Genomic DNA, 72089 nt, shown 5'->3' on the forward strand with positions numbered 1-72089 from the left:
GTAGTTAGATTTTTTTTTTTTTTTTTTTTTTAAGAATAGAATTAGAATAGTGAGTGTTAAAGTAAGAGGGTCAAATAAAGATGGAAGAGATGTGTTTTAAGCCGATTCTTGAAGATGGACTGTTCAGATTGAGTTGGGGAGGTCATTCCACCAGGAGGGAACATTTAATTTAAAAGTACATAAAAGTGACTTTGTGCTCCTTGGGATGGCACAATCAAGCGACGTTCACTTGCAGAACGCAGGCTTCCAGAGGGCAAATAAGTCTGAAGTAACAAATTTAGGTAAATGGGTGCAGAGCCAGTGGTAGTTTTGTAGGCAAACATTAATGCCTTGAATTTTATGCGAGCAGCTATTGGAAGCCAGTGCAAATTGATAAACAGAGGTGTGACGTGTATTCTTTTTGGCTCATTATCATTGGATTGATTGTAAAGGTTTGATAGAATTGGCTGGAAGACCTGCCAAGAGGGCATTGCAATAGTCCAGCCTGGACAGAAGAAGAGCTTGAACAAGGAGTTGTACAGCATGTTCCGAAAGAAAGGGTTTGATCTTCTTGATGTTGAATAAAGCAAATCTGTAGGATCGGACCGTTTTAGCAATGTGGTCTGAGAAAGTCAGCTGATCATCAATCATAACTCCAAGGCTTCTTGCTGTTTTTGAAGGATTTATGGTTGATGTGCCTAACTTGATGGTGAAATTGTGATGAAACAATGGGTTTGTTGGAATCACAAGCAGTTCTGTCTTGGCAAGGTTGAGTTGAAGGTGATGGTCCTTCATCCAGCAAGAAATGTCTGTTAGACAAGCTGAGATGCGAATAGCTACCGTCGGATCATCAGGATGGAATGACAGGTAGAGTTGAGTGTCATCAGCATAGCAGTGGTATGAAAAGCCATGTTTCTGAATGACAGAACCTAATGATGCCATGTAGACAGAGAAGAGAAGTGGTCCAAGAACTGAGCCCTGAGGCACCCCAGTAGTTAGATGTTGTGACTTGGACACCTCACCTGTCCAAGATATTTTTTTGCTGTCAAGGAGGTTGTTGTGTGTGAGAAATGTAGAGACTTGGTTGAACACAGCTCGTTCAAGTGTTTTTGCAATGAAAGGAAGAAGGGAAACTGGTCTGTAGTTCTCTAAAAGAGATGGGTTGAGGGTAGGTTTCTTAAGTAGTGGAGTTATACGAGCCTGTCTAAATGATGAGGGAAAAACACCAGTGTGGAGGGATGTGTTGATGATGGGAGTGAGTGCAGGTACAACTGCAGGAGAAATGGCTTGAAGAAGATGAGATGGAATAGGATTAAGCGGGCAAGTAGTAGGGTGATTAGAAAGGATGAGTTTTGAGACTTCTGCCTCAGAGAATGAAGAGAAAGATGTAAATGAGTGTATGTTTACTGGTGATATGAGCTTGACTGATTGTGGTGTGGAAAATTGTGCAGTAATGTGTTGAATTTTATTAATGAAAAATGTGGCAAAGTCGTCAGCTATTAGAGATGAAGCATGAGGGGGAGGAGGAGGACAAAGAAGTGAGGAAAATGTTTTAGTGATGAGTTAGACGAATTGTTAATTTTGATATTGTAGTATGTCATTTTAGCAGTGGAGACATTAGCAGAGAAGGTAGATGACTGATACACATTAAGGTCAGCAGTATTTTTGGATTTGCCCCACACCCTTTCAGCAGCTCTAAGCTTAGAATGGTGTTTGCGTAGAACATCAGATAACCAAGGGGCAGAAGGGGTGTTACGGGCTGGCCTGGAAGATAAGGGGCAAACAGTGTCTAAACAAGATGTAAGAGTGGAGTAGAAAGTATCAGTAGCACTGTTAGCATCCAAAGATGCAAACAGTTTAGGGGAAGGAAGTGAAGATGAAACCATTGCAGATAGCCGGGAGGGTGAAAGTGTGCGTAGGTTATGTTGAAAGATGACATGTGGAGGGGTAAGTGATGTGGAGGGGATCATATTGAGGTTAAGAGTGAGGAGGAAGTGATCCGACGTGTGCAGTGGAGTAACCAGCACATGATCAGTAGAGCAATGTCGTGTATAAATAAGGTCCAGTTGGTTGCCTGATTTGTGAGTAGCAGTAGTTGACACTCAGTTGAGATCAAAAGAGGCAAGCATGGAAATCAGCATACAGAGGTTTATCTAGATGGATGTTGAAATCTCCAAGCATAACTAGGAGAGTACCATCCTCAGAAAAGGTTGAGAGCAACACATTTCATCCAAAAAGTTACCCAGTGGTCCTGGGGGTCGATAGACAACTACAAAATGTATTTTAAGAGGGTAGGTAACAGTAGCTGAATGAGATTCAAAGGAGCTGTTGATACCCAAAGATGGTAAAGGATTACATTTCCAATCATTAGAGATGAGCAGACCAGTACCTCCACCTCTTCCAGTCAAACGGGGGGAGTGGGAAAATGAGAAATTATTGGAGAGTGCTGCAGGTGTAGAGAGACATGCACCAAAACAAGTCACTGTGAACAAGGTAACAACAGTGTTTTTTTACACGACCACTGAGGAGTTACAGACATTTCAGAATCATACCAACTGAAGATGCCATCTGATGTCCCCTTTAAAATAAATTATAAAAAATATATATATCTTTTAAAAATGAAACGTGAAAATATTAAAAGTTTTGCTAAAATATTCTGGATATTCAACAATTTCCTGGGTTTGTTTGTTTACTTAATTATTTTAAGTGACAAAAATCACATTGAAATGAATAAAATCAAGTCATAGAAAACAACCAAAATGTTGAGAGATTTATAAAAACATTCTTAATATTAAGCCTTTTTAAAGATAATTTGACTGTCTGGGATTTTAAAAATTAATTTCTAGGGACGGAAACCTCATTGAAATAAATAAATCTGAATTAAGTCATATAAATGTCATGGACATATCTATAATGAATACAGATTTTTCTACTTATGCTTCTCCTAGCAGAGTCTCTCCATTATAATTATCTAGCAATAACAAATGACTTAGAAAAGAAGAGTAATAATTAATAAAATGTTTAGTTTTTATCATTTTTATAACAGTGTATAATAATAATAATATATATATATATATATATATATATATATATATATAATATATAATAATATATATAATTATATATATAATATTATATATATATAAACAATAAACAGCATGTAACATTAAATTAAATGTGAATTTTTTTTTATTTAGAATTTTCACACCTCTAAAAAATTATATTTACTTTTAGAATTAACTTGAATTTGGGGTGGGACTAAGTGAGAGGGGTGTGTGTGTGTGTTTGGGAAACATGTTTGAACACAGTCAGTCTCTCACTCACCGATGCTGTCAGTCTGCGTGTAGCATTTGCCAGACATGCAGTACCTCCACAGGCCCTGGTGAGCGAAGCTGCCCGACAGTCTGTACTGCATCCAGTAGTCTGTCGCTGTGGAGACGACCAGCAGGATGTTGCCCACAAAGGCACAGAACAAACCCCCTCCCATAAAGCTATACATCCTGAGGAGCTAAACGCACTGACAAACACATTACAGTCAATCACACACAGACACACACACACACACACACACACACAGATGCTAATTATGCACAGTATATTCAGTTGAATCACGAAACAGGTAACTCTTAAAATTAAAGGTTCCAAAAAGGAATTTTCACAGAGAATAACCATTTTGGGACTCCTACGTCCTACGCCATCTGCCAAAAAGATGTTCTATTGTGAACGTGCATACAAGAGTTAGCGGAAGCTAGGATTTCTGTTTATAAAATTTTAAATATGGATTTTTTTTTTGTTGCATCGATTCACTTCAGGAAGCCTTTATTCATCCCCCGGAGCCATGTGGGACACCTTTTATGCTTTATTGGACTTCTTTTGGACTATAAAAAAAAAAAAACACAGATTTACTGCTATTATAAAGCTTGGAGGAGCAGAACATTTATAATATAACTCAGATTGGATTTGCCTGAAAGAAGAAAGTCATATACACCTAGGATGGCTTAAGGGTGAGTAAATCATGGGGTAATTTACATTTTTGGATTAGCTATCCCTTTAAGCCCATTTTGAACCTAAATATGCTTAATTTTCATGAAAACAATGTCACTATATAAAAATATGAATCATTTATAAGATGCAGTTTCCTAATGTAAAATATTTGTATGTATTTATTGTTTTTTATTTTATTTTATTTGCTGGTTTTTAATGCTAAATGCATGAACTGATAAAAATGCTACTGTGAAAAAATCCATCTGCCAAATGTATAAATCTAAATGTAGGTATTATACATTGTGCACAGCTGTTATTAGCAGCTCTGATTCAATTACACAGACCCTAAAAAATATTTAACATTCTTGTACTATTTTGCCACGATGGCCATTTTCTTCATGAAATGCAAATACGTTTAATTCCTCACATAGTCAAATTTCCATCACATCTTGTACGTGAGTTTACGGTTTCCTGTGTTTTTACAGCCCTCACCAGAATTGCACAAGCAAATTAGCGTCAGTAACTAGTACTTCAGAAAACATGATATCATTCACACAATGCCTCACAACAATTTGTAAACAATAGAGTTGATGCCACACACATGCAAAATAGATGAGGGACAACAAACACATGCCTGATGGAGAAATGACCAGTTATCATTATTGTGACGAGTGGGGCGGGGCCGAGGGACATGGGAGCGAGGCCGGTGGAGTGATTGGAGATGAACTACACCTGTTCGACCCACCGGTCTCGAGGCCCATGGAGGAGATGGAAGGATATAAAACTGGAGCGACGACAGTGAAGGACGAGAGAGGACCAGGCCTGGGCTTTTAGTTGTGTTTTGGTTTTTATTTGCGCGCACCAGTCGTCCGTGAGGGGCTGGTGCGCTGTTTTGTGTTTATTTTGCTTTATTAAAATGTTTTTGAATGTCCGCCGGTTCCCGCCTCCTTCTTCCGGATGAATACAAAGGTTAATTCATTACAATTATCATCACCATAAAATGTGATGAGAAGCCTGAAACATAAATTATTCATATCTGAATAGAGATGATTCAAGCTACACAAGCTCCATTTCATACACAAAATATGTTTAAAGCACAAGTATGCTGAATTGTCAGCATTGTCACAGAGGACACTACAGCATAAATAGTCTTCTGCAGTTAGTTTCCTTCATCATGGCAGAGCAACACTGTTAAGACAGTCTACTAAATATGTAAAAACTCTGTGTATGAAATGTTGAGTCAAGATAAATCTCTGGATGAATACGGTGAACACATAATACACATTTACAGTTTCTAGTCTGTCAGGATGCCAAATGGAAGTAGCAGAGTTTAAAGGCAGAAGTGACACATCCTTTCTGTGATGTGACTAATGCTTTTAGTTACAAAACTTCCCGCAGATTAAATCTGTACTAACAACCGCTCTAAACTTCCACAGATGTTATTAAATTTAAATTGTTTCTAATATAATTTGTATTTAAAGATTTTGCATTTAATTAAAAATTAATATTCACTAATAGCCAAACTTGCAGTCACCACTAAACAATACTTAAAAAAAAAACTTAAAAAAAAAAAAGATTACATAATTAAAGCATCAAATATCAAGACTAATTTGTAAGGAAAGATTTTGCATTTAATTATAAAAGTAATTTCACTAAAAGTGAGAATTTGAGTCGTCACTATACATGCAGACTTAAAAAAAAAGAGTTCATCCTTTCATCCATCAAGTTTCAAGAGCGTACTTATGGTTTGTTCAGTTAGGAGGCCACTTCTTAGAAAATGCAATAAACTATTCATATTTATCCTGAAAACCATCACAAATGCCACTTAATCAGGCAGAGATTCTTACCTGAGGTCTTCAGGATAAATGAGCCTACTTAAATATTAAACTTTTCAGAGGGAAAGAGCGAGAAAGTGGGACCCGCAGTGAGTGTAACGTCAAAAAGGACCCACCAGGCCAAATTCCAAAAAGTTATCCTCTCTGCTTTTCTGTTGATGGAGGCAAAATCCTTTTTAATTGGGCCACACAGAACAAATGCACTTGAGCTTGATGCTGTCTGAGGCACGGGTCTGTGCTCGGGGATAGGAGGGGGAAGAGTCTTTTTTACACTCTTTTTGTTATTGTATTGGCCCGTTCTGGAACTGTGATGTGCAGAGGCTTGCAGTACTGCTGCGGTCAATGCAACATGCTGAAGCGCACACTTTCATTCAGCCGTGCATGTGGTGACAAACTATGAGTAGACAGATGATGATGTAGCTTATGACCATTTTCACTCACATCACATGTCCATGACTTTTTTTTGACAGTGCCACGATGACTTTGATGTGTCCATTGCACTAATGTAAATGATGTTCATAGTTTCTGCTATAGTGTACATACACTTATTACATAATCCATCTGTATAGTATGTTCATAGTACACCTATATGTATGTCATGCTGATAGTATTTAAAAATCTGTAAATTATGTCCATAACCTTATCTGTATATTTATTGTACATATTGTAGACACTGTATATCCTGTACTTACTTTATTGAAATAGAGTTGTAAGTTTCTAACGTAATTGAAACTGACTGTGAAGTTGTGATAATTCTGATGAAATTCTAAAGTAACTGAAATGACCCCGAAGCAGTGAGGTCACAGAATGATTTCATAACTGTTGTGTTTATAGTGTAGTGAGTCTGACGCACCATGACTCTGTAGATTAAAGCACAAGCAGTGTTGATTTGCCTGACGCACTGTGGCTAAGTAAACCTTTACAAATATAACATAAAACCTGAAGTAGTGGGGTTTTGTCCAATGTACTGTGACAGTGTTACAGTTTAGTGTAAGGCCTGAAGGAGTGTGGCCATGTATGGAGAAGTGAAAAATGTAGTTCAGAAGCCTGACGTAGTGTGGCTGTTTTATTCATTTGTGTCCACAGCACAGAAGCTGTGAATAATTATACTAACAGGTACAGTATCTTAAAGTAACTAGATAATGTTCAGTCAGTGAAGGAATAAAGCCTATTGAATTGCTGAAGACAATTTAATAATGTGTCCAAAAATTCCCAAAAACAAAGAAGGAAAAGTTGCTAATGCACTAGCTCTTTTTTTTTTCTCATACAAGGTAACTAAGAAAAGATTAGAAGAAATGAAAACAGAAAACAAGTTGCTGAATTCACAAGTCTGTGCTATGTCATGTCATTGAGAAACTGTGAGGCTGAAGAGATCATTTTGAAGGAACTGATAGTGAAATTAAGAAAATAAAGTCCAAAACAGAGAGGGAAACCTTTAGATGTTTGTATGAAGGGATGAACTAAATAGTATGAACTAAATAGTTGTACATACCCAATCCAAATCTGAATATGACGCGAATAACTGCAAGGAAGTCAACGACATAATTCCTCAGATGAGTCTGTGAGGTTCCCAATAGAACCAGCGCAAACAAGATAGACTGGAAACAAGAGAGTTCTTGATCAACTAAATTAAAATGGCCAAGCCGTTAGACAACTGTCTCATGGACTTTCAAAGTCGTTTGACCCTGATAACATGGATCCTGTGGAGTTTTTGTCAAAGCTGGAGAAGGCAGTGGATGTTTATAGTGTGTCAGATGAAGATGTTTGTAGACTTCCTATGATCTGCATTCCTTGCTTTCCTTAGTGCTCTCTCACACGATGTTTGTGATAAAAGAGGTTGATAAACAAAGGTGCAAGGAGAGATGCACTACTTAGACTTGCTGGGACTAATTTGGTTAACTTGAGAAAGATAACTGAGGGGGCAATGGAAATTAGAGAGCATCCTCTAGCATTTGCATCCAGGTTGTGGGAAATGCTCAGCTTTAACAGTGGTTTGCCAAATGCAACTAAACAAAATCTCATGTTTAACTCTGCATTAATTGCACAAAGTAGTTTGCGCTTGCAAGAAGTCATTGCTATGCATGTGGATGTATATGCACCATGAGCAAATCATTTCCAAAATGATACAGCATTTCAATGCAAAAAAATCAAATGAAAGCTGCAGAATCTGCATTCAGCAGGAGAGAATGTTCTAGATTATCTAATGTTTTGCATCAGAGACCAAAGTTTCAGCTATAAGCACTGAGATGTTAGTTTGAAATGTGTAGCCTCCTGGAGAAAGATGATCTGGTCATCTGAAGGACAAGAAGGTCAGCAAAACCAGTGGAGCCTGGGGACTTCCAGAAGAAAAGGGACATCTTAAAGAACAGAGTGATCATCAGAACAAGACATTGAGAGATTTCCAGACCTACAAGATCCAGAACTCCAAGCTTAAAAGATCTAGAAACCCTGACATTATTCATTTTATTTACTATTTTATTAAGGCAGCATTTTGCTATATTATTTGGTGACCAGAAAAAATACATCTATACTAAAGAACTGTTAATTAATTTGACTATATTTTTCTATAAAAACATTTTACTATATACACTGTTCTACAAATACTTTATAATTTTATTATTCTGATTTTATTAAATTAAGCTATTTATTGAATACTGGTGTATTTTTGTATAATAAAAGCAATACGCATGTGGCTTATAAACCTTTTTAAGGTGATATAAAACCTCAACACTGCATTAATAACATGTTGGCATTTATTTTAATAATTCAGATTTTACTCAATATCTAAAAACATAAGTTTATCATAATGTATTGACTGGCTGTGTATTTTGGAGAATTATAAAGCTGTCAGATAATGCTGATAATCTTAAAATAGTTATCTATATTCATGCATCAGGAAACACTTTTATCTAATGTGACTCTGAGGGATATTACCAAACATTTCTGTCATCATTTACTCACCCTCAAGTTGTCCCAAACCTGTATGAGTTTCTTTCTTTTGTTGGACATAAAGAACAAGACATTTTGAATAATGTTGTTAACCAAATTGTTGCTGGTAGCCATTAATTCCAAAGTATTGGAAAAAAGTCAATAGCTAAGTCAATGGCCACCAGCAACTGTTTTTGTGTTTGTGTGTTTGGGGCAAGTTGAGGATGGGTAAATGATGTCCAAATGTTCATTTTTTGGGTGAACTATGCCTTCAAAGTGCATTCAAGGTATATATTTTGCCAGTATGTGTTACCTGGGAACTGAACCATGACACTGGTGTTGAAAGTTTTAAATCAGTAAGATTTTGTCATTTTAAAGAAACATAACTTCCATTATCAAGGAAGCATTAAATTGAAGACATTTATAATGTTACAAAAGATTTATATTTCAAATAAATGCTGTTCTTTTGAATTTTCTGTTCATCAAAGCATCATGAAATAAAGTAGCACGGTTTCCACAAAAATATGAAGCAGGACAACTGTTTTCAACACTGAAAATAATCAGAAATGTTTCCTGAGCAGCAAATCAACATTTTAGAATGACATCCCGTAGGTTCTGTACTGGATTTAGTCGAGTAGTTCACCAGTAAACTTGTTTAAAGCCAGTAAACTTTTGCTGATGAATGTGAAATTTAGCTAACAGGAAACTTGTTATGCAATATTCCCTGGTATTCTCTTTTGAATAATCAAACAATTCAAAGAAAGCATCATTAAAACAAAAAGAGAAGTCACTTACAAAATCAGATTGAATAAACACTAAAACGTCTGACCAACCTTTTTCTGTGTAAGCATTGCCAAAACAAATGAATGAAGTCTTCTGCAGAAGAATGACAAAAACAGCAACTTACTTCAATGCCTGACTTATATTTCCTAAGAAGGCTTTAGTTGGGTAACATCTGTGAATCAACTTAAATGCTATTTCTTTTACTTTATTGGTAAGCAGAAATCTATGAGGCAAGGTCCATACTTTCTCCCAAGGTATTTTCTCCACAATGCTACTCCAATAAGGTATTATGTAAGGAACTGTTGTTATCTCTCTCTGAAAAAGAGGTCTAATTTTATAGTGTTTTTTACTTGATATTCCACAGTAATGTCACATAGAGAGGGAAGATCACAGCATGTGATGGACATTAACTCACATTTGTTGATATTTATAGCAGAGACCTGAAGCTCTTTGTTTTATGAAGTCATTTATTCCTTTATTAATCACCAATTTTACTTTTTTTTTTTACATTTATTTGGAATTTCTGCAGGTTTGGGTCTACAAAGTTGATGAAGTAAAATAAATATTGGTTATAAATATTACACAATTTTAACCCAATGTTACACACTTAAACCAAACTTTCTTGCCATTATTGAAACCCAATAAATACATCTCAGTTACAAAAAAAAAAAAAAAAATTATAATCATAATAATAATTAATAGCAAAAGTACGATTTCTACAACTAAATAATATTCATAATAACTAAATTTTTAATTTTTATAATTTTGAACAAATAACAACTGCACTTGGTACCTATATTATTTAAATGGATGTTTATTTACTATTCATCATTCATTTATACTAAATAATATTCACAATCACGTTGAAATTACATCTGAAATGATGAGGAAATTCTACAGATTCTAAATGGAATTAATTTGTAACATAAGGATTATTATTTCAGATTCAAGTAAGGACCAGAGCATGCCTCACGGGGAATCTAAATTAGAGGATTTTCAGCATTACAGATGATTTCTCATCCGTTTAACCCCTCAGTGTCATGTAGAGTCATACTGTAAATGCTGTATCCACTGGCGTTGGCCCTCAGGCTGGGAAACAACACTTGTGCTTCTGGAGCGCCGCCTGGCCACAGACAGAGGAACTACACACTAAAAACTGGGGTAAAAAATCACTAATTTGGATTATGTCTTACTGCTTCAACAAACACAAAATATCAATCCATCCAAAATAATATTTACATGATGCACAGCATCCTAACATGCTGGTATTCCCTTATTTTGCTTACTAAAAGTACATTGAACATGCAAACTCCTACCACAGACAATTATAGTGACGCTTCTCTGAAGTTTGGCCTCAAGTTCTGGTGTTGATCATCACTCAACTGTAAGCGCATTTTTTGAGATTGACTGTTCATGTTGTCAGCTGACCTGTTTCTTTTAAAAAAATGCCAATACCATAAGGTTTTGATTGCACGCATATAAATAAATTTAATCTGAATTGCGCTTCAATAAAAGAGTGTAGAAGCAGGAGTGGGCGGGGCTTCGCGTCCTGAATTTAAAGTGATGGTTAGTTCACTACAGATTTTACCATTGTTTACTGTTTCAAACCTGTATGACACTGTCACAGTAATTTAATAAAATGACTAAAACAGCTGTCATTTTTTATTCCACTGTAGAAAAAAAAAGAAACATGCATGTTTAGATCAACGTGAGGGTGATAACAGCAATTTTGATGAACTATTCCTACATATAACAATTGCAACACAGTGAACTGTACTAATTTATAGAGATGATTTTTTCTTATACATAGTAGGCTATAGTGATTATGGCAGCAGATTCTCTCTTTTATGTCAGGTAACAAGCCTAGGAATTAAAGAGTTCTTAGGACTTACAATGGAGACAAAACAAGGTATTAAAATAGACAACTAAAAATTGAGATTTTCTTATTTTATAAAAAACAATACAGTTGTCTCTGAACTTTAAACCGGGATAGGAAAAAAAGCATTGTAACATTGCAATCATTCCATCAGCTGTGGAAAGCAAATAAAAAAATAAATAAATTCCCGTTGCACTGATCCCCACCCATTAATGAGACTTACAAGAAACAATAAAATGCATATGAAAAATATGCCTTTTTATTGTCATCAAATGATACTGTACAATCAGGTCTCTTTCAGAGGTGCTTGTGGTAATGTGATTTACTCTCTCGATATGCAGTGAGACACTGGCCTATTCAAAATGATGATCATCTTTAAACAACAAAACTGAAGTACACTGACATCACGTTTTTAATTACACAATAATTGACAGGAAGCACATAAAAGGTCTGTTATGATTTTGAGTGAATGTATCAATGAAACAAACTTAATGGCTTATTGGTGCATTCAAAAGTGTCCCCTACAATATTGATGTACTTTGTCTTAAAATGCACTGAAAAACTGGCAAGGCCTCGCTGGGATGGACTAGTGTTGATGGACCAGTGTTTCTCAGCATCCACATGAACATAAGAGTCAGAAACACACAGGAGCAGGTACTACATGAACTACATGGGTCTGGTCTGGACTTGTGACGGGGCTGAACCAGACTTTACTGGCTTTAAAGTTTGCTCCATCACCAGTGATGAAGGACCTAGAGAAAAGAAAAAACAAGACAGAAGAATATGTGAATTACACACGGCCTGCATCTTAAACAGTATAAAAAAATAAATAAACAAACTAATATTACCTCATTTGTTTAAAAACAAATTATTTTATTTTTTACACAATAATATGTCTCAGCAATGCACTTTCCAAAATAACAAAATAAACTGTTACATTTTAATGATTCAAAATGTATCATTTAACTTACAATCTGCAAAGGAGTGGAAAAAGCGAAAGAAAATAAATAAATAAATAAGGCCTGGACATAAAATATTTTTTTCTGAATCATTCATAGGGCTGAGCATTGAACAAACAGTGGTAAATCATCTCAGATGAAGACAGGAATCATGTCTTTCTGGAGAATACAAGACTTCATATTACGAATCGTTATCGAATGCAAAAATGCTATGAAATATATTATTAAGAATTAGAACTACGTGACATTTTTATTCATGTTAATTGTATTTCAACCAAAAGTGGGTGACTTTCTGCATGTTCAATTCAATGTCTTTTTCTAGGCCTCGTGTTTTGTTTCATTTCATTTATTTGTGCAAATTACTTTTGAGAAATGTTACTAGGGCACGTTTCATAATCATATTAAATTCTTACCTTCAGTGTTAGTCTGCACCACCCCTCCTGCATCTACTTCCTCTATACTCTTCCAGCTTCTTTCAGTTTTCCCACCAGATCCTCGACCGTCTCCACTTTCACTCCAGCTTGTCTCTGAGGAGGTTCATCCACCTTCAGCACCTCCAGCCGTGAGCACACATCCACTCCCAGATCTGCAGGCTTCACATTCGCAATCTTCTTTTTCTTTGCTTTCTAAGGAGACACACACACAAAAAAAAATATTTCCTGTTGTCAAATAAAAGGAAAAAGCAGTTGTAGTTTAGTGTCACATGCCCCTTTTCCACTTTTCTCCTCCTGTCGTTCTGCTGTAATGCTACATACTGTAAATTCACAAGCGAGGGGAACATCTCTTCAAGTAATGATAACAACACACTATAATTTACAGAAATCAAAAAAAAAAAAAAAAAAAACATCAGAAAAATCCTAAAGGAAACCTGTGGATCAAAACCACTTCTTCTCATCAGAACTAGGCCTGTTGCAATAATCAATATATCAACTTATTGCGCAATATATGTACATGACCTCATTAATTGTTGGTTATGCAATATATTGCCCATTATATTAACTTAAAAAAATTATGTCACCATGTTTTGTACATTGCATGTGCGCCTGTGTCTTTTGCAGCTTCTCGTACATAACGTGCTGTAGTCGTGAGGAGCTTGTTCAAATGTAAAACATGCTTCTACAAAAAAAAAGATCTGTGCCTTTGTGCATATAGACATCTGACTGCGGAGTAGTGATTGTGTTTTTCATCATTAGTGTGCAACCTTCATTCACAGAGAAAAGAAAGTTCGGGAAAAACCTGCATATGGAAAAATCTCAATACAAGCTTGTTGTGCATTTTTCTTTTTTCTACTCGTCACTTTGCACTTTAAAACATTTTATAATTTATTAAGGTTTTTAAGGCATCTAATATTTGGATACTTCATTTCCACGATCTAAATATTCTCAAAAATTTATATTTTATTGTCATTTGGAAGTGTAGGCCTTACATTACATATGATTTTATATTCAGTGGCACAAAATGGTCTTTAAAATGACAATAATATTGATTATTGCAATTATTACAAAAAGTTGTTATCGTGACAGGACTAATCAGAACATTAAATATGGCTTTCATTAAATAGTGAATATACTTCAAAAGAGAGTAAAATCAACCACTAAAACATCTTATAGTTTACAGTGACTTATACCGGTCACTGACAAATTTACATAAACTAGCGGTTAAAGGTCTCTTCTGTTCATCAAGACTGCATTTATTTGATCAAAAATACTGCAAAATTTTTTATATTTTCTAATATTATTATAATTCCAAATGCAATTTATTCCTTTGATCAAAGCTGAATTTTCAGCATCATTACTCCAGTGAGAAATCATTCTAATATACCGATTATGCTGTTTTTATTTTTAATGGTGCTCAATCATTAATGTTGAAAACAGTAATTTAACCCTTTAGTGGAAACCGTCATTTTTTTTTTTACAGGATTCCTTGATGAACAGAAAGTTCAGCAGCAGTTATTTCAAAAATACATTTTTTTGTAACATTATAAACGTCTCCACAAGCAATTTTGATCAATTCAATGCATCCTTGCTAAATAAACATTTATTTAAGAAAAGTTCTCATTTACCACAAACATTTGAATATTCATGTTTCACTAAAATATGAAGCAAAAACTGATATTAATAATAATCAGAAATGTTTCTTGAGCACTGAATCAGCATATTAGAATGATTTCTGAAGATCATGTGACCCTGAAGACTGGAGTAATGATGCTGAAAAATCATCATTTTACAATATGTTCACATTGAAAACAGTTCTTTTAAATTACAATATTTCTGTATTTACTATATTTTTGGTCAGCCATGGTGAGCACAAAAATACTTTTTTTGAAAACAATAAGAAAAAAACCTTTGGTGGTGAATATATTTACATATATGCATTATCCAAAGCTACTTGTATTGCATTAAAGCGATCAGTTCAGGCTTTCCATGGGAATCTAACTCATGACATTGGAGTCGCTAGAGCAAAAACTGTACTGTAGTCTCTGGTGATGTGAAGTACAGCGTGCCATTACTGTACCATGATGTTGGGCAGCGTGGCGTATCTGGGAGTGTTGAGACGGAGGTCAGCGGTCACCACGGCTGGCAATTTGATCTTAATGGTCTCCAATCCACCATCAATTTCTCTCACCACCTTCAGCTTGTCTGCTTCGAAGCTCACCTCAGATGCAAAGGTTCCCTACAAAAAAAAAAAGTGTCATAACAGGCGGGCGAAAACGTTGACAGCTTCTGAAAAATAAAATGCTCAAAAGGTGCTCAAAATCCATACTAATAGTGATGCTTTTCTTATCAAACATCACTAAATATAAAGATGGGAACAAGATGTCTCACCTGCGGCCAGTCCAACAGCGCGGCTGTCATCTGTCCAGTTTGATTGCAGTCATCATCAATGGCCTAGACGAGAAATAATACCTTGATATCATGAAAGCCATTGACATATATATTCAGTAATTTGTTTATGTGCAATAATTAACCGTCAGCTACCTGTTTACCCAGAATGATCAGATCGGCTTGCTCTTTCTTGGCGAGAGCAGCGAAAATCTTGGAGACCTGCAGGGGACCGAGCGTCTCGTAGTCTTTTCCGGACACTTCCACGTGTATGCCACGGTCCGCACCCATGGCCAGAGCCGTCCGGATCGTCTCCTACAACACAGATATTACTGTCAGGACGCTGATTAATGATCATCTGTGATTTCATAATATTTCCGCACATGGTAAATGAACAGTAAACTGATGCATAACTGTTAGTTGTTTTTAAATGACATCACAATATTCAAATGAAAGATTTCCAGTTTTAGAACATTATTTATATTCATTAATACATGTAATATATTTTTCAAAAGTTTGAGTCAGACTCGGTACATTTTTATTTGTTGTTGAAAGACGTCTCTTCTGCTTACCAAGGCTGCATTTATTTGATCAAAAATATGATAAAACTGTACTATTGTAAAATATGATTATAATTTAAAATAATTATTTTCTGTGTGAACATATATCGACCCTAGACTATAAAAGCAGTCTTAAGTCTCTGCGGTATATTTTTTGCAAAAGCCAAAAAAACATTGTATGGGTCAAAATTATTGATTTTTCTTTTATGCCAAAAAATCATTATAATATTAAGTAAAGATCATGTTCCATGAAGATATTTAGTAAATTTCCTACTGTAAATATATCAAAACTTCATTTTTGATTAGTAATATGCATTGCTAAGAATTCATTTGGAAAACTTTAAGACGATTTTCTCAATATTTAGATTTTTTTGCTCCCTCAGATTCCGGATTTTCAAAATTTCTAAATATTGTCAGATCCTAATAAACCACACATCAATGGAAAGATTATTTATTCAGCTTTCAGAGGATGTATAAATCTCAATTTCAAAAAATTGACACTCAAGACGTCTTGAGTCTTATATTTTATAATGCAATTTATTCCTGTGTTGCGCAGCTTAATTTTCAGCATCATTTTCAGCTTTTCCATCACGTCCAATAACTTCAGACAGTGTTCCTTCACCAATAAAAGTTCAATTTAGTGTCCAGCACCAAGGAGAGACATCAGAAAGCTTGAGTGTGTCTGACCTGAACCTGCTGAGGACCACAGCTGACGGCCACCACCTCCTTAACAAGCTTCTTCTCCTTCAGTTTGACGGCTTCCTCCACCGCGATCTCACAGAAGGGGTTCATCGAATGCTTGACGCCATCCGTAACCACTCCAGTGTGGTCCGGCTTGACTCGGATCTGAGGTGGACAGAGATTTCCCAGATCAATATCCATATTAAAGGATTACTCTCTGGATCACAACTGAACCAGATCAGAGGTTTCACAAAAACGCAGCTCATATAGCTACACAATAAACATACCAGCTCGTTATAAACTGCTTTGAAAAGATCATAATTACACAGATTTGGGATATTTGACACTGTACTGACAATCAGCCTGATCAATATGACCTGACAATCAATAAATTACAACGTAGTTACTCAACAGAAGAGCACAAGACCGAAGATTAAAGACCAAACCAGCAACTGAGCATTTAGATCGCATGTTCGTCCACTTTTAGATTAATTTAATATAACAGAAAATGCAATGCTTTAAAACACTTTTTACTGCAACTTAGAATTGTACATATGTTCATTTAATTAGTATTTACAATCATTTTTGTCATATAAGATGTTTACTTCACATAAAAGGCAGTTTTATAAAATAATGGAAAATAATGTTGATGATCTGCATATTACATTAATTAAAATACGAGGTTTCGCTTAGAGCTAGAGGATCCAATGGCGTAATGAAGTTTTAATTACAAGCTCTTTTAAATACTTATCATTGGTTAAATATTTGTAAAACCCTCTGATTTAAAATAATAATAATGAATTATAATAGAGATATTAATTTTGGTTAATTTTTCACGGCACATATCTGTCTGCCATATGGAAACGCCACCCCTGGAGGAGGGGGATCCGCCAAAATGAGGTGCCGGATCCGGCTTGTTCCGGCACAAATTAAGCCCTGGTTACATGTACATCTATCTCCATCTATATATATATGTATATATATATATATTAGTGGTGGGCCGTTATAGGCGTTAACGTGCTGCTTTAACGTGAGACTCTTATCGGGCGATAAAAAAAATATCACACTTATTCTGAATGCCTTCGTCAGAATTCGAATGAGCCATTTTAATCTAGATTAATTTCAAGATCACAGTGAGATTAATCTAGATGAAAAAAATTAATCTATGCCCACCACTAATATATATATGTATATATACAGCGAACTACACAAACTTTTTCCACTGGTGGCACTTGCGCCAGTTACTGGCGCAAAACACGATTTGGTTGCACAAATTATTTATAGTATAGTAATTACTGGATAATAATGAACATTACAATAATGAAACTGTATTGCATACAGATGTGCTTTTTGTTTTACTTGCCATCTTTTAAACCACATGCCTTGTTCTATGTCTTACAGTACACACAGTGCATTGCTCCGTCTTGTAGCTGGGGTTAGAGGGGCCCTGGTGCAGGTTATACAGTGGGCCCTATTTAAAAAAATTTAATTTGTACTGTATGTTCATTCTAATTTATTTATTTGTGCTATTTACACAATGTTTAAATTTTTAAGTTTGTTTTTGTTAATTTAAAATAGCACTGCATAGTCTTCTCTGTAAAATAAATTACACAAACCAACATTTATTCAGACACCTTCAACATTTCTCACATTATCACAGTTTATTTGCTGTAGTTTAGAAATTGGTAATAAAATATGACAAGAACTCAAGGTTAAACTGTGTCAGAACAAATTCATCTTGATAATGTCAGATAGCTTTGATAGAAAGATATGTAATGGAATCAACCAAAACTTCAGAAAACTTTCAGTATGACAATATTTACACAACTATCAATACTTTGTTGAACAGTTCCCAAGCAAGCAATGCTTAATTTGGTTCAGTCTGTGGTGTGAATAGGTTGCATTAGCAATTAAAGAAAGAAACACTTAAGCAAAACATGGTCAGGTCCCTAATAATTCTTTTTTTTTTTTAAATCAGTTTCACTAGTAGTCTACAGTATGAAGAATTTTTGTGTATAATATTTCACAGATCACTGTATTTTGCAATACTCACTTACATAAATGAACTAGTGTCCTGCACCCACTAGTAAAACAATATAATCAATTCTATCTGATTTTTGGATTGACTTTGGATAAATTCTTGTTAAAACTACAAAGTAATTCTGTGAAGAGCAGTGTGTGATTTACGTAGATTTTCTTACATTAAAGACACTGACAGCAGAGCTAGTAAATTAGGCGCAATCACTTTAAGAGACAATGCATCCATTATAAGGATACACATCCGATTTCTTTCTCAACTCTTTACTTTCACTTAAGACATAACCAGAGACTTTTCGAACACACTTTCCAAGACAGGTATTTTGACATATTTAGTATGTATTTGTCGGTACAAATGCAAGAAGACTTTGAGACGCGTCTCTGCTTGCGCCCTGAACACCAGAACACTGCGGTGCTGAATTGAGCTATTTCGCTTTTCGCTCTTTTTTTTCTGTTTGTTTAAACTGAGATTTGTATTTGGAGAGCTCGGTTCAGTGTTGCTGTCCGTGAGACATGGCTCTCTCGTGCAGACCGAACACAACACGTGAGTAACCAGCTACAGTTCAGGCTGAAGCCAACTTGATGTATTGAATGCTCGGAGCACGTTATAAAACGTATTCTTAAAATACACATTTCTGTTTTAATAAATGCCAATATTAAATCATAGCATTATACATAAATAGGTACAAAAATAATCAGTGATACATTTGCGACCCCATAAAATTTTGGTCGCAATGGCATTTCAAAAGGTTACATATGCGACCATTTTGGTCGCAGTGTAGTTCCCTGATACACATATATATATATATATATTTTACACACATTTAATTGTTCATAAGGTTTCATTAGTTAACTACTTTAGTTAGCATGAACTAAGAATGAACAATATTGTTCATTGTGTGTTCATGTTAGTTAATACATTAACTAATGAAACCTTATTGTAAAGTGTTACCAATTTTTCTTTTTTCCTTTATATTAAATGATTTTTTACAAAAATCAACCCATCTCAAACATGACAATTTGTTAAATGGTGCTTCACATCACTTTAATGCGTCTAATAAATGACAAAAGGCTATTTTCACACATAATAAACAATTTATGCACATACACATGTGTATATATATATATATTATATATATATATTATATATATATATATATATATATATATATATATATATATATATATATATATATATATATATATATATATATATATATATATATAATTGCCTACACGAAATTAAATTTATAAACAACAGACAGAAAATGATAATGTGTTGCCATGGCAAATTAATAATGTCAACTGTAATATAGAAATCTAATCAGATGTGAAAACAATTAATAACACCTTACTTTAGAAATTCTTGCAATGACATATCTCAAGTAATAACAACAATGACCTTCAGCAAACAAACAGCGCAGTGAAAAAAAGTCGAACCTCATTCAACAGAACACCTGGCCTAAAGCCGGATCTTTACTATCTAAAATAAGGCAACTTCGAGTTTATTCATAATCAAAAGCATCTGTGTGTGTTTATTGAAAGATTATCTGAGGTATACCTTGACAGCATAGTCAATGACCCGCTTAACTCCGACCAGAACTCGACCGCTCATCGTGACTCTTCCTCTGACGGTCCGGAGTGGAAGAAAGACGGAGCGCCTCTGGTGTGACACCATTTGAGGCGGGATTTAAAGCACGCCTATTCTGTGAGCCAATAGAATTACTCAGATCAGAGAGCTGTCAATCAAAAGCTGAGCAGTGGCCAATCAGGTACTCCGAGTGTTCCTCCACTTTAGCGCTCCGACTGAAACGGATCGTTCCTTTATAAATAGGTTAAAGGTCGTGGGACTGTTGTTATTATCAAACGCGGGGTCGACAGCAGATCTAAACCGCGCTACAGTAAATGAAATTATTACAACAATTGATGAGAGAAATGACTTTGCTAAGATTCAACCGAATATAAATCGCAAAATGATTGACTGAAGCGGACATCTGCTGGTCACAATAATGAAAAAAACTCCAGTTAAAATGATCCAGATGATTTATTTCTGTGTAAAATTCTTTTCTGTGTAAAACAAGGAGTTGGAAGTCTTGTGTAATAATACATTTTCACAGTTTAGATTTCTTAAAGTAGCTTCAAGTTTTGTGGTGATAATGTGTATCTGTGTATTTTATTTATCCTTCGAAATATCACATTATCAGAAGATTATTTTTCTTAAGCCCTAAAAATTGATAGTTTGCCAGATAAAATATAGCACAAATATTAATTCCAAAGAGATTAAAAATAATATGGTATGCACTATGTTCTAACAATTATAAAAAATAAAATAAAATAAAAATCAAGTACGTAATTACATGAAATAGCTTCTTTCACATAAAAAAACAACAACACAATGATAATAATAATAATAATAAACAACTATATGGCAAAGCTGTACCACAATGTATAATGATATAACAAAAAGGAAAAGAAAAAAAAGTACCTTTTCTATTTAAAAAAAAAAAAAATGCACATTTATTTTAGAAATGTATAGATTCATGTACTCGGAACCAATGCAAACCAAAACCAAGTAGATCCCTATCATTTAACCTTTACTGAAGGCTAACTCATCCCCTCATAAAAATATTGCTGTATTCATTTTCTGAAAAGAAGAAATAATAATAGTTTTGTTATTTATACACCTATACTACAATAAACACTTCAAATAAATTATTGTAAATAAATAATAATGATGCTACTAGCAATAATAAAAATAAAATCCCAATGGGGAAATACATCACTGCAATTTCACTGTGGTGCAGCGTTGCCATACGGAAAACGTTGATATTTTCTCAGTTTACTGTAAAACTATGTTAGACAAAGCTAATCTGTGCATAAAAATATCTAATTTGCTTAACAAAGATGCTGCAAAAATCCCCCTTGAAAATAGAAGTAAAGAAAAGAGGTTAATAGAGCAATTTTGGAGCACTTTATCAGGTGTTTTCTGTGTGAGGTTTGGACAGACATTCAACCTTAAGGCCTGCCATTTTAATTACCATACTGCAATATATTGTGTTTTTAGTTTCAGAATAACAAGGAAATGAGTAGAAATAAATTCTTGCCATATGGCAACTTCGTACCATAAAGGGTTTAAATACAATGCTTATATTTCCAAACTCCAGCTCAGTTGGTGGCAGTAATGCAGCATGAGTTGGTTTACCAGTAAACCTCACATGAAGAAGAAGACGTGTCAGCTGACTGAAGTGTTTGTTCCCGTGATCAGCTGAGAGAGAGTCAGAGCACTGATGGATCAGCTGGAGTTCAGCTCACACACTTCAGTCAGGTAATGCATTACATCTCCAGCAGCTCAGGGCTCATGCAATGCACATTCCTGCAGAAAGTCAAGGGAAGTGTGTCATGCATGCAGGAAATTTGATGCACTGTAAGTTTGTGAAGGTACAGATTTATTAAATATATATTAATAATGCAGTTTAATTGTGGATGCATTTTATATCTTCTGCAAATGGAGATGCATACCAAAATTGTACTGTTCCTCTAAATTGTTTTATATATTTTAGAGACCAACATCTGCCTTGGAGTTAAAAAAAGTGATTTTGAAAGAAAGTTTCGAATGTAATTCAATATTCATATTGTGCTTTAATGTGTCTCAGGAACAAGAAGTTTATCTGCAGACACAAATATAAAGAAAAGAAGTTTGTACAAATAGCTGAAGGTATGTTTGTCATCAAGTCGTATTCATCACACATGCTTTTTTCCATGATGTACGCTTTTTTTTTTTTTTTTTTGCAGTTTTCTTTTTTTCTGATATTTTTCTTTATTCTCTCTCTCTCTCTCTCTCTCTCTCTCTCTCTCTCTATATATATATATATATATATATATATATATATATATATACATATATATTTGCTTTATTTACATTTATGCATTTAGCAGATTTATAGAGTAGGTGACATGCAATTTAACTTATTTAAAAATAAAAAAAATTTAGTTTGTTTTTGCTCATTATTTATTATACATGCTATACATTGTACATTTTATTAATTGATAGACCTTTACAGTAGTTATCTTATCAGTAATATTACTCATAAATAATATAACCTTATTTATTTATTTAAATGAACATATGGGACCCATCCGCTGAATTATTTTCTTGATGCAGGTGCAGCAGCCAGTGTTCCTCATCCTTTAGCTTATGTGGATGGCAACATTCACTATCAGTTTCACACAAAAAAATACAGGTGAGTTTCCTTTAAGTGTCATCAAAGATAAATCCTTTATTAGAGTCAAGCTTTTTGAAAGAAAGATTAAACCAATTTCTTTGTCAAAGACTTTGGATCCGTCTGTCTGTCTGACAGTTTATTTCTCATTTTGTCATTTTGTCTCTCATGAAATCGGCCAAGAACCAGACTGATCTTACCACAAAATCCCCTGTAAATAAAAATTAAAATAAAAAAATAAACAATAATAATGCTCTTATACATAGGATTTATTTCTTTATTTTGGGTGGTGAGAAATGCCTGGGAAATGTTTTCTTGAGTTTCACCCATTAGAAGTCATGTGATTCTAATCTTTGGCTGGGATTGGCACTGGGCCTGTGTCACATGTCAGTCAGGCGGTGTGTCACATGACAGATGATTGGAGCGGGGGTGCTGTTCAGGGGCATTTACAAATACATATTCTGGCAGCGAACAACTGTGTCATTCTAGACCTTTAAATGGAGAATTCAGTTAGGAGATGCTAAAAATTTCCCACGAACACTTTATAGGGAATTATGGCTGTTTTCCCTACACATCAGGGTCTGTGACTGCAAACTAAATAACTAGTAAACTCAGACATCTTTGTCAGGCCAAAGAGCATGCCTACGTGATTAGGGACAAAATCTTGTAAAATCAGGCCAGGAACACACAGGAGTTATTAAGAGGAGCTACTCTATAAAGCTGGAAAAACAGTTTTTAGCAAATGAGCATGCTTCACTGTGGAAAGGACTGAAAGTAAGACATCACAAACTAAAAGACTCCATCCCCCTGCACTGAGGAGAATCAACAACTTGCTAAAGACTTGAATGAGTTTTACTGCAGAAGTCCTTCTGCTTCAAATGCTCCACCACCATCCCCATCCCAAAGAAACCCAAAATCACAGGACTTACTGATTACAGACCTGTGACTTTAACATCTGTGGTCATGAAGTCATTTGAGAGACTGGTGCTGACCCACCTGAAGGATGTCACTGGACACCCACCGGACCCCCTGCAGTTTGCTTATCAAGCAAACAGGTCTGTGGATGATGCAGTCAACATGGGACTGCACTACACCCTGCAACATCTGGACAAATCAGGGACTTATTAAGGATCCTGTTTGTGGACTTCAGTTCAGCCTTCAACGCTATCATCCCAACACTAGACCAAACTAACCCAGCTCTCTGTTCACAGCTCCATCTCTCAGTGGATCACCAGCTTTCGGAAAGTTAGGCAACAGCTAGTGAGGCTGGGTAAACTCACATCCTAGACTCTCATGGTCAGCACTGCGCCCCTCAGGGGTGTGTGTTCTCTCCACTGTTCTTCTCACTCTACACAAAGGACTGCACTTCTACTGACCCCTCTGTCAAGCTCCTGAAGTTTGCAGATGACACAACATTCATCGACCTGGTCCAGGACAGCGACGAGTCTGCAAATAGAAGTGACGTTGAGCAGTTGGCTGTCTGGTGCAGTTATAATAACCTGGAGTTGCACTAAAAATCTTTTTATCTGCACTGTTTGTTCACTTTACTGATTTGCACTCTATCTGCCATGTGCCTTGTGCTGCTTTATTTAACTTTATTTTCAATTTTTGTCAGGGCGGTGGAGGTTGATGAACCCAAAAGTAGACAGAATGCTCTCACAAGATTTAGTGAAGACAAAAAACAGAAAACAAAACCCACGGGGGGGGCAAAACAAGACAAAAGGCAAAAGCCCTGACTAAGATTTGACTAAGACTTGACGATGACTAAACAGTAACTAACAACAAAACCATTTACATTATACGTAGAACAGAACTCTAGACAAAATACTCACAGCGAGATATCATTACAGATAGACAGTGACAAAGCTTGACACATCTGACAACACTTGACACTATTTGGCACAATTTGACAATATTTGACAATGAACCGACGCAGGACAGAGAAACACAAGGGGTTATAAAGGAAGGCTAATAATGAACACAATAGGTGAAACTGATATGCTAATAATTACAAAACAAGGATCACAAGGGGGCGGGGTTACATGACGAGACAACGCAAGCACATGGCCAAACAAATGGTCATGTGCTGCACATGAAAACATGGGCCTGTGATGATTCTGCCGCAAGACAAGAGAAAAATCAAGAACAAGATGGCAGGATCATGACAGAACTCCTCCCTTAAGGAGCAGCTACCAGACGCTCCTTAAGGGAAACTAGACACGGGACATAACAGACTGTGACAAGGACACAAACCATCAAAACATGAAGAATAACACTAATGGCAAACATGAAAAAACAATCACAGGGTTAGGGTGCAAAATCAAAAATAATAAACAAGGCAGAGGAGATGGGGGAAACACAAAGTCCTTGGGGAGCAGTCCAGGGTGGGTGGGAGGACTGGGGGTCTTTGGTCTCCGGGACGAGGACTGAGGACTGGGAATCCGGGGGAACTTGGCTGGAGACACATGAGGGGATGACTTTGGGGAAACAGTAGGCAGCTTGACAGGGGAGACAGGAGGCGACACAACAGGAGACAAGACAGGGGATACTGCGGGTGACTGTGGAGCAGAAGCAAGAATAGAGCTCCCCAAAGACGGCTCAGTTTCAGCGCTCCCCATCTCTGAATCAGGGGGATCACCGTCTGCAGCTGACTGGGGTATGGTGCTCATGGCAGCTGACTGGTGTACGGCGCTCACGGCAGCTGACTGGGGTACGGCGCTCACGGCGCTCTTAAAATCAGTGGACTCAGGACAAGGCATGAATGACTTGCCAGGGGCTTCAAGAATCTGGACAAGACGTTTTAGGTATTCAGCGAATGTGTCAGCAGCGACGAGGACAGGCATCTCTTGATGAGCTGAAACAGCCCGCAAGACAGCTTCAGCAGCTGAATCGGCCTCGACTCTCTCTGCGGTACTCACGGCAGCAGCCTCTGCAACCCTGCCTTCAACAGCTGGTTCAGGGACAGCGCTTGCAGTAGTGGGCTCTCGGACAGCACCCGGGACAGCGCTTGCAGTAGCGGGCTCTGGGACAGTGCTTAGGACAGCGCTTGCAGTAGCGGGCTCTGGGACAGCGCTTGCCGTTGCGGGCTCTGGGACAGGCAGAGATGAAGGGCGAGAGGCTCCCTTTCTCCTCCTCTTTCTCTTAGGTCGCAGTGTGGAAGACATAGCCGGACATGTGGCCGGTTGGTGAAGCTCAGCGGGATCTGTGACTTGCGATGGAAGGGCAGTCTCAGACAGCGCTGACTCAGTCGAGGATGACTCCGACGGAGAATCCCACGAAGTCCGTCTCCCTCGTTTACCACGAAGATCAACAGGAGTGGATGGGACCTCGGAAGAAGTGGAGTGAGCCTGGTCCCCTAGAGAGACAACAGCCAGGACCCGACCCTCCGGGATCACGGGTAGCTTGGCTGGTGGCGACAACACGGTGGGACTCTGCGGCTCCTCCCGAGAGAAACGATCCCAGAGTTGGGCATAATTTCTCAGGATCCCCTCACCCTGGGACGAGAATGGAAGGTTGACCCTCTCTCTGTCGGTGGGGGCCGACAACCAGCATCGTTCACGGATCTCTGATTGTCGCTGGAGCAGGGAGGACATACGGTCTACTGGGTTCCTTCTTGGTCGGTTCATTCTGTCAGGGCGGTGGAGGTTGATGAACCCAAAAGTAGACAGAATGCTCTCACAAGATTTATTGAAGACAAAAAACAGAAAACAAAACCCACGAGGGGGCAAAACAAGACAAAAGGCAAAAGCCCTGACTAAGATTTGACTAAGACTTGACGATGACTAAACAGTAACTAACAACAAAACCATTTACATTATACGTAGAACAGAACTCTAGACAAAATACTCACAGCGAGATGTCATTAAAGATAGACATCTGACAACACTTGACACTATTTGGCACAATGTGACAATATTTGACAATGAACCGACGCAGGACAGAGAAACACAAGGGGTTATAAAGGAAGGCTAATAATGAACACAACAGGTGAAACTGATACGCTAATAATTACAAAACGAGGATCACAAGGGGGCGGGGTTACATGACGAGACAACGCAAGCACATGGCCAAACAAATGGTCATGTGCTGCACATGAAAACATGGGCCTGTCATGATTCTGCCGCAAGACAAGAGAAAAATCAAGAACAAGATGGCAGGATCATGACAATTTTATTTTATTATATGTCTTTTTTTTACATTCACCTATTGTATAGCTGTATCTTATATTTTACATTTTATCTAGATTATAAGGCTCTACTGTTAGTGTCATCTGTATGCACCGGGGGTCTGAGTGTAACGCAATTTCGATTCTCTGTATGTGTGTACTGTACATGTGGAAGAATTGACAATAAAGCAGACTTGACTTGACTTGAGTTGAACAGGCTCAAAACAGTGGAGATGATCGACGGCTTCAGGAGAATCCCCCCACACTTCCCCCACTCACCATCATGAACAGCACTGTGGCTGCAGTGGAGTCGTTCAGGTTCTTGGGAACCACCATCTCTCAGGACCTGAAGTGGAACAATCACATTGAGTCCATTGTGAAAAAGACCTAGCAGAGGCTGTATTTACTTCGCCAGCTGATGAAGTTCAACCTGCCACAGGATCTGCTTACTCAATTCTACTCTGCCATCATTGAGTCTGTCCTGTGCACTTCAGTTACTGTCTGGTTTGGCTCAGCTACAAAATCAGACATGAGAAGACTACAGAGGACGTGTTGGACTTCTGAAAGGATTATTGGTGGTCCCTTCCTTACCCTATATATCCAAAAGGAGGAAAGGTGCTCACAAAATGGCTCTGGATCCCTCACATCCAAGCATCTCCATTTTGAACTCTTACCGTCTGGCCAGCGCTTCAGAGCACTGAATACCAGGACACCCAGGCACAAAAAAAGTTTCTTCCCCCAGGCAGTCTACTTCATGAGCAGTTAAATATTCTTCCATACTGTTCAATAAAAAGATGTGCGATACCCCTTTTGTTTACGTAACACTACCCTAAATTTTATTCCATTCATTGTAAATTATTTTATGTTTCATCTGTATACCACTACTGTACATACATGTTTGTCTATTTCTGTCTTTATTCCGGTAATCAAAACTGAATTTTCAGCATCATTACTCCAGTCTTCAGTATCACATGATCTTCAGAAATCATTCTAATATGATGATTTCCTGCTTAAGAAACTTTACTGATTATTCTCAATGTTGAAATCATGTTTCTATTTCATATTGGAAACTTTGGAGCAAGTAAAAAAAAAAAACTCAGCAATGCTACATTAAATAGATACAAATTGACAGTATAAACATTTATTATGTTAGAAAGGATTTCAAATAAATTATGTTCGTTGAACTCTATTGATCAAAGAATCCTGAGCAAAAACATTAAAGTTTCCACAAAAAACATTGATTATAGCAGCAAATCATCATATCAGAATGATTTCTGAAGGATCATGCGACACTGAAGACTGGAGTAATGATGCTGAAAATGTTAACTTTTCATCACAGAAATAAATTACATTTTAAAATATAATCACATGGAAAACAGTTATTTTAAATTGTAATAATTTTTCAGAATGTAACGGTTTTAACTGTATTTTTAAACAAGTAAATGCAGCCTTGGTGAGCAGAAAATACAAAACAAAAACATGTAAAATTATTAACTTTTAACCGCTAGTATTTTTTCCAGACCTAAGAAAAGTTCTGGAAATGGGGCTATACATAATGTTCAACAATCACAAATTGGGTCGTTCACATAAAAATCACAATTAATCTAAAAATCTATATTTTAACCAACCCTAGTTTTGAAAGTTTCTGTCTTTGTCCTCCTCAGGTGACGTATCGGGTGAATCCAGTCTCAGATCAGCCACTGAAGATTAGAGGTGTAGTCGAAGGGCAAATTAATGTGGTCAACCTCACTGGATCCCAGCAGGTATGGAATAAACATGTGTCACCATGGCAACCAGCTCGATCCCAGCATCAGCACCACTTTTCCTTTACATCCCATTTGTTATATTTCTTCATTATGTTGTGATGTTAAGTGTGAATTTCATTCAACATACAGCAGAACATGACATATCAGAGCAGAAAATGAAAATTAACTAAATAGTTAAATTAAAAAACTAAATAGCCAGATGTTAAGGGTATGTTTGTGGGTTGTAAAATGTTTCACAACTGTTTTCTCCCAGAGAGTAATTCAAAACTCTTTCAGTAATGAAGATGCTCCTGCTGGAGAAGATACTAGAGAGAAGACGGCCGTGTCTATACAGACAGCAGCTGACCCTACATTCACACAAACAGCAGGTGTATATATATGTTTGACATTAATAGAATCGCATGCAACATTTTTCAATAGATTGGGAGGTTGAGTAATGCATCAAGCAATGCATTCATTAGTTTAATCTTAGACATTTTGTCATTTTAAATGTGTGTGTTTATCTGCATTTCACAATGACTTCAAATGCAGCTCATGCTTAAAAGTCCATTTGATTATGTTGAAATGGCTATTTTTTATTTATTATCAAAAGAGTTATATATTCATATATATACAACCCGAATTCCGGAAAAGTTGGGACGGTTTTTAAATTTGAATAAAATGAAAACTAAAAGACTTTCAAATCACATGAGCCAATATTTTATTCACAATAGAACATAGATAACGTAGCAAATGTTTAAACTGAGAAAGTTTACAATTTTATGCACAAAATGAGCTCATTTCAATTTAGATTTCTGCTACAGGTCTCAAAATAGTTGGGACGGGGCATGTTTACCATGGTGTAGCATCATCTTTTCTTTTCAAAACAGTTTGAAGACGTCTGGGCATTGAGGCTATGAGTTGCTGGAGTTTTGCTGTTGGAATTTGGTCCCATTCTTGCCTTATATAGATTTCCAGCTGCTGAAGAGTTCGTGGTCGTCTTTGACGTATTTTTCGTTTAATGATGCGCCAAATGTTCTCTATAGGTGAAAGATCTGGACTGCAGGCAGGCCAGGTTAGCACCCGGACTCTTCTACGACGAAGCCATGCTGTTGTTATAGCTGCAGTATGTGGTTTTGCATTGTCCTGCTGAAATAAACAAGGCCTTCCCTGAAATAGACGTTGTTTGGAGGGAAGCATATGTTGCTCTGAAACCTTAATATACCTTTCAGCATTCACAGAGCCTTCCAAAACATGCAAGTTGCCCATACCGTATGCACTTATGCACCCCCATACCATCAGAGATGCTGGCTTTTGAACTGAACGCTGATAACATGCTGGAAGGTCTCCCTCCTCTTTAGCCCGGAGGACACGGCATCCGTGATTTCCAACAAGAATGTCAAATTTGGACTCGTCTGACCATAAAACACTATTCCACTTTGAAATAGTCCACTTTAAATGAGCCTTGGCCCACAGGACACGACGGCGCTTCTGGACCATGTTCACATATGGCTTCCTTTTTGCATGATAGAGCTTTAGTTGGCATCTGCTGATGGCACGGCGGATTGTGTTTACCGACAGTGGTTTCTGAAAGTATTCCTGGCCCCATTTAGTAATGTCATTGACACAATCATGCCGATGAGTGATGCTGTGTCGTCTGAGAGCCCGAAGACCACGGGCATCCAATAAAGGTCTCCGGCCTTGTCCCTTACGCACAGAGATTTCTCCAGTTTCTCTGAATCTTTTGATGATGTTATGCACTGTAGATGATGAGATTTGCAAAGCCTTTAGAATTTGACGTTGAGGAACATTGTTTTTAAAGTTTTCCACAATTTTTTTACGCAGTCTTTCACAGATTGGAGAGCCTCTGCCCATCTTTACTTCTGAAAGACTTTGCTTCTCTAAGACAAAGCTTTTATAGCTAATCATGTTACAGACCTGATATCAATTAACTTAATTAATCACTAGATGTTCTCCCAGCTGAATCTTTTCAAAACTGCTTGCTTTTTTAGCCATTTGTTGCCCCCGTGCCAACTTTTTTGAGACCTGTAGCAGGCATTAAATTTTAAATGAGCTAATTAAGTGGATAAAAGTGTAAAATTTCTCAGTTTAAACATTTGCTACGTTATCTATGTTCTATTATGAATATAATATTGGGTCATGTGATTTGAAATTCCTTTAGTTTTCATTTTATTAAAATTTAAAAAACGTCCCAACTTTTCCGGAATTCGGGTTGTACATTATATTCACATTGACAAGATCATCCACCCATCTTTGAACTCTCAGTAACTCTTTTATCAGGATAAACACGAGTTCTCCCAGCAGCAGTAAATATGATTTGAATTTAGTATGGAGTGATACAACATTGGTCGTCTCTCTCATTTAGGTCAGTTCTACGTGATGATGACTCCTTCAAATGCTCTGCATTCTGCATCTCAGCAGACCATAGCTCCACGCACACATCTATACACTGTGTGAGTACAAAAAACTGCATTTACAGCATGCCACAGGTGTTGTCTAATAAAGTGTAACTTGTGTTTAAACCCACTACATTCATTTTAAATTCATAATATTTATACATTTAAAGGTCAAATAAAGCAGCATCGGGGGGTTGTCTTTTGAATTTGTGATGGGATTTTCTCAGGGAGGTATTGTCAGCAGGCTTTTATGTTGCACTGTTGCATGTTTTTTTTTTTTTTTCGTACCTTGCTCTCCATTTAATCTTGGGATCCCACCAGCACATCGGCGAATCCATGTGAAAACAGAGCTGTTTGTCATGATTCTGTACTCTGACAGGATCATGTGGAGAGTGTGGTTTGCTGTGCTTCCGTTTGAAGGTGCTGTTTTCACACCGCAGAAGCAGAAGTGTGGTGAAAATGGGTGATGCTCACGCGTTTGTGGGGTTGCAACATCCTTATCCTGCAAAATAGGCTCAGTAGAAATATCTAGCTGAAGAATCAAGTGTCAGAGGTGTTTGTTTCAGTCATTCTTGTTTGATTATTGCCTTCTTTAGGACACATACAGCTTTTTGCAGCTCATGCAGCATAAGGAATTGCACAAGAGTCCTAATCTTACTTTCTTCCATTAGAATTCCAAATCCTTCAGGTCATTAGATCCACTGTAGTTAGAGAGAGAGGGTTGTTTTCAGAATAAAATAACGAGCACTCAGATGCATAGAACCAGTGTTGTTTTAGTGTTTATGTGCTATTGTACTGTTTATTAATATTTAAATTTGCTTAAATTTTTATGTTCATTTCTTATTGATATGTAGCTTTAATTTAAATTTTATTTCAGTTTTAGTTTTAGTAATTTTAATAGTTCAACTTATTTTATTTCTGTTAGTAGTCACTGAAATAAAATAAAATTAAAATATTAGATTTAATATAAAGATTACATTTTAAATCATAGCTTTAGCGATAGAGCTTTGTAATTTTCAATAATATTTGTTTACTTTATTATTTTTATTATTATTATTTCTCAAAGCAGTACATTTAAATAATAGCTTTAGAGATAGATTTGTAATCTTAATAAAATTTAATTTACTAAATCGCAGGAAAGTCTTAAATGACAGAAATGTTATTATTTTATTTTATTTATTTGTGGTTTTTGTGTATTCATGTATTTTTTTAATTGTTATATTTAATTTATTTATTATTTTATCTTTGTTTAGTTTTCTTTCGTTTACTCATTCATTCTTTCTTTATTTCTTTACAGGTTTAGTTTTTGTTGTTGTTTTTTTATTTGTAAATTTACAACATTTCAGACAAGTCTCAAGTTACAGAAATGTGAAATGTTTCTGAAATAATTTAATTTAATTTAATTTGATTTAATTTAATTTAATTTAATTTAATTTAATTTAATTTAATTTAATTTAATTTAATTTAATTTAATTTAATTTAATTTAATTTAATTTAATTTAATTTAATTTAATTTAATTTAATTTAATTAAAAAAAAATTTAAATGGTGAGAAGATCTTTTACAACCCCTTAAACCAAAATGATTTTAAAGAAATGCAAAACTGTCTATTAAAGGTAAAGAGTGTTATTTCTGTACCACAGATTATCACTGAACAACTGCCTAATGTGAGTAATAAGCCAATTTGTTGAGTAAATATTTGGCCAGTAACTTCATTAGAAATTGAAACATAATAAATAAGTGGCATAAATCAAATTATTTAAATAATATTCTGACATACAATATCTGAACGAATAAAATCAAAGACAAATATTCTACTAGAAAAATGGCAGGTGTGCACCAAACAGATTTGTCCATTGACAATTTCCAAACAAATTTCAGACACTTAAACATTTTTCTTTTCTTTTTTTTTTGCAGATAATCCAAAATGATGTCATTGCTTGAGACAATATTATAATGTCATCTGTCCATCAGGTCAATCAAAACAAAATAGGTTGCAATTCCATTTCGTGCCACTGGTGGCGCAGACTTCCCACACTTTACCTTGCTTATACTGTGGTTCTTTAGTTTAACATGGTACAGTCTTCTGTGCTTTACATACTGAAGTACCTTTCCTCTGTATATAGTGTTTTTAATATAAAGAGACAGAGGAATAGACCTCCTGTAGTGTAAATAAAATACATCTTCAGTTCAAAATCACGTTTTGTTGTTTTGCATTAGCACCGTTAAAGTATTTCCTTTCCTTCATGGTGCTTTGTCAGGTGCTTTACCCCGTGTTGTGCATTCTCCCCTCTGCGGAGTTATGACTTCATTAAAGCGTACCTGAGGGAAGGTGTACGCGGAGAACAGTTGTGTCATTAGGCTAAAGTCAGGCCTCGTCGCAGAGAGCAGCTGTTCACAGAACCTCAATTTATAACTTAATGAACACACGGGACTCCCCTGAGATCAGACGCGAAGATATCTGCCAATCCACAACACTAGCTTCAACTTCACAAAGCTGGGCTTGTCATAATCACTATTGACCAATATATGGGCTTTAATAATAAACAATACCAATATCACAAGTGTAGCATGGTAGATTTCATGTAAATACATACATGAGCAAATGTAAATGAATGCTTACACTGTAAAAAAAATAGTTTCAACTCAAAAAAATAAGTGTTTGTGCTGCCTTAAAATGTATAGTCAGTTTGAAGTTATTATGTGAGTTGAGTTCAGTAAACTTGAGTAAAATTTTAAGGCAGCAAAAAACATACTTTTTTTTAAGTTGAAACAACTTAGTGTACTTTACACAGAATTGACCTGTAATTAAAATTTTGTGCTAATAGTTTAAGTAAAAAAAAAGAAGGATACATTAACAAGGGTGTCTCTAGTATTTAAACATTAAAAGAGGATTTATACTTATTAATCAATCCCGAACAAAAATTAATCTTGTTTAGTATTATTATTATTGTTATTTTTGTTATTATTATTATTATTTCCCAAAGCAGTACATTTTAAATCATAGTTAAAGAGATAGATTAGAAAGAGATAGATTTGTAATCTTTAATAAAATTAACTTTACTAAAAGGCAGCTACATTTTTATTTTATTTAGTATTTGCTCTTTATTTGTCTGTTTGTTTTTTTTTTGGTTTAGTTTTCATAGTTTTTGTTGGATTTTAATATATACTTTGTTTTACAAAGACAAGATTGCAAGCCTTGAAAAATACCTACACTGAGATATTGAAGGCAAGAACTATATCAAATAATGCATATGCATTTTTTTTATTTTCCTATTTTATTCCATTTTATTTTGTTTAGTGTCTGTTCTTTATTTGTGATTTTTTTTTTTTTAAGTTGCAGAAAAATATGAAATATTGCATATTATTTAATTTCCCCCCATTATTACTGTAGGAAAATGGACAGTCCGCTGCGCACTCCTAGAGATGAGAGGAGAAGAGCACAACATAATGAAGGTCAGTGAATTATCATAATCTAGTCTTTATATATAAAAGCAAAGCAACAGGACTTGGACCTGGATAACTAATACTGTGTCCACTCCAAAGACATTGATACAGAAGAACGATGATGTAAATCCTCCTGTAGAGGCCAGTAGAGAGAGCATTGATAGAACAGAACATGTATTATAATTTTAGACAGTATGGCCTAGATTTTGCCTCTGATCTTTCTTCTTGTTGATGTGCAGTTGAAAGGCGACGGCGAGACAAAATCAACAACTGGATTGTGACGCTCTCAAAAATCATCCCAGATTGCGGCATGGATGGCACCAAGACTGGAGCGGTGAGCTGCATGATGCTTTTGTCACCTAAATGAGGATCTGACCTCAGTATTGACCTGTTCTTTACAATAGATGCTTGGAAACTGCATCTCTCTCTTTTAATTGCATCGCGTTTCTTGTTCCTCCAGAGTAAAGGTGGGATCTTGTCGAAGGCGTGTGATTACATTGGCGAGCTGAAGCAACATAACCAGCGGCTGCAGGAGCGTTTGAGAGGAGTGGAGAGAGTGCAGATGGACAATGAGCTGCTCAGACAGCAGGTATGAAGCTCATAACATCACGTTTAGCAAGATCAGTTGCAATATGTCACTAACCGTATCATGTAATACTCTATTCTTTGCATTGACATTCAATATTTTACACTGAGTCAACATTTCCTTAAAGTCCCTTTCCTAGGGACTGTATTCCTCAAGCAATTTTTTATTTTATTTCACAAAATACAATTATTTGTATGGTTTTTTTAATTTGATGATCCTCAGAATTCAACAGGCTGTTTTTGCTACTGTGCCTTTAAGACTACATGCAAATGAGCTTCTGTGATTGCTTAACCTCTTCACATGTGAAGTTCATATTGTTGTTCATCAGTGGGCTGAATAGCTGTTAATGTGTAAATGTGGGCGGGCATATGTTAATGAGCTCATGGTTGACATCATAATGTTAGATTAAGCCTACTTAATACTAATTTTTTTTTTAGATAATATTTCAACATCGTTGATGTACATTACATTTTATTTAATGCATTTTAATGTAATGGGACTGTTAGTCCGACCCACAGCACCAAAAGAGGGTGACAAAGAGTGCTAAAATAAACACTAGGATGTAATATCTCCAGTGATTTAATTACATTAAATGTATTAATAATATGTTCATTTATTTTTTATAATATATTATTTTATACTACTTAATTGTATTTTGTTTTTATTTTTATTTATATTTATACTATTATATATATATATATATATATATATATATATATATATATATATATATATATATATATATATATATATATATTATTATGTTTAATTTATATTAAATTATTTGATCTTGTCTTATACTATTTTATTAAATTATTTTATATTATTTAATTTAACTTTATTTTATTTTATACAGGCTCCCTCTAGATCAAGCAGTAGTGTATGCTTTAACAGTGGCACTATTTTTTATTTATTTTCTTTTATCTTATTTTATTATTTATTTTAAAATATTGTAAAAATTGTATTGCTTCACTGCAATGGAAGTCGCATTGGATAAAAGCGTCTGGAAAGTGCCTAAATGTACACATTTAAAACATTAGCCTCTACATCTTCAGAACGAACACTCATTTTTCGTGTTGCTTTCAGCTGGAGGAGCTCAAGAGCGAGAATGGCCTTCTGCAAGCACAGCTGGAGCATCTTGGCACTGACACGATCACAGACGCCTCTGCACAATGAACCTCAGACATCCTGGGAAAGAGATTCTGGCCAGTCCAGATGAAACAAGGCCCTTGACTGAAGTGGGCGGAATGACACACACTGGCTTGTGCTCAAGAGTCTGTCTCAGTGACTGGGTCATCTTCAAGCGCTGGATGTCGGATATAGTCTGATATATGTCTGATAAAGTCTGATATATGTCTGATATAGTCACACTTGCTGCAGATGAGATCAAAGGTCAAGACGTTTCCATTAGAACCAACACCGGGAGCCCATAATCCTAAAAGAGGCTAATTATTCTTCCTAACTAACTTCCAACTAAACAGTGGAATATAGTTAGATAGATTTCATTAAGTTTTTTCACTCTATAATATACCCCAGACATTATCCCTTTGCTTTTCCTAATTTTCCAGCTTTGTTGCTTTCAATTTTGTCTTCATGCTTTACTTGAAGTATTAGTTGTTTGTTCAATGCCTCGCTTAATTTAAAATTCTCCCCGAGAAACTCTGCCGCTTTGTGGTGTTTGGGAAGGTCGTTATGGGATGAATGAAGCCGTGATGAAATGTCATTAGCGGTTCCAGTGAAATTTAGTGTTAAAGTCAGAACAAAAGCACCTGCACGTAAGGGTCGCACTGAAAGAAAGCTCTGATGCAAGAAAATGAGCTCGGTCTGGGATTATTAGCTTCTTATCTCGGATTGCCTCCGGAAGACTGTTCGGAAAGCATCGCCTAATCTAAGAAGCAAATGAGAAAATATTCACAAAGCTGTTGAGGATGCTTCGAAGCTAAATGCTGGACATCTCAGGAATGAAGAAATGTTTGTTATTGTGTGTTAGAGGTTTATTCTGTTACTTTAACCTAAACGCCAGGTCCAAAAGCACTGAAAATGTCTTGGTTCCTCAAAAGTTATGGTTTTGTTCTTAGTTTACTTGGTTGAAAGTGCCTGAACTTTTTGTTTCATATTTATATAAACAACTTTAAGAGTTTTGTTCCAAACTTCATAATTCAAGTCAGTATTCAATGATTAACCGTTGCTTGCAAATCAAATATGGCAGCAAGAGACATGAAGACTCATGAAGTTTCCATATTTGATTTAAAAAGTGATAGCAAAAACTTTCAGTGAATAAAGACTATATGTTTTGTTGCACACATAAATCTGTTGAATGACTTCAAAAGACATTGTTTGGACTATTTTTATGGTGTTTTTGTCATTTTTGGAGTTCAACAGACGTGGACACTATAAGAGCTGCATGAAGATTTTTCAGTTCTCCGTTTGTGATCCATTAAAGAAATCACAGCATATGGGTTTGGGGCGACTTAAGGGTGAGTAAATGACCAAAGCTTTGATTTCTGGGTGAACTGTTCCTTTAAGACCTCACAGCAAAGGAAAACAATATGCATGACTAAAAATAACTCTTAGCATACTGATAACTGTGCAGTTAATAATAGACCACAGCGTCTGTTGTTTTATGTGAACCCCTTCATTTCTGCAAGATAAATATCGCACCTTCTCTAAAGGACTGTTAGCAGATTTCTGCATTATGATAATTATCTTGTAATAAATGCTCCCCTTAACGGTAGTGATTACCCTAATGGCCTTACAGTAACAGTGAGGAATAATTGCAGGAATTTTAATATGACTGTAAACCCTCCTCTGAGAGGCAGAGAAACTTTACTCTGCATCGCTTTTACAGTCTCTTCATAAACTTTGTTTCACGGTCTGTGAAGGTCTCATAATTGACTTGGATGTTAAGCATGTTTCGTCGCAGCTAAGGTTGTTTAAACACCTCCTTAGCTGTTTATATGCATTATAATGTGAGGTTTCAGCACCCTAACAATTTGCACTAGAAAACATGATAAAATTGTCTCAAGAGCTTAAACTAGTGTCTCAATAACCGACCGAGCTTTGAGGGAATTTGTTTTGTCTGATTTGACTTAAAAAATATGTATTTATTTATTTATTTCAACCAAACAAACATTGTAAATGATGTATTTCTGTATTTTATTTTGATCAGTTTAAGTGATTTGTTTGGAACACAAGCGAATCACTGAATCAGAGATTTGACCTGATTCATTAAACTTAGAAATGAACGTAGCCTAAAACTCTTATTTTTTGTGAATGTTTGTCATGTAATGATGCACATAAATTGGAATTGTTGCTTAATTTTACATAACCAGTGAAAGTGTGAATATTCCATCCTTATACTCTAAAGGTTTTTTCAGGTGACTCTGGATTGGCAAATATTTCATGTATACGTTTCTGTGATTGATGTATTGTCTCCAATATTTTAAACATAGGCCGGTCTAATACAAATGACCTTAGAGATGATAGTTTGGAAGAGGAATGCGCAGCTCACTCAGTCTCTCTCAATTTATAACTGTCTCTATTGTGTCTGTAAATGAGGTTTGAGTCACAGCTGGGGCGATTTTATCAGACTGTTCATGAAAACAGAGCGAATGCTTTGCTAATATCTTTTTCTTGTTTCAGACATCATTTATCCTCAACCATCTCGGCGCTCATCTGAGGATACTTCTCTCATTACAATTCTCCTCATCATTCATCATTGTTCACACCTTGCTTAGGAAATGACCCTCAACTGTCGGAGAATGGCTTGTGACACCAGACAGCAGGTAATCTCAGTCTTATCAGTATGAAAAACATAAAGCTGCTTTCAGTGATCAAACAGCAGATGCCCAGAAACTAATATTAGTATATTAATTTTATTTATGCATGACATGCCTTGAATATTCAAAAGAGTGCAACAGTTTGTTTTCTCCATGCCGTATGCATTGCAAATTATGTAATAGTGTTTTTACACTCTCAAACTTTGCAACAAATATTAAATTCATTGGATTTTATGTGAATCGTTGACTGAATTAAATTAAAAAAATAATTAAATTGTAAAAAAAAATGTAAACCTCCAAGATCAAAACATTGCAACACTGGATTTAACTTAGATTTTTTTTTCTTTTACTAGAATATCATCAAAAAGTTGATTTATTTCACTAATTCCATTCAAAAAGTGAAACTTGTATATTATATTCTTTCATTACACACAGACTGATATATTTCAAATGTTTATTTCTTTTAATTTTGATGATTATAACTGACATCTAAGGAAATTCCCAAATTCGGTAACTCAAAAAATTAGAATATAACTTAAGCCCAATACAAAGAAAGGATTTTTAAAAAATCTTGGCCAACAAAAAAATAAGAAAATGAAAACTATGAGCATGTACAGCACTCAATACTTAGGTGGGTGTCCTTTTGCCTGAATTACTGCAGCAATGCGGCGTGGCATGGATCAGTCTGTGAGACTGATGAAGAGTGGCTTGACACAAGGAATGCGACAGCTGAAACTCATGTCTTGCATACGTCTGTGTGTAGTGGTTCTTGAAGCACTGACTCCAGCTGCAGTCCACTCTTTGTGAATCTCCCCCACATTTTTGAATGGGTTTTGTTTCACAATCCTCTCCAGGGTGCGGTTATCCCTATTGCTTGTACACTTTTTTTCTACCACATCTTTTCCTTCCCTTTGCCTCTCTATTAATGTGCTTGGACACAGAGCACTGTGAACAGCCAGTCTCTTTTGCAATGACCTTTTGTGTCTTGCCCTCCTTGTGCAAGGTGTCAGTGTTCATCTATTGGAGAACTGTCATGTCAGCAGTCTTCCCCATGATTGTGTAGCTACAGAATTAGACTGAGAGACCATTTAAAGGCCTTTGCAGGTGTTTTGAGTTAATTTTACTGATTAGAGTGTGCCACCAGGTGTCTTCAATATTGAACCTTTTCACAATATTCTGATTTTCTGAGATACTGAATTTGGGATTTTCCTCAGTTGTCAGTTATAGACATCAGAATTTAAAGAAATAAACATTTGAAATATATCAGTCTGTGTGTAATGAATGAATATAATATACAAGTTTCACTTTTTGAATGGAATTAGTGAAATCAACTTTTTGATGATATTCTAATTATATGACCAGCACCTGTTCATATATATATATATATATATATATATATATATATATATATATATATATATATATATATATATATATATATATATATATAACTTTTCTTATTTAAATCCAATGTTGCATTATTGTGATTCATCTTGGAGATTCAGATATTTTTAGAAAACAAATACAAAATTATTGAAATAATCATAAGAAAAAATCAATTTAAAAATAAAAATAATATATATTTAAAAAAAATCATAAGACAAAGTATTTTTTAAAAGAATAATCAAAAATACTGCAGTTATTAAAAAAATTATATATAAAAAAATAAATAATAATAATAATATATATAAATATATATATATATATATATATATATATATATATATATATTATTTTTTATTTATTTATTTATTTATTTTTAAGGTCATCACTCCTTCACCTTGACTTTCTAGATTGTCTTCTCTATTGGCCCGTCTGTGAGCCGCCGGTCAGACACACAAAGGCAGGCGTCTGTATGTCCCCTGCTCTGTTTGACATGACTGATCTATGGACCCGTGTCCCATTAGGACATCACAGTCTCTGCCGTCCTCGTCCTGCAAATGCATATAAACAATAGAATCAGGCTTCCTGGATGTTGCTTTAATTGTGTTTGTTTGATTAAGCCAAAATACTGGTATTAGAGTTTTAGAGGTTTAAAGTTCAAAAGTTTGGGGTTGATAAGATTTTGGATGTTTTTTTAAAGAAGTCTCTTCTGCTCACAAAGGCTGCATTTATTTGATCAAAAAGACAGTAAAACTGTAATATTGGCAAAAAATTATATATATATATATATATATATATATATATATATATATATATAATTATTTATATATATATATATATATATATATATATATATATATATATATATATATATATATATATATATATATTTATTTATTTATATTAGAATTAAAACTAAATTTTTATTGAATGTAAAGCACTTTGTGATATTTGATCTAGAAAGGTGCTATAAAAAATTATTTTCTATTTTGAAATATTTTAAAATGGGATTTATGTGCTACTTAATGTTTATGTATTTTTAAAGAAATCTCTTTCGACATTGTAACATAATAAATGTCTTTACTGTCACATGCTTTTATTGTAAACTGTTAATAAATTTAATGCTGAGTATTAATTTCTTTAAAAAAAAATCATTCTGACTCCAAATTTCTCAAGTGTAGTATATAATATTAACCTATTAAATTGTATATTAATTTATACATTTATTTTATGAAAACTTTAAATCTGCTTTCATTGATCAAATGCCAGATGCTCTAAAACTATATAGATATTATTAGCATATTAATAATGTTTATGTATGCCGTTCTTTACATATTCAATAGAGTGCAAAAGTACACCCATATTGCAAATTATGTATAAATTAGGTATAAAAATATCAAATACCTTGTATTTTATATTAATGGTTAATTACTTAGTCAATATAGTTTTATATCATTCCTTATAATACAATGCATTTTTTTAAGATACTTTCCTTTCATTCAAATCAAATGTTGCAATGTCGTGATTGGAAAAGAACACTTTATCTAGTTTGGTGACGTGTATGCAAGGCTTTTTTGTAACGCACAGTGAAATGATGTAGGATTTGAGTCTATAAAAGTCTCTATGTAGTTGTGGGTGACTCTCAAAAGCACACAAAAGCGAACTGTTTCGCATGCAACAGAGACATTGACACGTTTAGGGCCGCTGTGTTCTTGCTGAAGGACTTCATTGTTGCAGCTGAACGCTTCAGCATCCCTGATGTCAGAGCACCAGTGAACCCGTCTGCTCGCTGCTGCCCAGCTCTTTTGTGTTCACGAGGATGGCTTTTACAGCACTGTAATGCCGCTTCAGCAGAAGCCTTTGTTCTGCGTGTGTCTCTGCGGCTCTGTGCGGCGGCTGCGGGTTTTGTGTGCGGTGATTACAGACGGCCTTATTTATTCATACAGGTTCATGCCTCTATTCCCCACTGCTCTCATCTAGTCTTAGTATAGTCTTCTGTTCTCTACAAAAGAGCTCGTGGCGTCTCACTTTACTGAGCAGCCAAGTGATTTGGAACTGAAGGTGACGTGCCGACTTCCTCTTCACTTTTCTGTGAATTTTCATTATTGCAACAGCCGTTTCATTGTCTTTTGCAAGAATAAATGCGAAAAGGTTGAAGCAAACATATTTGGACGAGTGCATTCATCTATAAAATCAGTGTACGTTTTATTTGTTTAGTAGGCTGGATGAAAATGAAATCTGATGGGGTTTGAAAAAAGAAGCGGAAACTCACAAATATCAGGTCAGGCGGTGGGATAAAGACTAGTAGAACCACAGAATGTGAGGCTGAAATATAAAATAGCAAGAAATTAGAATAAACAGGAGATGACGAGGAAAGGGTGAAATGGCATAATTAGGGATCAAAGTGAATTTGCAGCAAAATACAGATTTTGATGGGAGGTGCGAACTTTGAGATTAGAGCAACAGAAGATAAGGAAGGTGTTTTCTCCTTTCTTTTAAAACTGATATGCATTGTAATGTCCTGAAATACATGGGATTAATTGTATATGTGTGTGTATATATAAAAATGTGAAGATTAAAAAGAGGTATACCCGGTTTCACAGACAGGGGACTATAGGCTTAAGTTAAATTAAGATATTTAAGTAGCTTTTATAAAGATGCTCTTGAAACATACATTACTGGTGTCTGCATGTTGAGACAAAACAATGACACTGACATATTTTAATATACATCAGTGCAAGTTATTTTCAGAAAAGACTCATAGTAAAAACATAATCACAGTATAAATATAAAATAAATTTATAGCCTGAATGCACTGTGAAAAGCTTATACTAAATGCATATAAATTTATATATATATATATATATATATATTATTTTTATAATTATTTAATTAAATGGATTTCTTATTATATATTTATTATATTATTTTAGTTATTTTATTATTTTAATTTTAAAAAATTATTTATGTATTATATTATTTAATTTCTTGTCTATGTATTACTTTTTTTTATCTTATTTTGTTTACCATTTTGTTCCAAAATCCTTATAGAAATGATTGTACCTTTCTCTCCACTGTTCAGTCAAGATCCCTGTATTTCACAACAGCTGTGAAGTAACTCCATTTTCACCTATAATCTGATTATCTGACACATTTCATTTCCTATTAGCTTCCTGTTTAGCGGGAAATCTTTGCTGAAGTAAATCGTGAGCACATGATGTAAGTAGGACAGATGTCTACTGCTCTCTTTCAGCATTGGTTGTGTTTGTTAAGGTATGATTGGTCAATAATGCTTTAGTTCCTGGCTTAGTGAAGTGTCAATGGATTATCCGTTAAATATTATTTCATCCTTTGGCTCATTGCTATATTTGTGAGGCTGAACATGAGGTTTGTTGGCTATTCAAATGTATACTGGACTCTGTTTTCCATTCTCCCATTAGCTGAAGATGCTTTATTTAATGATACATACTGTTCTGCACTACTTCCACCATCCGTTATTCTCCAACAGGGCCGGAAACAACTTGACTGAGTCGATCAGGTGTTGAAGGTCAAGTAGCTTCACCACAATACCTCATGTACCAGTAAAATCGAAAGAAGTTTGTTGTCTGTAAACAGAAATTGCAAGGAGTTGTTCTGCATGACTTCATATGCTCGCCGACGTCTCTTTTTTTGGTCATATATTAAGAAATAAATTAAAAAAGCAAGCAAACGAAAAAAAAGCCAACGGCAACAACTGTTGTGTGGTGAAACTGGCTGTAAAATGAAGAAGACAGTAAAAGCACACAACAACAAGCAACCTGTCTAGGTAGCATTTCAAGCATTTTCTGTTGATGAATTCTGACTTTTATTATTTATTGTTCTGTCTTAAAATGTATTAATATTATTATGGTTACACACACACACACACACACACATATTAATTGCAAGTAATCGCCTCTAAAATAAAAGTTTGTGTTTACAATATATCTGTGTGTACTGTGTATATTTATACGTATATATAAATACTCACACTAGAAATACGTGTGTGTGTGTATATATTAAATAATTTTTCCTTACTTATTACTTTTTTCCTTATGTTTTTTCATTTTATTTTATTTTATTTTATTGAATTGTATTTGAAGCTACACCCATCAAACTCAGCACAGTATTTTGTAGTTTTCTAGATTAGGATAATTTTTCCTTTACATCAGACAAGATGCATAAAGACTTTTTAAAAGGTAAGCAGCATATTCATAGCCTTCTAAGATTTTTAAAAAAACATTTTTTTCATGCTAAATCCTAAGGTAGCATCACAGCTCTTTTTAATTACAGAGACAATCCCAGAATGCATTGCACCAAGCTCTTAAAAGGCATCCAAAAAGATGGTATATATATATATATATATATATATATATATATATATATATATATATACACACACACACACACACACACACACACACACACACATACACACACATATATCTATAAATATGCTGCTTACCTTTTAATATATATACCCAGTTCTTATGGTTATTAGAGTCTCATTACTTGCTAAACAATATGCTAACATCAAAACCTATTCAAATTATTATTATTTTTTTCAAATCTTTTGCATTTCAAATAGTTTGGTTTTCTTGGGTGATCATCTTTTAATTTAATAAAAAAATGCATGCTCCATTTTTACAATATGTAAAGTAAAAACAAACCATATAGAATTGCAAAATCTTTAGAAACAGAAAAAAATGTTTATTGGTTTTAAATAGGAATAATATACTAAATAACACATATCAAAATTAAATAAATCCAAAAATCTCACTTTCGAGCTCATTTCTGTTGTGATGTTGCCTATGAAGGCTCCTGCTTATATTTGCTAAAAAAAACAGCATAAAGTTGCAATGTTTTGATGGTTTTAGATGGGATTTGGTCACAGTGCAGCTGCTTAAAACCAGCAAAACACCAGCTAGACCTGCTAAAGTCATCTATGACCATCAAACCAGCTTTCTATCAGCTTCTGCAGTAGAAACAGAGCTGTTGATGGGTTGTTTTCACCTGCTTTCATTAGGCTTTTTGTGAAGACTGCATATCGATCGTCATGTTTTGGTGGTGATTTCTGTGTTTGGGAAAGTGTGAGAGGATGAATTCCCAACAGAGGCAGGATCTGTGCAGGTAAGAGAGGAGGAGAGGGGTCATTGTCCCGGGACAGAGCGAGAGAGACGGGCTGTGGCGCCTGTCAGGTTGACAGCAGCGTCTGCGTCTGTTTGACCAGAAGATCCCGGCTGATAGCGCTGGCGTCGCTCTCCAACAAACGCACTTATGTGTCCCTGCAGCTCTTGAGAAACACTGCTTTCCTGCTCAATACAGCAAACACGATCACCACAGCTTGTGCTACACATGATGCAAACTAATAATGAATCAGAGGTTTGAAAAAGACACTTTGTTTATGTAAATTAAACAAATTTACATTTTTGTTATCTGAAATCTGATTTTATCTTAAAAGCTTATACAAAAACAAAACCTAAACCTGAAATAACAATGAATAAACGTGTGTGTGTGTGTGTGTGTGTGTGTATATATATATATATATATAAATGACTGAAACCCACAAATGAATGACTAAAACTAAAGATAAAAAAAAAATACATTTTTGCCATTAAATATATATATATATATATATATATATATTAGGCCGGAAAAAATGTTTACTCATTGGCATATTAAACATTTTTATTCAATTCAAATGTATGTGTAGCGCACGCATTATTCACAATAAATATCAGCTTTACACTCCATTTGTGCCATATAAGCAAAGAGCATAAACGTCACTGAAAACAACACAAAAACTAAGAATTTGGTGATGTTTTCTAACATGAGCATTACAAGGAAGAGAGTTTGTAACGGTTTGAATGCAGTAACAAATTATATGATTTTTTTTTCTTTTTTAGGTTTCCCACTGACATCCTGGCATCTTCCTTGTGGTCTCTTTCTTATACAACACACTTCAACAAATATTATCCAGGTATTACAGGAAATTAGCATGCTGTGCACAGTAGTCATACTGCAGACCTGCAGTTCTGATAGAAAAATTTATAAAAAATTAGGGATTCTCATTGCAATGCATTTCATGATGCCAATGATCATAGATTATATAAACAGTATTTACTGTGATTTATACAGTAAGAAGAAACACAAAAAGCAATAGGAAAATGTATCACCCATAAAGTGCATTACTACTTAATTCAAGCAGAATTTAAATCATTATTCACCAAAATGTGGCCTAGACTTGTCCTTTATTTAAAGAAAATTAAGTTTTTAGCAATATAATAAATTGCAAGACACAGATGGTATGGTCTCTGTTTTATGACGATTGCACTTTAAATTCGTCAGAACAATAATTGAAATCATTATTGATGACAGACATGAGGCCGTTCTGGTTTATATTTATTGGCATTATTAGCAGACGCTGTGGCAGAAGGTTATCTAATGCTTTCAAACCTCATGAATCGTGTGAGAACGAGGCAATCTGTTGTTAATGTATATATCAGCATACATGATGCTGTACAATCACACTGAGTTTATTCACAGTTATTATAGTGTTTCAGTTAATTACTCACAAACATTCTTGATCCATGACTGTGTGTACTGTTTCCCTCTTTGTTGTCTTATAACCACAAAAAAGGTCAAGTTTTAGGCTTTCTAACATGATAATATACTTCTTCTACTACTGTTTCTATCTATTTATGTCATATCTAGCAAGTTTACTTCAGTAAATTCAGTTAACAGAATTATTTTTTTTCCTCTCTTGCAGTTATTAGAATATTAAACGTTTTCAATTCAGTTCAAATTTATTTGTAGAGCATTTTTCAAAATAAATATCAGTTTTACAAAAGATAGTGCCACATAAGAAGGAAGCATGAAAGTCTCACTGGAGACAGCACAAAAACAAAGGATATAGGTTATACTTTCTGAAATGAACATTACAAGAAAATATAATTTTTTACTGTTAAAACACAATACAATACAATAAAGTATGTAGCAGTTTTTTTCTATTTATTTCATTATTGAACTAACAACACAAGAGAGGCATATATATATATATATATATATATATATATATATATATATTTAATTTATTTATTTTTTGAGTGTCATATAATATGTCATATAATATCATTATAATATGATAAAGCATAAAATTTCTTCTGGTAAAGCAAAAATATCAATATGTATGATAAGAAAACAGAAAACTGAAGACTGATGGCATTGATGTTCATTTTGTTTGTTTGTTTTTAAAGGTCTGGTGTATATTATACTTTAATGGACAAACAATGGATTATACTGATTTAGGAGTAGAAGGAAAATATAATGTAATTTGAAACAGGACTTTAGACAATATTTCATTTAAAACTGATATTTTATCAGTATCAGGGCTATTTCTTTTGATTATTAGTGCAATGCTTATTGGTAATCAAAACTGATTCTTTTTTTATTTGATTGATTGCTTGCTTGATTGATTGATTGATTGCTTGCTTGATTCACTCATTAATTCATTCATCTCCATGCTGGACGTTTACAGTAATTTACACATGTGAAGCAGTTGAGAGTTTCCAGAGTTGTGTAAGAGCTGATGGGAAGAGCCACGCAGGTCAAAGGAGAAAAACAGCGCCCTCTGAGCTCAGTATAAATATCAGAGCAGTGCCTGTCATGAGCAGAAGGAAAAGTAAACTTTAAAGAGAAACAGAGGAATCACTTCAGCAGATATCATCCTCTACATCAACTCCTCAAGAGAAGAACTACCTTCAGTGTTACAGAAGTGAAAATGAAGTTCTCACGTGTGGCTCTCGCTGCTGCGGTCATCATCGCATGCGTCTGCATCCTCCAGACCGCAGCCGTTCCCTTTACACAGGTGAGCGTCTGCGCCCAAACAACCTGGGTCTGTCATTAGCACTCTTTACATTACACTCAGAACCACCACTAATATTATTTATTCATTGCATTACATTTGCATGTAACTAATATATTTTGACATGAGCTGTTTAGCATTATATAATGTCACTAGTGATTTCATGTAAAACATACCACCTATTTTAAAGTACTGCCTTCTGTATTTCATCAGCAGACTGAAGATGAGCATCATGTGCAGAACGAGCATCTGACAGAAACTTCACAGGAACAAACCAATCCCCTGGTATGTATCCAGCGTTTTTGTTTTAGATGATTTATTTTTCAAATGTTATTTAATTAAACACTCTTCTATTTTTTATTATTACACACACACACACACACACATAAAGTATATATATATATATATATTCAGACACCAGATCAATTTGTTTATATTTTTTTGGGTGCAGGTCACTATAGTTCATTTATGTAAGTTAGGATCGCAAATTAAAGTAAACTGTGGCATAATATACCCAACAATTCATCATACTGTTTACTACCAGTAAAATTAATACAAATTTCAGACACTTTGACCTGACCATGTCTTTCTTAAATGTTAAGTACACACATGTTGACAAAAAATTAATAGATATAATTATTATAAAAAATATTATTTTTTTATCTTTAAATGTATTTGTAATTAAATACTTTTCTATTTTATATTATTTAAATTTAATACAATTATTTATTATTTTGATCATTCATTATTTTTAATAATTGTTTTATTTTTGTATTTTATTTAATCAAACACTTTATATATTCTACATGTGGTTCATTCTAAAAATCGCTAGAAATTCATATTAATTAATAATATTAATAATCAGTGGATTTAATTAATATTTTTTGTTGATAATTAAATTGAATGTTTTGAGGAGGGCCTAAATAAAATGTAATCTCTTGTTCTCCAAAAGGCATTCTTCAGGGTGAAACGTCAAAGCCATCTGTCCCTGTGCAGATACTGCTGCAACTGCTGCCGCAACAAAGGCTGTGGATACTGCTGCAAATTCTGATCCTGCGAGCGTTTTACAGTGTCCCATGTGCTCAGGAAAAGAGTTTCTTTGAAACATTAACTTATTTGGACTTTTGTCTTCCAAAACCCTGCTGAAATGATTTTCCTTGTCACACCATGTTGTTTGAAACGGGTATAAATGCAGGCTGTCTCCTCGCATACTGCTTTGTAAAAGTTGCAACTACTGAAATTTAACAATATGAGAACTTACCTACTTTTGTTAAAGCTTTCATGATTTTGTATATTTTATACATGTATATATTTGTATGCCTATGTACAATGATTGTTTAGTAAATGAAAAGCTTTTGGACATTTGTAATAAAATGATTTAACATTTGATCTGTTGTAATTAATATTATTTCTTATTGTGTGTGTGTGTGTGTGTGTGTGTGTTTGTGTTGGGTATAAAAATCTTATCAATATTATATATAATATTATAATATTATCAATATTACCTTTCAAATGAATTTTTAAATTTAAATTCTAATTAAGAACTTTTTATTTGATATTTTACATATGCATACACATATCAAGTATAAGACATAAAATAAATTAATATTATTATTAATATTGCTTTTTAATTACACTTATTTTATATTGCTACACACACACACACACACACACACACACACACACACATATGACTAAACACTTTTTATTTAATTTTTTATTATACATATATATGTGCTACATGCAGGTCATTTAAAAGAAATCTATAAAAAGTATTAAGATTATTAATGATAACAATAAATAAAATATTTAAAGCAAACAACTTTTTAACTTTTAAATTAAATATGCTAATACTATGAATTATTTTTTATTTTAATAAACACTAACCAGACACACACAGCTATTGATATTGTCAACTTTTCATCAATAACTTTGACTTTTAATGACATTTATTGCTTCTCTCTTTTTGTTTGAGCTTGTTGCAGTTTTTTTGTGAAATAAAAATGTGATGCTACCCAAATTTTTAGCCAGCCTTTGCATCACGAGGACCTTAAAACATAGACATCTGACTAGATGTTATAACACAGGTTGTGGATGCAGACACATAAAGGTGCTGTTGTGTTTCTAAAGTGGCCTCTCAAATCTCAACAGCTTTTTCATCATACATTCTATAATTCATACTGAACTTGTGTCAGCAGCGTTATTCAATATGCTTGAGATTCCTAAGCAGAATGGATGAAGGCTTTAATCAAGGCAAACCACCAACACAAACATGCCGCCTGGCTCTTCGTTATGTCGATTGCAGGCAGCACCTGGAGTCGTTCGTTTTAATTAGTACACAGGGATGTTGGCAGTCACTCTTATTCCTCCTCTGAGCTCGATTGTTGAGGACCTTGTGGCGACTATGGTCTTTCTTGTCCTAGTATTTCTTTTTATTTCTTTAAAGAATTCAATAGTGGTCACTATGAACTCTTATTATTTTATTTTTTCCACAATAAATAAAAGCAGTGGTGTGTTTTTTTTTAATGTAAATTCATGTCCCAGACACAAAATATTTGTTAAATAAACATTGCTCACATTATCAAAAAAAAAAAAAAAAAAAAAAAAATATATATATATATATATATATATATATATATATATATATATATATATATATATATATATATAAATTTTTTACATCACAGTGTAAATGTAATCTATATTCTATTTATTCTATTTTAAGCCAAGTATGAATCTCATCAAGTTTGTGTTTTAACCATTTTACATTCATTCCAGAACAATAAATGAAGGCAGTAACAATGTAAACAATATATGTTATTTGCAATCTTATAAGATCATCAGTAATCGAATCATTCCTGAACACAGAATGCCCAAGAACACAAGAGGCGGGATTTATCTAATGAACCAATCACAGTAGAACATGAGCAATCACATCCAATCATATCGCGATGGAGGCATTGCCTCCTCTCAAGTGAATTTCCCCCATTCATTCTCAATTACCCCCCACCAAACCCACCGCATGCTTTAGGGCAGAGGTCACCAAACTCAGTCCCGGTGTGTCCCACAGAGTTTAGCTCCGAATCAAAAACACCTGAAACCGCTGATCAAGCTCTTTCTTGAACTGTTGTTGAGGCCAGTTGGTGCTAAACTCTCCAGGACTCCCACAGTAACTTTACCTGCTGGTGTCATTGTTTTATACTACAATTTTCTTCTCATCCAATATTTTAAGGAGACATTCCCTCCTTTGCCTCCTTGAAGGAAATGCCCCTGGGGTTTGTAACGACATGAGGGTAGCAAATGATGACAGAATGTTCATTTTCGGGTGAACTGTCCCTTTAAGAGCAGCGACACTCCAGTAGTTTCATTAGTATGTAAAGTCTTATCTTGGCTCCAACAACTGGAACTTCACACAGCAGCTCATGGATTCTGGCTCGTTCCAGAACAAACGTGTGATATCGGCTGTGTGATTTGGGTTCTGTCTGCTCTCTTTGGATTGCTCTTCGTACAGGATACACTATCAAGTCCCTCCTTTTCACCATCTGCTCCTAATGCATCTGCATATGCTCGGGGATTTTAACACTGGCCAAATACAGAAGCACATAACAGTGCAGAGATTAATATATAAAGGCAGGCATAATTTAGCATGTGTTTTATGGTACTAAAAATCGTGATTCACAAATTAATACCAGGCAGAGTTGTGTTTGTGACATAAATTATTTTTTTCTTTTTTTTGCAAATTAATTTTGCAAATAGTTTTTTATTAATGTTTGGAAAACTCTTAATTTATTTGTGGATCTCATTCCGTTTATTTGTCACTATGTTTATTTTTTGTTAATTATTTTAGATTTATTTGAGGATCATAAAGTATTTATTTGGAATTATGCAACAATTCTATATCTTTAGGTTGTGTGTCGTTTACGAATGAACTTCACTGACACTTGAGTAATTCACTCAAAAAAGAAGTTCTGTCATCATTTCCTGACTACTACAAACCTGTAAGACTTCTTCTTTTAATCATGGAGCAGAAATACAGCACACTGAGTTTTGATACACTACAAAGGGGACAAAAACACATTTTTTATGACATGGAAAAGAACAACTGGGACATTCTGATGTCTTTGGGTTGCACAGAAGAAAGAAGATCCTCCAAATTCAGAAAGACATTTGGGTGTGTAAGTGATTTTCTTGCTTTGGGTGAACTATTTCTTTAAGACGTACCATATGCTCACACTGGGATGCAGTGCAGGTGATTGTGAAGTAACAGAGGGGCAGAATGCTCTTATATTAGTGAGTCACAACCCTGCTTTGTTCTTGCTGACTACATCACTTCAGTAAGCAAATGTTTGCAGCACAGCTCCTGCACAAATAACTCAAAGGAAAGCAAAAAAAACAAAAACAAAGGTTCATATATTCCTCCTCCCTCTCTCTCGTCCATCTGTCTATCGGTGCATAGTCTCTTTCATTCCAGTACAAGAGAGCAAAAAAAAAAAGTATTTTCATTTGTCTCGACCAAGATTCATTATAGTAGCTGTTCAGAATGTGCAGAAGATAAGAAAAACAAGACTAGATGTTTGTAGACGTGCTCCGGTGGGACAGGAGAGATTGAATTTGCAAGTTTAGGACAAGTTCTACTGAATACATAAACAGAAGTGAAGCAGTAGCTGCTTGATTCTTCAATTACTGCTACTTTTCTGTCCCTGGGAAGACTATGGAAACAATCTATAGTTTTAAATGATTTAAAGGAATAGTTCGCCTAAAAATGATATTCAAGCCATGATTTACTCACCCTCAAGCCATTCGAGATGCATATGTCGATCTTTTTTCAGATGAACACATTTTCAGTTATTTTAGAAAATGTTTTAGATCTTTCAGTGGTTATAATGTGTAGCTATGGGGCTCACCTCTTTGAAGTTCCGAAATGTGCATGCATCCTTCTCAAAAGTAATCCATCCGGCTCCAGGGGGTTAAACGAAGGCCTCTTGATGGTAATCCGTGCGGTTTTGTCGTAAAAATATACATATTTTAAACTTTATAAACGAAAATATCTGGCTTCCGGCCACGGTCGACGCGCGTTCATGGGAGAAGGATGTCGGCGTATGACGTATGGCGTATCGTAGGAAGCGTCGTGACGTAGAACGAACGCGCCAGCGCAGCCAGAGAGCAGAGCAAAACAAAACTACACTCGGGATTTCCGTGAAGAGTTATATAAAAGAGTATTTAAAAGAAAATGTCGGAGGATTTTGATATTAGAGAAGAGGATATTCAGTTTTTGGCTCAGCCCTATCTGTTTGAACCGGTGTACAGTGATGAAGAACTCAGGAATATGGAGGCGGCTGCATCAGCAGTGGCACAACTAACAGCCTCAAATAGACAGAGAGTCTGGGAGACATGGTGGTGCTCATGCAGGAGATGTGAGGCCATGCCAACAGAGGTCGAGAGTGTTTGCTGCCATGAATGGAAAACTGGAATGCCAACTTTGGAAGCCATTGATGCCGCTATTGAGATGACTGAGTCCAATTGTGTTACAGAAGATGATGGCTTTCCGCCTTTGTTGAGCCAAAGTGTTCTTGAAGTTATCTTCCGTTTACCTCGCATAAACTGGAGACGTCGTCCAAGGCCTGAAGGAACCGGGGGCAGACTAACGGTGGAGTAAGTTTCGTTTTGTGCAAGTAATATGTTATTACAGGTGCGGCTGATCTATGTTATTCACAAATTGCATTTATTTTACAGTCAATTTCGTCTGGTAGCATACCGAGTTGTGCTTGAATGGATGCTGAAAGGAGAAAAACTAGGAAGAGGAAACCGTAAAGTTCTTCCCTCCTGTGTTGTTCAAGCCATAAGGGAAAAATACCCATCCCAGTCTGGATCCTATGTGGGTTTCAGAGAAGCAGATGATGCCTTTGCCATGATGTAGTGTACAAGTCTGCTACCTACTACATTATTTTTTTTGAATAAATACATATATTTCATATACTTTGTTTCCTGTGATGTTTAATTCAACAACTACATTGATTCAACCATGTTTATTTTGTGTTTAACTGGTAAACAAAATTTGTTTCAATTTTTGTAAATACAAATTTTTAAACATTTTCTGTGTGGCTTTTGAAGTTCAGAAATAAATAATATTACACATACTTTTTTAAAAAAAGAATTGTTACTGATTTTAATTTCTAAACTGTTGCTATTATCACATCAATGCTTTTTCTTCAAGACAACAGTAATGTAACATGACATATAATAAAAAAAACAAGGAAATGTTAGATAAAAATAACTTTAAACTAAAAAAGATAATAAACAGTGCCCAATAATACTTTTATTAAATTCCCACTAAGGCACAAGAGTCTATGTAAAGCATTGTGTAGAGCCTTTACTTTGAAATGGCATCTTCTTTGGCAGGTTTTGGCTTTCGTGCAATGTTTGCTGGTAATGTGGGAACAGTGAGTTGAGATGACTCGTCTGGAACAACAATGTTTGGGTTTCTACGGTACTCCAGAACTACATTAACCAGTTCATCTCTAAATGTTTGTGTGGTTGGTTCAAACAGTTTCTTAGCTACCCACTCCTTGGAGTGCTTGGGAAACACAACATTGTAGCGTTGTACTCCTAGAAAGAAACAAGACATACATGTTACTGTACTATATATTATTAGACTAATGTTAAACTACTGACCCATAAAAAAAAGCACTTTGCATTAAATTTCATAATTTGGAATTCACTATTGTTTTAAACTTTTGTTGTTGTAATGTTCTTTACTTACCAGAGGTGGTTGTGGCCTGTTTGCGATGTACATTTTCATTATGATCCATAATTGCAAGCTGTGTGCGTGCAAACATGGAAGAGTAATGAAAGTGCAAGTTCTTCGGACAGTACTTAAGTAGCATGGAGTGGAAAACTTCAAGCTTGCCTGTAAAATAAGGAAACATAATTAGTCTGGTGTTCTTAATAATCACTTTCCATATATACACACAATGTGATTTTGGTGTAACATACCTGTATGCTTAAACAGGGACATTTGCTGCAGGTCCTTCAAAATACCTTTGTCCAGAACTATTTTCTCCAGCGTATGGTATGCACGAGACACTTTCATAATCCACCTCTTCCGTCTCTGTTGGTCAGGATTGAGGGCAGGATGGAGACATCTCTGTTCTAGGCAATCTTCGGTCCAACTATGTTCCCCAGAGATGTGATGAAGTATTGACTTCCATTTCCAGATTAAGTCCTACAAAACATAAGTTAAACAATTCATTATTTAATTTTAATTAAATCTACATCATCTTTGTAATGTTATATGGTGTACAAATTAAAACTTACTTCAGGGTCACCTCCACAACTAGAGCAGCAATACCACAAATGGTTGCAGATGCACTTGATCCAGGGCTGGAGATCTCTGTTGTCTTTGTATCTTGACAAGGACAGTAATTTCTTTAGCAACCCTGAGAAAACATTATTGATACGGTAATTACACAAAATATAATTGAATGTATATATATACAAAGTATTTTTTTAATTACTAAAAGTAATCCTTGAGTAAAGGTTCACATTCAAACTAATTTTGAAAATTAAAAACAGTGTAGTTCATTTACAGATTTAAATTTTATCTGACACAATTTCTTACCCTTCACCACATGCCAAATGTCAAACTCATGGTGAATTAATGGATAATCCTCCCGCATGATCTTTCTTATGGATGGTGATCTGTCAGTGGTCAACACATCTACTTTGATGCCTTTCTCCAAAATTTGATTTAGGCCTCTTTTAAACCCAATGGGCTCCATGGCCGCTGAGCTAGATGCTTCTGTCACCTAAAAATATTTAAGACACAACAAATATATTCTTTATATTAAGTATAAACAGGTTTTGTCTTTCTTTATAGTGTTTTCATTTAGGGTGTAATAAGTATAATATTCTGTATGTTTGTACATTACTTTACAAAGTATATTACCATTTGTGGTGTTTACTAATTAAAACTTTGCATAATTTTATACTGTATATATCAACATGTACACTCACCTGCACCAACTCAAAGTGTACAATTTTATCCGTTGTGTCATCCATAAGGCTGTATGTGTTATATTTTGCTGAAAAACCAGGGCTGTAGCAGGTAGGACATAAGATGAAACAATAAACTTTTTGTTTTTCATATTTCTTTTAATTATTGTAAGAAAGGTGTCTCATTTACCTGTCTGATCTCCCATCCCCAGATAAATGCACCTCATTCTGTAATGCATTTTGAAGCTGTAAATCGTTCAGAATCCCAGCTTGTTTTTCTTTGTAAGTAGCATCAACTGCAGGAATGAGGTATGAAGACTGCATTGAATAGAAAGCGGTTTTCTTTGGCACCTGTAAGTTCAGCAGTGCAGCCCAATCAGCAATGTTGACATAAGTTGCACCACTGAATAGGACACTTGCAGAAACCAGAAGATTGTTTAAAGGCATTCCCCGAACATCTTCACATGAACTCCAACGGCCCTGATGTTTGTTCTCGCATTCCCACAGCACTTCGATACGGCTCCCATTGGATTTTTTCTCGGTTCCAGTAATTAGTGCTCCACAATCCTGACATCTTCTAAACATCTTCATCACATTTGATTCGTTTACGATCCATTTTCTTTCCTTCCACTTCTCATTTTCTCTATCGTCCTCTGTAGTTGTAGTTGACGTTGATGATGTTGAGCTGGCAGGAACAAAACTTGAGTCCTTGTCTGATGGACATTGCATTGAAATCATGCTGATATCGAGATCACAATCTTCAGATTGTAGTTCAGTCTGTGATGTCTGATCCTATGTGACAGACAGTAAATTGTAATTACAATTTTTAATTATAAAAATAGTGTGTAAAATCACACATTATTATAATCTACACATACATTTTTCTAGTAATAATTAGAATTTTTTTTTAGATATTTAGATATCACAACTGACATAACTATCATAACTAAGTACTTACCGACTGATATAAACTTATGGGGGGGTAAGGCTATGTATGTCCCAGATGTTGATGGACCTATCCTTCTGTCAAATGATTCTGGACTTCTAAGCGTGAACTTGATTCCAGCCATAATTCCTTGATTCTCTTCTTTGCTTCTATGTTTAACTGGAGTTGACTGTGGAACACCCTCTAGTGCTGATATATCCAGGACAACTTTCTCCTGATCTTTTTCAGGTGATGTGCAAAGCAGATTTGGCTGAGCCTGTACAGCAGGATCCCTTGGTGTTTCCTAAAACAATTCATAATGCAATAGTACATGTTTACATACATGTAGAGGTTAAAGTGAAAGTAATTTAACTAAAAGTAATTATGTAAACCACTGTTTGACAACATAATCCAAACAACACGACAACTGGGAAAAACATTGCATGACAAAACGCATATGAGTACTTACTGACTGATAGAAACGTATTGGGGGGAAGGCAATGTATGTCCCAGATGTTGATGGACCTGTCCTTCTTGGAATTGATTCTGGACTTTTAAGCATCAATTTGAGTCCTGCCACAACTCCTTCATTCTCTTCTTTGCTGCTATGTTTGACTGGAGTTGACTGTGGAACACCTTCAAAAAATGCTGATGCACCCAGGACAACTGTCTCCTGATCCTTTTGTGTAACTGTGTAACAGAGACTTGACTGAGTAGTAACATCAGGATCCCCCTGTGCTTCCTACAACAATAGATTGTACATGATTACATTTTAAAAGAAAAATTAAATATTTATACAACAGAAAAGTGTGTCCATGACATTTTAACGTCATGTCTTATCTTAAAACGTTAACTAAAACTTAATTAGTATTCGGTAAAATTAGGAAATAAAATGTTTAATGTCCCTTAACTTACTTATTATGATGTAATGTACAGACAGACGATTGTAATCGTGAAATAAGTCCCTAATGTGTGATACAAGACTGTATGGACTTATATAACAACCTGCTGCATATACATTATCCCTTACATGTAGCATCACAATCAATACACAAAATAATACACCCTACAGTACAGAGTACTCAATACATACCGGATTTTGCGGGAAAAGCAGCACAGGTACAGGCACGGCTGACGATTTCAGAAGTGGTTTTGTTTTTCCAATCTTTGCCTCGTAATCGTCTGGACTGAAATGTTCACTGCACATCCGATATTGCAAGAGTTTTTCCTTTGGTGTATTTATATCCCAACCAATAGCGAGCAGCCATAACTGCAATCGCTCAGAATCATGTACTGGGAATCGGTGAAATGCTACTGGTGCATCTTCCTTTGACGCCCGCGCGTGTAACCTTACAGTTTTACATATGTTTAAGCATCCAGGGTAGATGCAGGCCCAAACCATTTTAAGCCTAATAAAAAACTTAAGTACAGCTAAATCAAATAACTCTTCACGGAAATCCCGAGTGTAGTTTTGTTTTGCTCTGCTCTCTGGCTGCGCTGGCGCGTTCGTTCTACGTCACGACGCTTCCTACGATACGCCATACGTCATACGCCGACATCCTTCTCCCGTGAACGCGCGCCGACCGTGGCCGGAAGCCAGATATTTTCGTTTATAAAGTTTAAAATATGTATATTTTTACGACAAAACCGCACGGATTACCATCAAGAGGCCTTCGTTTACCCCCCTGGAGCCGGATGGATTACTTTTGAGAAGGATGCATGCACATTTCGGAACTTCAAAGAGGTGAGCCCCATAGCTACACATTATAACCACTGAAAGATCTAAAACATTTTCTAAAATAACTGAAAATGTGTTCGTCTGAAAAAAGATTGACATATGCATCTCGAATGGCTTGAGGGTGAGTAAATCATGGCTTGAATATCATTTTTAGGCGAACTATTCCTTTAATAGCATTAAACTTTTAATTACTCCCCCCCCCCCCCCTCAGTTTTAAAAGTGTTGAAAGGTTAACTTTTGGGTTTGTGTCCTGACCAGGATTTATAGCTTTATCCCCCAATAGTGAGTTCATTAAAAGTGTTGAAATCAAGGCCATCCATCAGTGGCTTGATGTTTATGTGAACAATCTGGATCTTTATTTTTTATAACAGAATACCCATCCTCAGTAATGCTACCATTACCATCACACCAAGTATTTGAAACATAAAGGACATGAAACTATGCATGCATGTGTGTATTTATTTATTTGTTTATTCAAGGTGGGAGGCTGGCACATATTAGATTACAAATATTTTTTACATTTGCACATAATATATATAAAAAAAAAAAAATATATATATATATATAAATATATATATTTATATATTATATTATATTATAATCTGAGAGTCAGTCCATTTCAGTAGTTTAATTTAAATAAATAATTTATTCAAAGTAAGAAACCTGCACATATTAATAAATAAATAATAAATAAATAAATAAATAGTTCAAAGTGAGAGGTTGGCCCATATTAGATTCCAAATATAATTACATATATATATATTTATATATATATAAGGTTTAAAATAATTATTTTAAAATCATAATCTAAAATGAAAGTCATTCTCATGAAATTAACTGATTATTTCATTTATTGATATGTGAGGCCAGCGCATAAAAGAATTATGAATATAATTAATCTTTTAAACTTATTCATCATTTTAAATAATTTTAAATTACAAATATAAAGAAATTATGTAACCGGAGAATAAGTCAATTTCTTAAAATTATTTAGTTATTAAATACCCAATGTCCATAAACTTTGACTGCAGAAGAGTGCAGTTTCAGCATTTACCAGCAGGGGCCTACTAACCAGTCAAACCTTGACTTCTTGCTTTAGGGTTTATATAAACGTTACATTTAGCTGCAGACTCTTGTTAATTAATTGCAAATAAACCAAAATATGTGCATGTAAGCACAGTAAATGTGATTTTGTCACATGCAGTGCGAAATAAAACAAAGGAGTAACACACATGCACCTCTATATCACCAGGGGAGCTGTCCTAATTACAGTCTCTGTCTGCGCTTTTGTATTCGTTCCATCCAGCGTCATCATTTGTAAATTGCTCCCCGTGCCAGTTTACACAATCCTCATCTGATTACTTGGAGGTTTATAGAGCATCTGTATGCATCTACAAAGCAGCAGCACATTAAGCTATTGTATGCTGCGCTCAAACTCAGCGCCTCTGAGGAACTCGTGCAAGGCGATCAGGGCCGTCTTCTGTTCGCTCCTTCACTGTGACAAACATGATGACTCAGCACGCCGATGGATGGCCATTCCAGGATTTGCATTAATGCCCAGATGTGCACGTTTGCTGCAGGGTTGGGCGAAATTTACAATTTAACAATTAAAGGGATACTCCACCCTAAAATGAACATTTTGTCATTAATCACTTACCCCCATGTCGTTCCAAATCTGTAAAACCTCATTTCATCTTCGGAACACAATTTAAGATATTTTGTATGAAAACCGAGAGGCTTGTGACTGTCCCATAGACTGTGCAGGTCCATAAAAGGTATGAAAAGTCATTGTTAGAATACTCCATCTGCCATCAGACGTGCAATCTGGTTTATATTAAGCAACGTAGAATACATGTAGAAACAGCGCATCCTGTTGGCGTGGAGGACAAAGAAGAGCACACACAGCACACAGTGATATGGAGTGACACAGAGGACACCGTTATTTTTGTTTTCTTCGCTTACAAAAAGTGTTCCCATTGTTTCATATTACAACGATTGCACGTCTGAAGGAATATACAACCTACTGGAATAACAGATTTTTGATTTGTTATGTTTTTTGTGTGTGTGTGTGTGTGTTCACTTCTGTGTGTGTGCACTTTGGATGGGTTAAATGCAGAGCACAAATTCTGAGTATGGGTCACCATACTTGGCTGTATGTCACGTCACAAAGATTTAATGAATTGCAAAAATAAATATAAACGTGCATGTATTTATATATGTAAATACATGTTTAAAAACAGCATTTCAGGCAGTTTGTATGAATTGCAATCCATTTCACTATTAGATCCATACATTTGAAATCCAATTCTGCATCGTGCAAACCTCAAATCAAATTCAGGAACTGAATTGAATGTTTTAAGCATTCTCAGTCCACGTTTGGATGCCTCACAATGGGCCTAAGATGAGCTAAATCCTTTTTTTTTTTGTAAATCCACACCCCACTGGAGCTTCTTTGAGTCATTTCCATGCAGGGGTGCAGAGACACCTAAACAAATGGGTCTTTGGTGGAATTACACATGCAGCTCTGCTGAACACTTTACCGTGCGCTGACTCAGCTCCCCCGAGGACTGCGGTTTTTATAGGTGAGCACACAACCCCTTCTACCTGCCCTGCCCACTTCATCATCCCAGCACTGCTCATCGACTGCAGCTGCCATCTCCACGTCTTCCACCATCTGCATTCACACACGTGCCATGCATGCAGACATGTGGACGCTGTCACAGATGCAGGGTCTCTCAGGTCCCTTGGAAAGAGTTTCCCCTCAAAGAGCTGCTGCCGTCTGTGCTCAGTCCAGCGTATACTGTGCCAAATAAAGATGGACCGCAGTCTGGATCAGACACACATGCGTCCACGCCATGCTGTAATCTTCAAGACCACTAGAGTAGTCAACATTTTTGGCCTTGGGAAGAATTTGCTAAATTTGAGACATTACTTAAAGGAATACTTTAGAAAAAATGAAAAATGTGTCATTATTTACTCACCCTCAAGTTCCAAAACCATTTGCTGTCTGTAGAACAAACAAAAAGGACAAAAAGTAGCAAAAAACAATTACTTGTGCATATTATATTAAATTATATTAATACAGCTACCATGTTATAATCATTTTGTCTGATGTTTATCTCTCTTCTGACATTCATTTGACACACAACGAGTTCTCAGACAGAAAACTGTAGTGTAACTGTTTTATCCAAAGTCAGCAATTGTCCAGAAGCCTCCAGTTGTGTCCAAGAGCCTGTTCAGTGTGTATGTGCTGTTCTTCCGCTCTGTGATCCTCTGTAATGTCAGTCACACACGTACACGACTCTGTTCTTCAACTCAATGCAGGTCACAATACTGTAGTTGCCATAAAGGCAAGCTTTCCTGGGAGTGTTTTGTATTCTGTCGTCATTCAGGCTCAGGAAGATTTTATGAGGTGCTTCGTTTTCAAAGAAATATGTCTCTCTCTCTCTCTCTCTCTCTCGCTTTCAGTTTCTCTCTCTCTCTCTCTATGGCTTTTAGAGCACCCCGAATCCACTTTTAACGGCATGCTCTGTGCGGCCCAGACGTCTCTTAGATTAAAGCAGAGTGATTCAAATAGCTCGGTAGCACTTTTCTCTCACACTGCAACTGATTACCACATTGGACCAAACAGCCTCAAAGTGTCTTGTCATTTTATTTTTTTCCCCTGAGAGAGGTGTACAACGAAGATGGAGGAAGAGACAAGTACCGGGGAATAAAAAAGATGAGGAAATTAGTGGAACACGCAGAACGAGACATTCAATAGCCCACAGATGAGGGCTCCAGCAGGAAGGAGGATGAAGAAAGAAATGGATCTTATCCAGAAATTGATAACAGCATGTCGAGTGCTTAACAGGCGAATGAATAAAAAGGATTGAGGGAATGCAGTAAATAAAACCAATGAAGTCTAGTAATGTGAACGCGCCAGATAATGTGTAAATGCACGAGGTGAACAGGAGCTAGGAATGGGAATCTAGAACTGGTTTTATGTAAAGAAACGCTGGAGTGATTTGCATGATGGACAGTTCTGTTAACGGTTTTAGAATATCTGCAATTTTTTTACACTTAACGTGAATGGGACACTGCAATGAAGTTCAATATCGGCTTCAGAGCTTTTGTCATGACGATTAGAACAAGACTTGTTAACTTTTCTGTGTTTAATTTCAAACTTCTGCATAAAGTTTCATTTAGATTTATTGGACTTTAATAAGCAATCTCTATTAATATTTTTTGAAGTCTCTTCTGCTCACCAAGGCTGCATTTTTATGATAAAAATATAGTAAAAGCAGTACTATTGTGAAATATTATTACAATTTAAAAGAGCTGTTTTCTATTTGGATATATTCTAGAATGTAATTTTGTGATTATTGAAACTAGTATAATTGTTTTTTTATTGTACTTTTGAACAGTAGTGTACATTTACATATCTCATTAAGTAATAATTTTAAATATAATCTATCTATCTATCTATCATTCCGTCTTGTGCTATCTATCTATCTATCCATCCATCCATCCATCCATCTATCTATCTATAATTCTGTACTGTGCTATTTACATTTACATTTACTTTTTCATTAATTTAGCAGACGCTTTTATCCAAAGCGACTTACAGATGAGGACAGTGGAAGCAATCAAAAACAACAAAAAGAGCAATGATATATAAGTGCTATAACAAGTCTCAGTTAGGTTAACACAGTACACCTAGCATGGGATTTTAAATAATATAATAAATAAAAAGAAAACAGATAGAATAAAAAAAGAATAGAGCAAGCTAGTGTTAGAGGTCTTTACACATACACACACACACACACACACACACACACACACACACACATACAATTGCATAATAAATGAAAAGAAAATTAGAAAATTAGAATAATGAGTGTTAAAGTTAGACGGTCAAATAAAGATGGAAGAGATGTGTTTTAAGCCGATTCTTGAAGATGGATAAGGACTCAGCTGCTCGGATTGAGTTGGGGAGGTCATTCCACCAGAAGGGAACATTTAACTTAAAAGTCCGTAAAAGTGACTTTGTGCTTCTTTGGGATGGCACAATCAAGCGGCGTTCACTTGCAGAACGCAGGCTTCCAGAGGGCACATAAGTCTGAAGTAACAAATTTAGGTAACTGGGTGCAGAGCCAGTGGTAGTTTTGTAGGCAAACATCAATGCAATCTATCTATCTATCTATCTATAAAATGTAAAATATATAAACAGTGTTTAATGGAAAATATTAAAAAAAAAATTCTGACATGTCAAATTTAATTCATTTTAAACACACATACACATACACACACACACACACTGTCACGGCAGGGTTCCAATGAGGCACGGAGATAGAACCAATTGCGAGTAAGTCTTTTATTAAGGGGTAATCCAAACAGCATAAACAGTCCAGGCAGGGGTCAATAGGAAACATCCATCCAAAACATAAACTAAACAAGAAGACAAGGCAAGGGCACGAACTGACGGACATGAATAAACAACGACTCCGTGACCCATACTAAGACAGACCGGGTTATATACACAAAAGGATAATGGGGAAACAGGAGACAGGTGGGGAACAATCAATTAACTAAACAAGGAGGAAGGTGACCAAATAAGGAGACAGGAAGTGATAATATGATAAACACCGTGGGAACTGAGGACACCTAGTGGAACCCCAGGGAACACAACCCAGACACTGTGACAGTACCCGCCTTCTACGGAGCGGCTCCCAGACGCTCCAAGACAGACACAAAACAGAGACCAGGAGGGAGGTGGACAGGTGGAGGCTCAGGGGGAGGGACGGAGGGCCAGAAAAGAAAAACATGGGGAACAGGCACCAGAATGTAAACACAACACAGAAAGACCAGGAGGGAGGAGGACAGGAGGAGGTTCAGGGGGAGGGACGGAGGGCCAGACTGACAGAAAGGAACAGGGACAGACATTAACACAAAAACCAAAGGAAAAAACAACATGAAGCCCCCCAGGGTGGAGCAGAAGACCACCACACCTTTGTGGTCAAGGCCAGAGCCCTCCAGGGCGGAGCGGAAGACCACCACAACCGTGTAGTCAGGGCAAGCGCCCCCCAGGGCGGAGCGGAAGACCACCATGTCCGTGTGGTCAGAGCGGAAGCCCCCCAGGGCGGAGCGGAAGACCACCATGTCCATGTGGTCAGAGCGGAAGCCCCCCAGGGCGGAGCAGAAGACCACCACAACCTTGTGGTCGAGGCCAGAGTTCCGTGTGGCCGGATCAACGGGAGGACGAGACTCTGGTAATTCCATGGTGTCTCTACTGGACTCCAGAAGATCAGTGCTGGCCTGACACTGCTCATGAAGACCATTGGTGACTTGCATTTGCTCATGAAGATCAATGGTGACTTGACTCAGTCCTTGAAGATCACCGGTGACTTGACTTGACTTGACTCTGAAAGGTCAACGGTGACTAGCCCTAACTCTGGAGCATCATCGGTGACTAGCCCTGACTCTGGAGGGTCATCTGAAACCCGACTCGACTCTGGAGGGTCGTCGGTGACTAGCCCTGACTCTGGAGGGTCGTCGGTGACTAGCCCTGACTCTGGAGGGTCGTCGGTGACTAGCCCTGACTCTGGAGGGTCATCGGTGACTAGCCCTGACTCTGGAGGGTCGTCGGTGACTAGCCCTGACTCTGGAGGGTCGTCGGTGACTAGCCCTGACTCTGGAGGGTCGTCGGTGACTAGCCCTGACTCTGGAGGGTCGTCGGTGACTAGCCCTGACTCTGGAGGGTCGTCGGTGACTAGCCCTGACTCTGGAAGGTCACCGGTGATAAGCCCTGACTCTGGAAGGTCATCGGTGATAAGCCCTAACTCTGGAGAGTTCCCTGGCACCTGACTCGACTCTGGAGGATCAGCGGTGACTAGCCCTGACTCTGGAGGATCAGCGGTGACTAGCCCTGACTCTGGAGGATCAGCGGTGACTAGCCCTGACTCTGGAGGATCAGCGGTGACTGGCACCTGACTCGACTCCGGAGGATCCACTGGCACCTGACTCGACTCCGGAGGGTCCACGGGCACCTGACTCGACTCCGGAGGGTCCACGGGCACCTGACTCGACTCCGGAGGGTCCACGGGCACCTGACTCGACTCCGGAGGGTCCACGGGCACCTGACTCTACTCCGGAGGGTCCACGGGCACCTGACTCGACTCCGGAGGGTCCACGGGCACCTGACTCGACTCCGGAGGGTCCACGGGCACCTGACTCGACTCCGGAGGGTCCACGGGCACCTGACTCGACTCCGGAGGGTCCACGGGCACCTGACTCGACTCCGGAGGGTCCACGGGCACCTGACTCGACTCCGGAGGGTCCACGGGCACCTGACTCGACTCCGGAGGGTCCACGGGCACCTGACTCGACTCCGGAGGGTCCACGGGCACCTGACTCGACTCCGGAGGGTCAGCTGAGACTCTCATCCTGTGCAGCGGCGCTGGGCAAGCAGCCATCTTGGGCCATGACTCTGGACAGGCGGCCATCTTGTACTGTGGTGCTGGTCTGGCGGCCATCTGGGGTTGTGGTGCTGGACTGGCGGCCATCTTGTACTGTGGCGCTGGACCGGTGGCCAATTTGGGCATTGGCGCTGGGTTAGCGGCCATCTTGTGCTGTGGCGCTAGGCTGACGGCCATCTTGGGCTGTGGCACTGAACCGTTGGCCAAAGTGGGCATTGGCGCTGGGCTGGCGGCCATTTTGTACTGTGGCGCTGGACTGGTGGCCAATTTGGGCATTGGTGCTGGGTTGGCGGCCATCTTGGGCTGTGGCGCTGGAACGGTGGCCAATTTGGGCATTGGCGCTGGGTTGGCGGCCATCTTGGGCTGTGGCGCTGGAACGGTGGCCAATTTGGGCATTGGCGCTGGGTTAGCGGCCATCTTGTGCTGTGGCGCTTGGCTGGTAGCCATCCTGGGCAGTGATGCTGGACTGGCGGCCATCTTGGATGGTGGCGCTTGGCTGGTAGCCATCCTGGGCAGTGGTGCTGGACTGGCGGCCATCTTGGGTTGTGGCGCTGGAACGGTGGCCAATTTGTGCATTGGCGCTGGGTTAGCGGCCATCTTGTGCTGTGGCGCTTGGCTGGTAGCCATCCTGGGCAGTGGTGCTGGACTGGCGGTCATCTTGGGTTGTGGCGCTTGGCTGGTTGCAATCCTGGGCAGTGGTGCTGGGCTGACGACCACCCCGCCGGAAGAGACAGAAGTGGCTGGGGCATCCCACCGAAGCCGATGCTGCAGGTAGCGCACAAATTCCCAGAATTCCAGTGTCTCTAACTGCGCCATCTCCTCCTGAGACACTGGATCATCCAGCCCGCCATTGAAATAGTCCTTGAGGGCCGCATCATTGTAGCCCATGCCCTCGGCCAGGGACCAGAACACCTGAGCCAGGGCACCCACTTCATTTCCCTCTTGGCGGAGGGCGATCAACCGAAGATACTTGGCTCGCCGCTCCGCCATCTTGGCTGGGGAACGGAAAGACGACATACCGCTGGTTCCTAGAAGGACGGAGTCGTTCTGTCACGGCAGGGTTCCAATGAGGCACGGAGATAGAACCAATTGCGAGTAAGTCTTTTATTAAGGGGTAATCCAAACAGCATAAACAGTCCAGGCAGGGGTCAATAGGAAACATCCATCCAAAACATAAACTAAACAAGAAGACAAGGCAAGGGCACGAACTGACGGACATGAATAAACAACGACTCCGTGACCCATACTAAGACAGACCGGGTTATATACACAAAAGGATAATGGGGAAACAGGAGACAGGTGGGGAACAATCAATTAACTAAACAAGGAGGAAGGTGACCAAATAAGGAGACAGGAAGTGATAATATGATAAACACCGTGGGAACTGAGGACACCTAGTGGAACCCCAGGGAACACAACCCAGACACTGTGACACACACACACACACACACCTTACTCACCTCACTACTGTTTGAACAAAAAGTTATGACATCAGAAATAATTCTTATAACTTGATAACAGACTTCTGAGGTTTCTAAAAGCAGTATGTCATCCAAACATTCTTCCTGTAATCGACTAAAAGCAGCGGATCATTTAGTGAATTCAGAATCCAACGCTCTTAGATTACCATCCGAATATGCAGGAGGTGTATTTACCCTCACTATGAGGTCCAGCCATGGTCCAGGGATCTCAGGTAATTTGAGCGGTTACATCACGTGGGCCGGGTGCTCTGAGAAGGCTCCTGAGGGATCGTTTCCCCGGCCTGTTTAGAGAAGCTGGCAGCTGCTTGAAAGATGGATGGAGCCTCTACACCTAGCTGTCTGCCTCTGATCCACTGCCACCCAAGGTCAGCCAGTCGAGAGCCCTGAGCACAGGAGGAGGAGGAGGAGGAGGAGGAGGAGGAGGCATGAACCAGAATCCTGAGGAAATATTGGACAGTTCTGTGCAAAGAAGACAATTCATTGAATCTTGGATGGCTAATTTTGGCAGGCTTTGCCCTGATTGTCCTTGATGCTGCACCCTGCACCATGCACAAAGTCATCTGTAGAACTGCTGAAATACTTTTAAGAAAAAATTGTGATGTGCATTCTTTTGCCATCATGGACAGAACACTGTACTAAGATACTGGGACTATAATTACAGTGGCAATCACCACAACGGAGCAAAATAAATGGAGCTTGCTGTCTGAACTGAACATGATGAGAGAGAAAAAATGGGAACCGCAAAGTAATATACAGATAATAAATAGACAACACTTATTGCTGTTGTATTATCCTTGCTGGTTCAGTGCTGCAACATACACAGCACAAACAGTCTTGTCTGATTCAAAGATTGAATGATTTAATGGTTCTTTTTTTCTTTATTCTCTCTCTCTCTTTTAAGAATCGGTCAATAAATAAATGAATAGTCACAAACTCATAATGTAGGCCTATCCAGGACTGTCAACTAATTAAAAAAAGATAAATTGAAGTAAACTGGAGCTTCTTTGAGTTATCTCCATGCAGGGGTGTAGAGACACCTAAACAAATGGGTCATAGATAGATAGATATTTAAGTTGCCATCTACTGCATCAGCAGTGTCTAACAGGGTCATGCTAACCAGCCAATCCTTGCCCTTTGACCCCATCCCTCTCCCTGCCCTCTATCAATACCTTCAATCTCGCTCGTGTCAGTGTGCAGCCAGTTATCTCCGCTCAGTCATTGATCAAGCTTGCAGTGCTGTGATGCGTTGTGATGAAGGGAGGCAGATCAAACAATTTAATTATTGAAGGCATGTAAAAACCACCGGCTGCAGGTACTAATCACGTACACAGAGCAGGTGAGACACTGCCTTAACAAGACAGATACTCTCACAAGCCAATGCCAATGATGAGACAGTAACATCTGCATGAAGATCTAATCATATGCACACTACAAACATTAGCTAAACACTAGCGTTCACAAATGAGCGACCGACATACTGCTGCACGCTCTTGCTGCTACACCAATGTAAATGAGCTCTTTCGTGCCCATACGCACGTGCACAAACATCCATTTTTCGGCTAAGCATTTCACACTCATAAACTGCACGCCTGTCAGATCGAAACATTTAAAGTTCTGTCTTAAAAGAGGGAAGAGATTATTTACTTCTAGAAATTACGCAAGTGCCTGGTGGTTCGCGCTGCCATTTACATAATCAGCATTATGTCACGTTGTGCATGGAAAACATCAGGCAGAGAGAGGGTTGGTGCACACTGATTTGGATTTTGCAAAGTCTGGAGGCTGTGCTGAACTCCTTTGGGAAGCAATGTGATGAGGGAAATGTTCCTATCAAACAGCACCGTAGACTGTAATTTGCTACAGTTTAGAGGCCTGATCATATTTCGAATGAGGGAACTTTTTGCACCTGCACAGAGAAAGAATAAAACGTATGATCTGTGCATGTTTTCAGTGACCTACAAAATTCCTGAACTGGAAAAATGAATAGAAGTGAGAGGAAAATTGTTTAGTAGTTTAGTAGATCAGATCATACAGATACAGATGCAATTGTAAATATGGATACATCTATACCAGTGTAGGGTAAGTTACTCTAAAAAACTACTACTACTAACTACTAATTACATCTACAACCGTGTAGTTAGATTAATGCACTAATTATGCTCTCATTTTCATGCTCTAATTTTCAAATGAATTCTGCTTTTAATTCTTCCAAATAAATAACATAAAATTGCATACATTATTCTTGAACTGACCAAAGTATTTAAAGGAATGAAGGTAACATTAAAATCATATGTGTGTGTGTGTGTGTGTATAAAGCAATATTGACATTAAATTGTGATGTTAAATTCACTATTGTTTTATATAGAATTGTTCTATAGCCTATACAGTGTTTAATTACATTAGAAATTAAATTACAGAAAGATTAAGAGTAATCCCTTTTGTTTTTCTAGGAAGAAGTAATTAAATTACTAAATTGAATTACACCCAAAACTGATTAGTAAAGTACAGTGTAAAAAATCCCATAAAAAATGGCAGCTGTGGTTGCCTGAATAATTCTGGAAACATATAGTAAAAATGTAAACATATTTACAGACAAAAACTGTAATTTTTTTAATAGTATGAATTAAAAACTACATGCTATAAATATTTTGTAGTATAAAACTGTAATTCACAAACTGGAAAATGTCATTTTAAACAATGCATGGGGTTAAAGATCGAAGTGACATGAAGTATTAAAATCCATTATCACAAATAGCCTTTCCACAAGCTGAAATATATACTAAAGTATAGAGCAGGTGCACAGAGCCATTCACATTCACACACAAAACAACATCATGGTAACATACATGGCACTTAAAGCAATAAACATTCTTTAAACAACAGAACACGTAACATAAAACCCAAGTGTAAGTGTGTAACTGAGAGCAAAACCAAACATAAAATGTACACTCTGTTATGTCTTAACATTTGGAAAAGAATCAGATGTGGCTCATGATACTGAATCTGTGTATTCACAGTGACAGCAGCCTGTTAATCAAACAACGAAAGAAGAGAAGACAAGATCACTCGCTGCTTTGTAACTTAAAAAAAAAAATCGATGTATATTTCATTCATATAGTATTGTATTTTACATGTGATTACTTTTTTCAAGATCTGTGGTATTTCTCCTCAATAAGCATACATTGATACATTTTTACGTATATTAGCTGCAGGGCCTACTAGTTTTTACTGCTCAGTAACTTGCAAAATAGCCTTAAAAACCAACATGAAAAAAAAAAATAATAATATTGTGGATCATAATCCTTCCTGAAAAATTGCGATATGATATTTTACCACATCACCCACCCCCGCTGGGACGTGTAAATATAAAGTTACTTAAATATGAAACATGCTAAAGTGAAAAGAATGATTGTTTACATGAATTGTTGACTTTTGACTCGTGAACAATACAGACTCAGTCTCCAGATCAATGTGTCTTGGTAATGCAGCTATATTTGTATGGATAAAGTCATGTACAAACAAAAGCGTTTTGCCAAAAAAACAATAACAAACAAACATTTGATTAAACGTAAAGCTTGTTTGATATTGCATCTCACTGCCAAGTTGGCTTTTAAGATCATTCAACTTGAGTATAATTTTATAAGAATGACTCGGTGACCTGGAGACAGTGTAAAACATCCGCTGTTTCTTGCAAATGTAAATATATTAAAAGGTTAATCAAAAAGACAAAACAAATATTTTAATATGTTAACATCATTTAAACATATTACTCTTTTAATTATTTGCTGTAAATTATATATAAAATATTATAAAATATAATATAATATATTATAATGTATATACTGTATAGAGAGAGAGAGAAAGAGAGAGTATATTTTGAGTTTTTTTGCAATATAAATATTTTTCTGACTTAAAAATGTATATAAAATATATATATATATATATATATATATATATGTATTATATATTAAAATTTTTTTTTCAGATTTATATGATGAAATAATATAGTATATATTTTTATTATATATTATACAATAATATTAAAATTATATTGGACATGTTGACAAACTTAAATGCTATACCATTTGAAATATAATAAATACGATCTGAAAAAAAAAACAAGTCTAACTGACAAAAGCTTGACTTATGAATATTAATTAGGTTACATGAATGGACAATCCATCAAGGTTATCTAGCAAAATTAATATTCATGAGCTAAACCATCACCGCTGAATCAAATCTATGGTTTCCAAAGTTTGATGTTGATTTTTTGTTTTTCTGTTTTGTTTACCCTTCATGCTGCATGTCATGTCCGCTGGTATTGTGATGACTGCAGATGAAAATGCAATAAATGTTTCCCAGAGAACAAATAATGAAACACCTTCCCACAAGAACAGAATTATCATCAGGCATAAAGAACCGAAGAAGCCAT

At 36.4% G+C, this 72089-nt stretch overlaps 4 protein-coding genes across 8 annotated transcripts in view; 2 read left to right on the top strand and 2 right to left on the bottom strand.

Moving 5' to 3' along the window:
* Positions 1-6074, bottom strand: part of LOC132103743 (lens fiber membrane intrinsic protein-like) — a 7708-nt gene extending 1634 nt beyond the window's left edge. The window contains exons 1-2 of one of the 2 annotated variants that reach the window (XM_059508833.1): positions 5915-6074; positions 3304-3496 (exon numbers count right to left, since the gene is read on the bottom strand). In XM_059508833.1, coding sequence (XP_059364816.1) covers positions 3304-3478 — 175 coding nt within the window. In that variant the 5' untranslated portion in view covers positions 3479-3496; positions 5915-6074. Of the gene's footprint in view, positions 1-3303; positions 3497-5810 lie in introns of both variants that reach the window. The other variant, XM_059508834.1, reaches the window with a different exon arrangement.
* Positions 6075-12092: 6018 nt separating this feature from the next.
* LOC132103428 (electron transfer flavoprotein subunit beta-like) lies at positions 12093-20158 on the bottom strand. The gene is made up of 7 exons (XM_059508527.1): positions 20006-20158; positions 16414-16572; positions 15323-15481; positions 15170-15232; positions 14859-15017; positions 12758-12970; positions 12093-12137 (listed from the first exon to the last, which is right to left on the bottom strand). Exons 1-6 carry the CDS (start codon positions 20120-20122, stop codon positions 12800-12802), a joined length of 828 nt encoding a protein of 275 aa, XP_059364510.1. The 5' UTR covers positions 20123-20158; the 3' UTR covers positions 12093-12137; positions 12758-12799.
* Positions 20159-21626: 1468 nt separating this feature from the next.
* On the top strand, positions 21627-37352 carry LOC132103744 (upstream stimulatory factor 2-like). Of its 2 annotated transcripts, none has more exons than XM_059508835.1 (9): positions 21627-21769; positions 22098-22159; positions 28494-28592; positions 28872-28963; positions 30961-31048; positions 34385-34446; positions 34677-34771; positions 34898-35026; positions 36110-37352. In XM_059508835.1, the coding sequence occupies exons 3-9, from the start codon at positions 28564-28566 to the stop codon at positions 36197-36199; spliced, it is 585 nt and encodes a 194-aa protein (XP_059364818.1). In that variant the 5' UTR covers positions 21627-21769; positions 22098-22159; positions 28494-28563; the 3' UTR covers positions 36200-37352. The 2 variants fall into 2 exon arrangements, with proteins under 2 accessions (XP_059364818.1, XP_059364819.1); XM_059508836.1 differs by having other exon boundaries at positions 21728-21868.
* A 10510-nt stretch (positions 37353-47862) lies between these two features.
* LOC132103746 (hepcidin-1-like) lies at positions 47863-49454 on the top strand. Of its 3 annotated transcripts, none has more exons than XM_059508837.1 (3): positions 47863-48097; positions 48284-48352; positions 49020-49454. In XM_059508837.1, the coding sequence occupies exons 1-3, from the start codon at positions 47984-47986 to the stop codon at positions 49116-49118; spliced, it is 282 nt and encodes a 93-aa protein (XP_059364820.1). In that variant the 5' UTR covers positions 47863-47983; the 3' UTR covers positions 49119-49454. The 3 variants fall into 3 exon arrangements, with proteins under 3 accessions (XP_059364820.1, XP_059364822.1, XP_059364821.1); XM_059508839.1 differs by having other exon boundaries at positions 47864-48070; XM_059508838.1 differs by having other exon boundaries at positions 47865-48070; positions 48281-48352.
* Positions 49455-72089: the final 22635 nt, after the last annotated feature.

The sequence above is a fragment of the Carassius carassius genome, chromosome 24 (genome assembly GCF_963082965.1).
Source record: "Carassius carassius chromosome 24, fCarCar2.1, whole genome shotgun sequence".
NCBI classification, from domain to species: Eukaryota; Metazoa; Chordata; class Actinopteri; order Cypriniformes; family Cyprinidae; genus Carassius; species Carassius carassius.

Coding starts and splice junctions, on each gene's coding strand:
- LOC132103428 (XM_059508527.1), bottom strand. CDS start 20,122: ATGGTGTCACACCAGAGGCGCTCCGTCTTTCTTCCACTCCGGACCGTC. Junction 16,573..20,005: donor TCATTGACTATGCTGTCAAG/GTATACCTCAGA, acceptor TGTCCACCTCAG/ATCCGAGTCAAGCCGGACCA. Junction 12,971..14,858: donor CCACGCTGCCCAACATCATG/GTACAGTAATGG, acceptor GTGTCTCCTTAG/AAAGCAAAGAAAAAGAAGAT.
- LOC132103744 (XM_059508835.1), top strand. CDS start 28,564: ATGTGGTCAACCTCACTGGATCCCAGCAG. Junction 28,593..28,871: donor ACCTCACTGGATCCCAGCAG/GTATGGAATAAA, acceptor AAACTCTTTCAG/TAATGAAGATGCTCCTGCTG. Junction 31,049..34,384: donor CGCACACATCTATACACTGT/GTGAGTACAAAA, acceptor TTATTACTGTAG/GAAAATGGACAGTCCGCTGC.
- LOC132103746 (XM_059508837.1), top strand. CDS start 47,984: ATGAAGTTCTCACGTGTGGCTCTCGCTGCTGCGGTCATCATCGCATGC. Junction 48,098..48,283: donor TCTGCGCCCAAACAACCTGG/GTCTGTCATTAG, acceptor TTTCATCAGCAG/ACTGAAGATGAGCATCATGT. Junction 48,353..49,019: donor AGGAACAAACCAATCCCCTG/GTATGTATCCAG, acceptor GTTCTCCAAAAG/GCATTCTTCAGGGTGAAACG.